Source organism: Cucurbita pepo, chromosome 6 (genome assembly GCF_057944985.1).
Source record: "Cucurbita pepo subsp. pepo isolate OVF chromosome 6, ASM5794498v1, whole genome shotgun sequence".
NCBI classification, from domain to species: Eukaryota; Viridiplantae; Streptophyta; class Magnoliopsida; order Cucurbitales; family Cucurbitaceae; genus Cucurbita; species Cucurbita pepo.
Window position 1 is genome coordinate 9663977 of NC_141803.1, and position 72089 is coordinate 9736065.

Here is a 72089-nt window from a genome sequence, read left to right on the forward strand (position 1 = left end):
GATAATCTTCAATCTGCATCTTCCAGAAACCGAAATCGGATCCATCGAACTTCTCAATTCCAATCTTTGAACTTTCCATCTTCACAGATCGTGGTGAATTTTGCCTTGCTCTGATACCAGTTGTTAGGATCGATACCAGTTGTTAGGATCGCACAACAACGCACACGCTCGATCTAGATGAACACAAAGAGAAGGATAGAGAGAAGTTGCAAGGAGAACTCTGGCTAAAAGGATTTTTTATTGATGACTTCAGGCATGTACAACAAGAGAGTACAGAGAATAGAAAAGTACATTTAAGAGCTTTACTGGACGGGATATATATATGGTTCAGTCTACTAAATATAGCTTTACAAGATTTAACCATTTACTATATATAGCTATGTACCATATATAGCTTTACCGGATATAGCCATTGACCAAGCTATAAATACAGGGAGCAGACTCCATAACTCAACAGTCTGAAGGTGGAGGTGTTGCAGATCATATAAATGAATTCAATATGATCATAAGTCAACTCGGTTCAGTGGAAATTAATTTCAAAGATGAAATTAAAGCGTTGATTTTGATGTCATCCTTACCCGAGTCATGGGATACTGTTGTTGCCGCAATCAGCAGTTCCCGAGGATCTGATAAACTGAAGTTTGATGAAATTCGAGATGTAGTTCTCACCGAAAATATTCGCAAACGAGAAACTGGAGATTCATCAGGCAATGCTCTCAGTGTTGACTGAAGGGGAAGACACAAATCAAAGAGCTCAAACAAACATGGGCATTCAAAATCAAAGAACCGGGGAAAATCTCCAAACAAACCCAACGTAACGTGTTGGAACTGTGGGGGAAAAGGACACTTTCGGACATATTGTACAAAACTAAAGAAGAAGCAGAATCATAAATCTGAAGATGATGATGATTCTATATATATAATAGAAGATGATGAGGACGTTTTAATCCTTAGTGTGGATAGCCCACCTGAATCCTGGATTTTGGATTCAGGTGCATCATTCCATTCGTCTCCAAGTAAGGAATTGTTTCGAAATTTCAAATCAGGAAATTTCGGGAAGGTGTATCTTGCCGACAACAAAACCTTGGAGATTGAAGGAAAGGGAGATGTCTCCATACAATCTCCAGCAGGAAATCAATGGACATTACAAGATGTCAGATACATTCCGGGTCTCAAGAAGAACCTGATCTCTTTTGGTCAGTTGGATAGCACAGGCTATGCAGCAGAGTTTGGAAAGAGTTCTTGGAAGATTGTGAAGGGCGCCATGGTTGTTGCACGTGGCACAAAATCCAGAACCTTATACACTATTGCAGAGTGTATAAACATCACTGCTGCTGCTGAGAGTGCTTCCAATTCCAGTGTATGGCACAATAGACTTGGACATATGAGCATCAAAGGAATGAAGATGCTTACTGCGAAAGGAGCTTTAGAAGGCTTAAAATCTGTTGATATGGGTCTTTGTGAGAGCTGCGTTATGGACAAACAGAAACGAGTTAGTTTCACAAAGGCTGCCAGAGAACCGAAGAAAGTGCGGTTGGAAATGGTCCATACAGACGTCTGGGGACCATCTCCAGTTTCATCACTTGGTGGATCAAGGTACTACGTCACCTTCATCGATGACTTCAGCAGCAAGGTATGGGTTTACTTTCTGAAACACAAGTCAGATATGTTTACCACCTTCAAGAAGTGGAAAGCTGAAGTTGAAAATCAGACCGACTTGAAGATCAAATGCCTGAGGTTTGACAATGGAGGAGAGTACAACAAATCAGAGTTTATAACATTTTGTGCAGTTTAACATTTTGTGCAGTTTAGGGAATTAGATTAATAAGAACAATTCTCGGTAAGGCAAGACAAAATGGTATTGCAGAAAGGATGAACAGAACATTGAATGAGCGAGCAAGAAGCATGAGGATTCATTCTGGACTGCCAAAGACATTCTGGGCTGATGCTCTGAACACAGCAGCATATTTGATTAATAGAGGGCCGTCAGTACCCTTGAAGTTCAAATTGCCCGATGAAGTATGGATAGGAAAAGAACTCAAGTACTCTCACTTGAGAATCTTTTGTTGTACTGCGTATGTTCATGTTGATCCAGAGAAGAGAGATAAGCTTGATGCTAAGGATGTGAAATGCTACTTCATAGGCTATGGCTTTGACATGTTCGGGTATAGGCTTTGGGATGAGAAAAATATGAAGATCCTAATACACTGTGATGTGACCTTTGATGAAAATGTCATGTACAAGGACAGAGAGAAGATAAACTCTGAGACTACGAAGCAAGTGGGAGTTGAACTTGAGTGGCAAGAAAATTCACGCAGTGATGGTACAACAGAAGCTCAAGAAACTCCTGATCCTATTGCTGAAGAACAAGACGTGGAGCAAGTTGCCCCTGAGCAGGTGTTGAGAAGATCATCTAGAACTACTAGAGCACCAGATAGATATTCAACCTCATTACATTATCTGTTGCTGACTGACGAAGGAGAACCAGAGTCCTTTGATGAGGCCCTACAAGTGGAAGATTCAACCAATTGGGAGCAAGCCATGGATGATGAGATGAGCTCACTTGAAAGGAATAATACGTGGGTGCTGACTGAGGTGCCTGCAGGAAAGAGAGCTCTGTTGAACAAATGTGTGTTCAAAATCAAGGTTGAGCCTGATGACAGAAGGAGGTTTAAGGCCCGGTTAGTAGTTAAAGAATATTCACAAAGAAAAGGCATTGATTATGCTGAGATCTTTTCTCCAGTTGTGAAATTAACTACTATTCGAATTCTGCTGAGTATTGTTGCATTGGAGAATTTGTACCTTGAGCAAATGGATGTAAAAACGGCATTTTTACATGGAGATCTAGATGAGAAGATCTATATGCAACAACCCGAAGGGTTTGCAGCTCCAGGCAAGGAGCACATGGTGTGTAAGCTCAATAAGAGCTTGTATGGACTGAAACAAGCACCGAGACAATGATACAAGAAGTTTGACTCCTTCATGAGCAAGAGTGGTTTCCACAGAAGTGAAAAGGATCAGTGTTGCTACCTCAAGAAATACACTGATTCTTATGTGTTTCTACTCCTGTATGTGGATGATATGCTAATTGCTGGATCAAGTATGAGGGAGATAAAGCACCTGAAGGCAAGCTTGTCTTCAGTATTTGAGATGAAAGATTTAGGTGCAGCGAAGTAGATCCTTGGGATGAAGATTTCTCGAGATAGATCTGTTGGCACATTAAATCTATCCCAAGAGCAGTACATTGAGAAGGTGTTGTCCGAATTCGAGATGAATAACACTAAACCCAGGACTACCCCCTTGGCAAATCATATTAAATTGTCAAAGGGGCAATCTCCCAAGACAGTTGAGGAACGTGAGCACATGGCATCAGTTCCGTACGCTTCTGCAGTTGGGAGTTTGATGTATGCTATGGTCTGCACTAGGCCTGACATAACACATGCAGTGGGAGTTGTTAGCAAGTACATGGCAAATCCAGGGAAGGAACATTGGGAAGCTGTGAAGTGGCTTCTGAGATATCTGAGAGGTACATCCAATACTACACTTTGTTATGGCAATGGCAAAGTAGTTCTGCAAGGTTTTGTGGATGCTGATCTGAGTGGAGATGTAGACTCCAGCAAGAGCACATCTGGGTATATCTACACTATAGATGGAACAGCAGTGAGTTGGATGTTCAAGCTTCAGAAATGTGTTGCTCTTTCATCTACTGAAGCTGAGTATGTGGCAATAGCTGAAGCTGGAAAGAAGATGATATGGATGACAGACTATCTAGAAGAATTAGACCGGAAGCAGTGCAAGAAGATCCTTTATACAGATAGTCAGAGTGCCATCCAGTTGGTGAAAAAACCGAGTCTATCATTCAAGGATAAAACACATTAGAAGACGGTACCATTTCACTCGCAGGTTAATGGAAGAAGGCGATATGTGTTTGGAGAAGATAGAGGGTGCAAAGAATCCAGCAGACATGTTGACAAAATGTGTTGATGTTGGAAAATTAAGTTTATGCAAAGCCCTAATTGGTATGATGTAGAATCAGTCTCCAAGTGGGAGAATTGTTGAGTTATGGAGTCTGCTCCCTGTATTTATAGCTTGGTCAACGGCTATATCCGGTAAAGCTATATTTGGTAAAGCCATATATGGTAAAGCTATATCCGGTAAAGCTATATATGGTAAATAGCTATATATAGTAGATGGTTAAATCTGGTAAAGCTATATTTAGTAGACTGAACCATATATATATCCCGTCCAGTAAAGCTTTGAAAATGTACTTTCTATTCTCTGTACTCTCTCTTGTTGTACATACCTAAAGTCATCAATAAAAAATCTTTTTAGCCAGAGTTCTCCTTGCAATTTTCTCTATTCTTTTCTTTGTGTTCATCTAGATCGAGCGTGTGCGTTGTTGTGCCATCCTAATATTCAGGTATGTACAACAAGAGAGAGTACAGAGAATAGAAAAGTACATTTTCAAAGCTCTACCGGACCAGATATATATATGGTTTAGTTTACTATATATAGCTTTACGAGATTTAGGCATCTACTATATATAACTATTTACCATATATAGCTTTACCGGATATAGGTTTACCATATATAGCTTTACTATATATAGCTTTCCCAAATATAGCTTTACCGGATATAGCCGTTGACCAAGCTATAAATAAGTATCAGGCTCCATAGCCTAACAACCATTGGCTCTGATACCAATTTGTAGAAAATAAACACTCTCTCTGATACCAATTTGTTGAAAATAAGACTCGCTCTGATACCAATTTGTTGAAAATAACACTCACGAAACTGTGAGGGAGATGTCGAGAGGGGATAGACAAGGAGACAAGGAACTCTGAAAAAACTGTTTTTCTATTACACTGTACTTAAATGAGACAACTCTGCTTTCCCTACTTGTTCTTCTTGCTCTGCATTTTCAATGGGAAAACAACATAATTTATAGGTTTTCTAAAGGCTAAAATTGGCCATCCCATATGCTATCATTTTCTAACCCACTATTTCTGAAAGAGATGGCCTTTCATTTTCGTTTTGGCCTTTTCCTTAAACGACTCAATTTCAGAACTTACTAAATTAACAAAAAAAAAAAAAAAAAAAAAATTAGAACTACCTTTTTCATTTAAGTTTATTCAAAACATATTTATATTAATATCATTTTCATGCTGTTAGGGTTGTGTCCTATGTAGATCTAACCACATGATTCAATATGACACTTATCATCATATAGCATGCTCAATATGGAAAACATCATCATGTTAAGGTAAACGTAACACAATCGTCAGACTCATCATATTGCCATAAAGTTCATCAAGCATATCAAGTACATCATTCATCGAAATATATATATACTGCGCATATCATCAAACATCATAACTCACACATCATCATATACTAACATACGGCATCGTACGACACAACTCCTACATCATCATAACTCAAACAATTTTTAGCCTATCCTATAGTAAGACCACTTACTTGGTTGGCCTTAGCCGAAGTACTCCCTAATTTAATTAATGTAAGCTCCCGTTCCTCGAGAGCTGCTCCAAAGGTTGTTGAGAGTTGACTCCTATTAGAACGTTCATCTTCTTTACGTTAATAACAAACATATCTATCATAAATCAATATAAATTTAGAAATAGGGTGATATACTTACCTTATTTGCCTTCCAAAAGGTCAAAAATGAGTTCAAAATGGTCGAAAATCTAGGAAACGATATATTACATGTCTATACCAAGCTGAAGGACGCATCTGCATGCGCAACGTGTGTCGTTGTAGGGGAGGATGCCCGTGTCGGTTGGCGTTCCGGGTCGAGGCACGGACTCCAGGTCGTGTCCTCAGGTGTGGGTCGTGAGGGAACGCATGTTGGGCTGTGTGTTTATCGGGCCGAAGGGCCGTCAATTTATTGCGCGACACGTTTCGCCTTCGAGAGGGGATGTGTCGTGGACTATGAAACGGACACGCATGTTGGCTCGTCGAATTTAATGGGCTGAAGGGGTATATCTGTATGTGTGTGGTGTCTACATGAATGACACATGGGTCATCGAATTTAATGGGCCATGTGCATGAGTGACACATGTCATGTTGGGCCGTGAGATTTAATGGACCGAAGGGATATGGGTCATCTGCATGAGTGACACATATCGTGTTGGGCCATCAAATTTAATGGTTTACGGGTATCCAGTTTTGGTCCGACAGATCCTTTCTTCTTCGACCAATTTCAGATGTGATTTTCAACGATTTTCTCTCTTCTTCCCGCGACGTTTCTCATCGTTTCTCTTTCTTTTGAAAAAAAACATTATGATATGATATATTTATGTAATTTGAATGATAGATGTGATTGACATTCAAAACGACGAACTAGCATGAAATACAACCTCGATGTATGCAGAAAGATATGATAAATGATATGATAAACGGTATGTGAAATGATTTGAAAAACAATATGATTTGTACGAAACACTAGCGGGGTTGTATTAAATGATAATGAAAATGGAAAAATATTGGGACCTCATGCATTATTGTGTGCTCATGCATTGGGGGATACCCTTTACCCTTCACGATAATACGGACGTGTACGTTACGAGGCAGGAAAACAATCATTATGGTTATCATAATGCTATGACAGCCAAGCAAAAAAAACGTTCATTATGTTTATCATAATGTTGCGATGGTCAGGCAGGAAAACGAACATTATGTTTAACCTAATGCTATCGTGACAGTTACTAATTCTTACGACTGTCCGGCCTAAATATCTCTAGAGTATGCTCACACAACAAGGAAAATGGCCCAGTGGTGTGCGAACTGACTGGTTAGTCCATACTCGCACGTATCAACTGTGTGTAGAGTATATCGTACATATCTAAGTTACTGATTAGGATAGTACCGTAGGAAAATAGACTGAAATGATAGGTCCTGTCATTACATTTGCATGTTCTTGCATTTAAACCCCCATAGTGGGGTCAATAACTGAGTATTTATTTAAATACTCAAGTCACGTGGAAATTCTGTTTAAGGTTAAGAAAAGGCATTATGGTACGGCTGAACAGGATGGTATGAGGGGGGAAGTATTCTTTAACTGTAAAAGAAGAAGAAGAATGAGACAGAAAGAACTCCAGAACCCTCACCTGATTGAACTCGGGTTTCACTTCACTATTCGAGAACGAGGTAAAGCTATTTGATTGAAGAACCATAGAAAGACGCTATTCCCCTTGACTGATTGGGAAAGTCAATTCATGAGCTACGTAACCTTTTCTTTTAATAATAACCGAGTTTAAAGAATAACTGAATTAGCTGCTTGACCTGGTTCTCATCCAGCCCCTATTTAGAGAATGAAAGAAGAAGAATTGGATATTCTATTCCTTTACAGGAGAGTGAGTTGTCAATCAAATAAAAGAGAATTGAATGAAAGCCGAAAGCAAGACAAGAGACTGCACAGTGAAAGAAGAAGAATCAGATATTATTCCTTTACATGAGAGGAAATGAATGGCGGAACCTCTATCTCTATTATTCCCTGACCCTATTTCCCTTCTATGTTTCTTTCTTCCTAAACTGATATTACTTGACCTTATGAATGAAATCCAAAACCTGTCCAACTCGTCTTCTTCCGTAACCTTTTCTGGTATATATGACCTTACCTGATCGAGGGTTGAACTATCTCTTTTCTTTCCTCTCCCTAAACTGTAAACACTATCGATGCATTCTCCTTTACAGTGATAGAATAAAGGCAATGGGTGAAACCGCCAGGTGGGTGAATAGAGAAGAAAATGAGAGAGAAATCCCCTGATTAATTCTCCTTGCCTTATTTAATGAAGGAGGTAAACAAAGACGAACAGAAGAATACATTCTCATTAGCTGCTTTATAGGAGAGGCCATTCAGGGAGAATCTTGATGAATGAGACAGAACCTATTACAGTGAAAGAAGAAGAAGAAGAAGATATTCTATTATAGAAGAGTAAATTCACATTCAATGCTGAACCGGAACACAAAGAGAGGAAATTCAATCAATTAGCTCTCTTCCCTTCCCTGGACTGTAAACAAAGACTTAACTGATATGAATCCAACAACTGATCACTTCCATGTACCCGAACGAACAATTACAATAAGCAATACAAAGAAGATTCAAGTATCAAATCAAGAAAATAATGGAGTGGCTGACATTGAAAAGTGATTAGAAGACTTGCCTTTGGTAGTTGAACTACCAATTAAGACAATTTATGAATTCCTTATTTTCTTCAATTTATATTTAATAGCATTTATTAATAGTTTATATGAATTGCCTCATTGAATTAGTTTTGATCAAGCTAATTCTGGAGTGAATTGTCTTGGTATCTAAGAGTGACCATCATAGATTCCAAGTTCGATCTAAGAGTCATTCATCTTCTAACTAGCTCTTGGTTGGAATCAATTCGTTAAGTTAGCTTTATCTGTGAGCGTTTTGCAAGGATTCTAGAAGAACCTCTAGCTTTGCAAATTCCAGCATTGTAGGCACTTATCACTTATCATAACACTTCATCTATTACGTCTTCCAAGGCTAGGTTGGTTGCTCCTTCAACCCTTTTTTCGGCTCGATAGGCTTTTGCAACGTGCCCCATTCTGCCACAATTGTAACATTTATCAGAGTTACAATCATTCGCATAAGGACCATATTTTTTACATTTGTAACACTGGATGATTGATCGGCTGCCTTACCCTCGACTGCGTCCTCTTCCACGCCAATTTGCTTGGCTCGACTGTCTCTTCTCCTTATAAATTTCTTCATTTTTGCTGTCCTGACTACCTCGACCATTCCCGCGACTTCCTCGACCTCGAACTTGAATATTTTGAGAGTAGAGTACCTTTTCATCTTTTGTTCATAGCTTATTCTGAAGTGCTTGATTGAGTGTCTCCTCCTTCTTTTTCTTCAGTTACTCGTGTGCCTCGAGAGAACCGACGAGCTCATCGACTGTGAACTTCACTAAGTCCTTTGACTCTTCTATGGCACATACAACATTCTCGAAATTTTCGGTTAATGACCTCAAGATCTTCTCCACAACCTGCTCGGGTAACATTTCTCCATTTCGATTTAGTTGATTTGCAACGATCTGTACGCGCGTAATGTAGTCAGATACATTTTCTGACACCTTCATCTTCATTCTCTCAAACTCGCCACGCAGAGTTTGGAGACGCACTTGCTTGACTCGGTCGGTTCCTTTGAAAACTTTTTCTAAAGTATATCACGCTTCTTTTGAAGTAGTTGCCCTGGCAATCTTCTCAAAGCCCGACTCGTCAACAGCCCGAAATAGCATGTATAATGCTGCCTCATCCTTTGATCATAATTCTTTTAACGTTTTTTTTTGCACTGCCGTATAACCCATGGTATTTTTTGGTTCTTCGAAACCTTCTTTGACCACCTCCCATGCGTCTTGAGAACCTAGAAGAGCTTTCATTTGGATGCTCCAATTCTCGTAGTTCGTCTTCGTTAATCGTGGTAGCGGCATTTGTCCCATCATATTCGCCATCTGCTCTGATACCAATTAGTAGAAAATAAACACTCGCTCTGATACCAATTTGTTGAAAAACAAGACTCGCTCTGATACCAAATTGTTGAAAATAACACTCACAAAACTGTGAGGGAGTTGTCGAGAGGGGAGAGACAAGGAGACAAGGAATTCTAGAAAAACTGTTTTTCTATTACACTGTATGTACTTAAATGAGACAACTTTGCTTGCTCTACTTGCTCCTCTTGCTCTGCATTTTACCATGGAAAACAACCAAATTTATAGCTTTTTTAAAGGCTAAAATTAGTCGTCCCATATGATATCATTTTCTAACTCCAAAGTTATTGGCCTCTGATTTTCCTTTTGCCCTTTTCCTTCAACGACTTAATTTCAAAACTTACTAAAATTAACAAAAAAAAAAAAAAAAAACAAAATAAATTAAAACTACCTTTTTCATTTAAGTTTATTCAAAACATATTTATATTAATATCATTTTCATGCTCTTAGGGTTGTGTCCTATGTGGATCTAACAACATGATGCAATATGGCACTCCTCATCATATAGCATGCTCAATATGAAAAACATCATCATGTTAAGGTAAACGTCACACAATCGTCATACTCATCATATTGCCATAAAGTGCATCAAGCATATCAAGTACGTCATTCATCGAAATACACATCATCAAACATCATAACAAACACATCATCTGATATGAATCCAACAACTGATCACTTCCATGTACCCGAACGAGCAATTACAAGAAGCAATACAAAGAAGATTCAAGAATTAAATTAAGAAAATAATGGAGTGATATGGAAATCAACCCAAGGGAAAGTATGGAACGGATTACCTTGATGATCAAGATCAAGAGTAAAGAAAACTCGTTTCTGAACTCGTGATTTGAATCATTTCACAAGAGGTTTGATCAATACCACTTGAATGACTCTACATGCAAGTACTAAACACAAGAATTTGCAAAGAAAGTTTAGCTCTCACCAAAGCTAAAATAGAAATTCTATTCTTAATTTCAAAATATGATGTCTAATCAAAGAAAAGAAGGCTTTATATAGCCTTTACAAACCTTAACCTATGTGATACATAACTCCAAAATTAAATGGGCTAGTAAATGAGAAATACCCATAACCTCCATATTAAAATGGCTGGTTAATGGTGGAATATAGTAACCTATGTGGGTTACAATATAATCTTAACTCCTATATTTAAAACTAGCTTAAATATGACAACAAATAGTTAAACTATAATTAAATAATACAAATAATAAAATGTGCTTATTAGTCATCCTTGGACTATTTGATAAATTCAGCGGAGTTCATTAAATGCAACTTAAAGTGCATTTAATTCATCTCTGTCTTGAAGCTCAACTTTGCATAACATATAAGGGAGGTCTCCAACGTCTTCTAGAATTTCCATTGATGAGCTCACCATAGCTTGAATATAACTGTATAAGGTTTGTTGTAGCTTCTTGGCTCTCTTCCTTGTAATTGGACCTTGAGGTATGGAAATTCCTTGGTCGTGGTTCATATCATTCTCCCCCTCTTGAGAAGGATTCGTCCTCGAATCCAAGCCATCACCTACATCAAAAGGACTCAAATCAACAACATTAAAAGTTGCACTAACACCGTACTTACCTTGTAAATCAATTTTATAAGCATTGTCGTTGATGCACTCAAGAACTTGAAAAGGTCCATCTCCTCGTGGTAAAAGTTTAGATTTTCTTTGATTTGGAAATCTTTCTTTTCGGAAATGCACCCAAACCCAATCTCCTGGCTTGAAGATGACAATCTTACGTCCTTTATTAATTCGGGTGGCAACCTTGGAATTTTGTTTCTCAATTTGTTCTTTTACTTGCTTGTGCAGTTTATGAACAAACTCAACCTTGGCATTTGCATCAAAATTCACAAATTCTTTTGACGGTATAGGTAACAAGTCAATGGGGGTTAAAGGATTAAAGCCATAAACAATTTCAAAAGGTGTGCATTTAGTAGTGCTATGAACAACCCTATTATATGCAAATTCTATAAATGGCAAACAATCCTCCCAAGTCTTAAGATTCTTATCAATAATAGCCCTAAGCATAGTAGTCATGGTTCTGTTAACAACTTCAGTTTGTCCATCCATTTGAGGATGACAAGTAGTTGAATATACGAGCTTAGTTCCTAACTTACCCCATAAAACACGCCAAAAGTGGCTTAAAAATTTGACATCACGATCACTAACGATGCTTTTAGGAATGCCATGCAATCGTACAACTTCCCTAAAGAACAGGTCTGCAATATGTTTTGCATCATCAGTTTTGTGACAAGAAATAAAATGAGCCATTTTACTAAATCGATCAACCACAACAAAGATGCTATCATAACCTTTCCTAGTCCTAGGTAAACCTAAAACAAAATCCATTGATATATCAATCCAAGGACCATTAAGAACTGGTAATGGGGAGTATAAACCATGTGGTTGAAGCCTAGACTTAGCTTGTTTACATGCTATGCAACGAGCACAAACTTTATGAACATCATGTCCCATTTTAGGCCAAAAAAAATGTTCAGAGAGCATATCATAAGTTTTAGAAACTCCATGGTGTGCCATTAAACCACATCCATGAGCTTCCCTCACAAGTAGCTCACATATGGAACAAGATGGTATGCAAAGTTTGCCTTTTCGGAACAAAAATCCATCTAACAACAAGTAATTATCCACAATGAGTCCTTTTTCACAAGATTCAACAAAATGAGAAAAGAACATGTCATGTTGATACAAATCCTTTATGTGTTCAAAACCCAACAACCTAGCATTCAAAGTATTGAGGAGGACATACCTTCGTGATAAAGCATCTGCAACAATGTTCTCCTTACCTTATTTATATCTTGTGACATAAGGGAATGTTTCAATAAATTCTAACCACTTAGCATGTCGTCTGTTGAGTTTATTTTGTACTCTCAAATGCTTTAAACTTTCATGATCCGTATGAATAATGAACTCCTTAGGCCAAAGATAATGTTGCCAGGTTTGCAATGCACGAACCAAACCATAAAGCTCTTTGTCATAAGTTGGATACCTCAAAGATGCACCAGTCAACTTCTCACTAAAGAACATTAAAGGTCTTTGATTTTGTATTAATACAGCACCTATCTCTACTCCACTAGCATCACATTCAATTTCAAAAGTAGACTCAAAATTAGGTAATGCAAGTAAAGGAGCAGAACTCAATTTTTCTTTCAAAGTATTAAAAGCAAGTTCTTGGTCTTTTTCCCATATAAAGGATACATTTTTCTTAACAAGTTCATTCAAGGATGAAGCAATTGTACTAAAATTCTTAATGAACCTACGGTAGAAACTTGCAAGACCATGAAAACTTCTTACCTCACTTACATTTTTAGGTGTAGGCCACTCTTTTATAGCCTTCACTTTCTACTCATCAACCTCAACACCATTAGATGAAACTACAAACCCATGAAAGTTAACTTTTTCCATGCAAAAGCTACATTTCTTTAAATTTACATACAAACATTCATTTCTTAAAGTAGTCAAAACATTGCGTACATGGGCAATATGATCATCTAAAGGTTTAGAGTAAACAAGGATGTCATCGAGATAAACAACCACAAACTTACCTAAGTATTCTCGTAAGACATGGTTCATTAGTCTCATGAATGTACTAGGTGCATTAGTTAATACAAAAGGAATAACCAACCATTCATAAAGACCATACTTGGTTTTAAAAGTTGTTTTCCACTCATCCCTAATATGCATGCGAATTTGATGATAACCCGATTTTAAATCAATCTTAGTAAAAAGACTACATCCATGCAATTCATCAAGCATATCATCTAATCTAGGAATTGGATGCCTATACTTTATAGTTATCTTGTTTATAGCCCTACAATCAACACACATACGCCAAGAACCATCTTTCTTAGGTACAAGAATAACTGGAACAGAACATGGACTCAAACTTTGACGTACATACCCTTTAGCAAGGAGTTCATTTACTTGCCTTTGTATCTCTTCAGCCTCCTTTGGATTAGTCCTATATGCTGGTCGGTTTGGAATGGGCGCACCAGGAATGAAGTCAATCTTGTGTTCAATCCCTCTAAGTGGTGGCAAACTACTAGGCATCTCCTCAGAAAATAAATCTTCAAACTCTTGCAAAAGCACAACAAAATCACTAGGCAAAGAAGGGTTAAGCATGTTAGTAAAGTAACAAGACCCCTTGCATATAAGTACAAGAATAGTCTGGTTAGAGAGCAAAACATTCCTAACCTCACTTGATCTAACATACAAAGCTTACTGATTTGGCTTTTCTCTCTTTTTTTTCTCTAGGCTAAGTGTTACTCTCTTTCTTTTCACTCAAGCTCATTTTTTCACTTGATTCTTTTTCAATCTCTGCTTTTGCATCAGCCTCTTGCCTTTTCTTTTCAACTTTGCAATGATCAATAAATACATCTTTTCGAGACAATGGAACAAGAATAGTTTTTCTACCATTGTGAGTAAAAGAGTATCGATTTGCATACCCATCATACATTACCCAACGATCAAATTGCCATGGCCTCCCCAGTAGTAAATCTCCAACATGCATGGATACAACATCACATAAAACATCATGAACATATTTTCCAATAGTAAATGAAACAATAGTTTGTTGAGTTACCCGTACTTCCCCACAATCATTCAACCATTGAATCTTGTAGGGTCTTGGATGTGGTTGTGTCTTTAAATTAAGTCTTTTGACCAGAATAGAACTCACAACATTGGTGCAACTACCGCTATCAATGACAACACTACAAGGTACAGATTGAACAAGACAACGAGTTTGAAACAAGTTCTCTCTTTGGTCTAGGTCGTCCTCCTTAATGTGGGTGTTTAGAGCTCGTCGAGTAACCAAAGATATATGTGTAGGGTCCTCTTCGCTAAACTCCTCACTCTCATCAGTTTCCTCATTTATGTCGTCATGTGCCTCGTCATCCGTAACAATTTCTCCCTCCTTGATGGTCATAATTCTTGCATTTGGGCAATCTCTACTATAGTGTCCTACCCCTTGACATCTCCAACGCTTTAAATCCCTATTTCGAACATTAGACTTTTCTACTTTTTCTTTCCCTGTTCTAGAACTCTCCCCTATTCTCAAATTTAGCTTGATGCTTCTCATTAATCTCTGGATTTCTATGCTTATAATCAATGTTCTTACTATCTTTTTTCCATGTAGAAGTCGAATTGGGAAAAGTTTTAGAAGAATACCATTGAGACCTTCTTTGGATTTGCCTCTCGATCTTAATTGCAATGTGCAACAACTCCTCAATATTAGAATAAGGCTGTAAATTAGTCTTGTCTGCAATCTATGTGTTTAACCCATTAAGAAACCGCGCCATGAGAGCCTCCATGTCCTCATCAAGATCAAGTCGATCCATCAATGTATCCATCTCCTTGTAATAATCTTCCACAGACTTGCGTCCTTGTTTCAATGCTTGAAGCTTTTGCGCCATGTCCCGTTGAAAATATTGTGGAATAAAACGCTTCCTCATGGACTCTTTGAACTCGTACCATGAATCAATTGGTGCTTCAAGGTTTCTTCTCCTACTTGACATCAATTTATCTCACCAAATTTGAGCATATTGTTTGAATTGAGCAATGCATAACAGTACCTTCTTTTTATCACTAAAATTATGACAGTTGAACACCGACTCCACCGTTTTCTCCCACTGAAGGTACTCCTCTGGATCGGTTTTGCCATAAAACTTTGGAAGTTTTAATTTGATGCTCCCCACGTTACGATCAATTCTATCATTATAAGGAACTCGTTGTTGTAAATTATGATACCTTCTTCCATGGTCTCTCCCTCGCATCAAGCCATGACCAACCGCATGTGGATTATCCTCGTGGTGATCAGAATTGTTGCCCTCATATGTATTGGTTGAGGGTGTAAGTTGTGGAATCCTCTATCGTGCTTGATTTTGAATCTCCAATCTTTCTATTCGATCAGTCAACTCTTCTATTCCTCAAATTAGTCTTTCCATGGTTCGTTGTTGTGCTTCTCTCAATCGTGCATCAATAATGTTAGTATTGTCGTCTGGATTTTCCATGCTACAAAAGAAAGGTAAAAGAAAAAAAAAAGGACCTCACAAGCGCTCCCTCACGTGTATTCACTCGTAAATGTAGTTCACTCGTGTTTAGCACTCAACACTCGAAACAATGTGTCACTCCCTTACAAACTCACCCTCACAATTGAGCACACACAAATCACACTAAAAAAAACAAATTGGGATGTGAGACAAGCTATGTTATAGAGCTAAGTGTAATTCAAAGTGAATAGACAGCACACTCAACACATAAACAAGGGTATTGAAAGAGCAATCCGAATAACGACAAAGAAACAAATTAAAGAAAGAAAATGATTAAGAACTAATTTAGACATAGTAACATATGAGAGTTACATATAATAATCAAGAGGAAAAAAGAAAGACAGTTAACATCAATATGCTTTCTTTCTTTCAATGGTTTTTTTTTTTTTTTCTTATTGTCAAAATCTAATCAATTTACCAACAAGAAAATTGATTTAGAAGATCTTAAAGAAGAATAAAGTGTTGATAAGATCGAGATCTAACACTTTAAAGAACATAAAAAATTGTATATATATATATATATTTTTTTTTTTTTTTTGTTATATATTTTTGTGATAGAATATGAACATTCTACACAAACTGAGAAAAAAAAAATAATAAGAGAATTAAAAGAGATAAGCGCAATGAAACATATATCCGATCTTGAGCCTAAAGCTCTTATACCAAAATGATATGGAAATCAACCCAAGGGAAAGTATGAAACGGATTACCTTGATGATCAAGATCAAGAGTAAAGAAAACTCGTTTCTAAACTCGTGATTCGAATCACTTCACAAGAGGTTTGATCAATAACACTTGAATGACTCTATATGCAAGTTCTAAACACAAGAATTTGCAAAGAAAGTTTAGCTCTCAACAAAGCTAAAATAGAAATTCTATTCTTAATTCCAAAATCTGATGTCTAATCAAAGAAAAGAAGACTTTATATAGCCATCCTTTACAAACCTTAACCTATGTGATACATAACTCCAAAATTAAATGGGCTACTAAATGAGAAATACCCATAACCTCCATATTAAAATGGCTGGTTAATGGTGGAATATAGTAACCTATGTGGGTTACAATATAATCTTAACTCCTATATTTAAAACTAGCTTAAATATGACAACAAATAGTTAAACTATAATTAAATAATACAAATAATAAAATGTGCTTATTAGTCATCCTTGGACTATTTGATAAATTCAACGGAGTTCATTAAATGCAACTTAAAGTGCATTTAATTCATCTCTGTCTTGAAGCTCAACTTTGCATAACATATAAGGGAGGTCTCCAACGTCTTCTAGAATTTCCATTGATGAGCTCACCATAGCTTGAATATAACTGTATAAGGTTTGTTGTAGCTTCCTGGCTCTCGTCCTTGTAATTGGACCTTGAGGTATGGAAATTCCTTGGTCGTGGTTCATATCAGTTTGTGAAGCTGGTGAAAAAGGAAAATCATTGTCACAAAATTTAATATCACGACTGATAAATTTTTTTTTAGATTGCATGTCACACAACTTGTAACCTTCGTGACCACAAGGATATCCTACGAAAACACAAGGAATTGCCCGAGGTTCAAATTTTTGCTTAGGGTGTATAACAGTTGCATAACACTTACAACCAAAAACTTTAAGATGGTGAAATTTAGGTGGTCGTTTGTAGAGTGCTTCAAAGGGTGTCTTGTTAGATAACAATGGTGATGGTGTTCTATTTATAAGATAAACAGTAGTTAAAATGGTGTACTATGTGGAGTTCTTAAAATGCGCTCTACCTAACTTTAACTCGGCCTTATATTTCTTATGTAGTTGGGGTTATGAGTCGATACATGCAAAGTCCAAAGAAGCCTCATTTAGATGCAACTCGATGGATCTTGAGATATGTCAAAGGTACAATCGACTATAGTCTTTTTGATCGAATATCTCAAGGCAAGAACACTTGTTTGAGATTCGAATCACTCCACAAGCAAGATCGATCATGTCTAGCTTGAATGATTCTTGTTGATCAAATATCTCAAACACTTGTTTGAGATTCGAATCACTCCACAAGCAAGATTGATCGTGTCGAGATTGAATGATTCTACATGCAACCTAAACTACATAGAATTGCAAAGAAACTTAGTCATTGGCTAAAGAAAAGTACAAATGCTTCTTTTACTATATTTTCCAAGTCTACTTACAAATACAACAAACATGGCTTTATATAGCCTCAAAATGAAACTGGAACTATTAAAGGCATTCCAAGAGTTGTAACATTCATACTTAATGGCCATAATTAACCATTATGTAATTGTAACCTAATGAAAATAATAACCTCTTAAATACATTAATGAAATACAATAACTCTAAATTGTAATCCACCCAAAATTTATAACATGAAACTTCATTCTTTTTCAATGTAGCATGAATTGAAATATCTTTTGATAATTTCAACAATATTTTCTTCACATCTTCATTGAAGCATATTGTATGATTGATGTCTCTTGGTTCATATCAGGTTGTCTCTTTGATCATCAACATCATTCTCCGTAACTTGAGTTTTAAGAAGTCTTCTTGTAATAAGTGCCAAATGAATACCATTGATATGATAAGGAATCAACTACAAGGGAAATAAGATTCGGATTACCTTGTTGATCGAATATCTCAAGGCAAGAACATTGTTTGAGATTCGAATCACTCCACAAACAAGATCGATCATGTCTAGCTTGAATGATTCTTGTTGATCAAATATCTCAACGCAAGAACACTTGTTTGAGATTCGAATCACTCCACAAGCAAGATTGATCATGTCGAGCTTGAATGATTCTACATGCAACCTAAACTACATAGAATTGCAAAGAAACTTAGCCATTGGCTAAAGAAAAGCACAAATGCTTCTTTTACTATATTTTCCAAGTCTTCTTACCAATACAACATACATGGCTTTATATAGCCTCAAAATGAAACTATTAAAGACATTCCAAGAGTGGTAACATTCATACTTTATGGCTATAATTAGCCATTATGTAAATGTAACCTAAAATTGTCTTAAAATACAATAACTCTAAATTACTCCAAATTGTAACCCACCCAAAATTTACAACAATCAAACTTCATTCTTCTTCAATGTAGCATGAATTGAAACAACTTTTGATAACTTTGACAACCTTTTCTTCACATCTTCATTGAAGCATATTGTATGATTGATGTCTCTTGGTTCATATCAGCCTACCTTTGTGTGTATAAACACGAGTGTCCCTGAGTGTAAAATCAGTGAGTTGAGCGTGTGACGTCCTAAACATATTCCACTACTGTTTGTACAATCATGAACTTTGATGGAGGAAATGGAGGGGAGATCAATGAAGCTAGGTTGAAAGAAGCACAGGTCGGAACAGTTACTCGTTGGAAACAAGTTATTAGTACATTGACAGACCGCATGGAGCGAATTGAAATAGCCTTAGGTAATCTTCAAGGGAGTACTCTTGAATGAAAGAGTTGAAAATGAAGAAGATGACAATGTCACCCTTTTAGCGGGACATAGTCCTAGGGGAGGGAGAGATGTCGGTCGAGGGAGAGGAAGAGTCAAAAGAAGGGGTAGAGAAATTTTAGCACAAAAAAGAATTGAGAGGGGTACCAGTATGAGAGAGAAAAAGAAAAAGGAGTCGGGGGAGTAAAGCTAAAAATTCCAACTTTCTTTGGGAGATTTGATCCAGAGGAGTATTTGCAATATGAGAGCAAAATTGAGCATGTCTTCGATTGCAACAATTTCAGTGAAGAAAGAAATTTGAAGCTTGATGTGGCTGAATTTTGTGATTACGCCATTATATGGTGGACATCTTTGAAATCAGAGTGGCGGAGAAATTATGAAGAACCAATTGAAACGTGGGAGGAATTGAATACATTAATGAGAAAAAGGTACATTCCTAAGCATTATTCTCGAGTACTCAAGCAAAAACTCTATACTTTACAACAGGGATCCAAAAGTGTTGAAGAATATTACAAAGAAATGGAGAGCCTTATGAATAGAGCATGTATTGATGAAGATGAGGAAGATACAATGGCTAGATTTCTTAGTGGGTTAAACCGACAACTTGCTCATCAAGTGGATAGGCAAGCGTACTTTGATATGCAAGAATTGTTACACCTTGCTGTCAAAATCGAAGGGCAACTAGCTTGGGAGAAGGAGAACTCCAAGAGGTATGGTATTTCAAAGTCTACTACTTTCAAAACTTGGAAAAAGAATGCAAATATTGAAAAGATTGATTTCAAAGTTGGAGGCAAGTATGATCTTGACAAAAAGAACAAAGCTGAGACCTCCAAAGGGTAAAGAGAAAGCGGAGGAATATGAAGAGATTCGAGAAAGAAATAGAGACATCAAATGTTGGAAATGTCAAGGAATTGGTCATCTTAGTCGTGATTGTCCTAACAAGAGAGTCATGATCATCAAGAATGGACAAGTTGTCACAGATAATGAGGAAAGTTACCATGATGAGCTAGTTGAAGAGGAAATCCAGGAGAATGAGGAGGAACTAGAAGATGGGAGTCATTTGGTACTTGTAACCAGAAGACTTCTTAAAACTCAAGTTACAGAGAATGATGTTGATGATAAAAGAGACAACCTATTTCACACAAGGTGTTTGGTCAAGGGGACTCCATGTAGTCTTGTAATTGATAGTGGAAGCTGCACCAATGTCGTAAGTACAATGTTGATCAAAAGGTTGCTAATTCCAACCCAATACCATCCTAAACCTTACAAGCTTCGATGGCTCAATGGCAGTGGAACAATGAAGGTAACTTCTCAAGCTTTAATATCTTTTACTTTAGGAAAATATAAACATGAAGTTCTTTGTGATGTTTTACCAATGCATGCTGGAGACATATTGCTTGGCCGACCATGGCAATTTGACAGGAGGGTTATGTATGATGGCTATTTGAAACGGTATTCTTTAGTAAAGGATGGTAGAAAAAACACTCTTGTACCTTTGAGTTCTGCAAATGTATTTGCTGATCAATTAAAGTTGGAAGAAAAAATGAAAGAGTTTGAGGAAAAAGAGTTGAGTGAAAAAATAGAGAAAAGTGAACGAGAAAACCATAGTGAAAAAAAGAATGAAATTGGAAAAAAAGGAAAGAATGTGAGTTGTTTGGCTACAGTTGGAGAGGTTAGAAGGGCAATGATCTCACAAAAAACCATTTTGTACTTGTGTACAAGGAAGGATGTTTGGTCTCTAACGATAATAATTTGTCTTTGCCTAGTATGTTTCAATCTCTTTTACAGGAATTTGATGACGTATTCCAAGATGAAGTCCCTAAAGAACTACCTCCCATTAGAGGTATTGAACATAAAATAGACTTCATTCCAGGGGTAGTAATTCCTAATAGGCTAGCTTATAGAGCCAACCCAATTGAGACTAAAGAAATTCGAAGGCAAGTAGTGGAGATTATGGAGAAGGGCTATATAGGAGAGAGTTGGAGTCCATGTTCTGTACCAGTCTTATTGATGCCGAAGAAAGATGGAACGTGGCGCATGTGCGTGGATTGTAGAGCCATCAACAAAATCACGGTAAAGTATCGACATCCTATTCCTAGGCTAGACGATATGCTTGATGAATTGCATGGTTCATGCTTATTTACAAAGATTGACTTGAAAACTGGATATCATCAAATTAGAATGCATGTAGGAGACGAATGGAAAACCGCGTTCAAAACTAAGTTTGGATTGTATGAATGGCTTCTTATGCCTTTTGGGTTAACTAATGCTCCTAGTACATTTATGCGCTTAATGAATCAGGTTTTGAGAGAATATTTAGGAAAGCATGTTGTTGTGTATTTTGATGATATTTTAATTTATTCAAAGACCTTTCATGAGCATGTGGAGCATGTTAAGTTAGTTTTGATTACACTTAGAAAAGAGAAACTTTATGCTAATTTTAATAAGTGTAGTTTTTGCATGGAAAAAGTTAACTTTCTTGGCTTCATAGTTGGTAAAAATGGAGTAGAAGTAGATGAAGAGAAAGTTAAAGCAATCAGGGATTGGCCAACACCACAAAATGCAAGTGGCGTTCGTAGTTTTCATGGGTTAGCTAGCTTCTACAGGAGATTTATAAAAGATTTTAGCACCATAGCTGCACCATTGAATGACTTAGTGAAAAAGAATGTTGTTTTTAAATGGGGAGATAGGCAAGAGAATGCATTTAATGAGCTTAAGAATAAATTAACCAATGCACCATTACTTGTCTTGCCTAACTTCGATAAAACTTTTGAAATTGAGTGTGATGCAAGTGGGTTGGGCATAGGTGCTGTTTTGATGCAAGATGGCAAACCCGTAATGTATTTTAGTGAAAAACTAAATGGGGCAGCATTGAACTATCCTACCTATGATAAAGAATTGTTTGCTTTAGTTCGCACATTGCAGGTGTGACAACACTACTTATGCCCTAGAGAATTTGTGATCCACTCTGATCATGAAAGATTGAAGTATCTTAAGGGTCAACGCAAACTGAACCGTAGGCATGCAAATTGGGTGGAGTTTATTGAGACATTTCCGTATGTCATCAAATATAAGCAAGGTAAGGATAATGTGGTAGCTGATGCATTATCTAGAAGGTACAATCTTTTTACTTCTCTCAATGAAAAAATTCTTGGATTTGAGCATATTAAAGAATTATATCGAGATGACCACGACTTTGGAATTATTTATGCATCTTCTCTTACAAAAATAGCTGTAGATGATTATTATGTGTTTCATGAATTCTTATTTAAGAAAAGTAAGCTTTGTATTCCTAAATGCTCTATCAGATATTTGTTTGTAAAAGAAGCACATGGTGGTGGCTTAATGGGACATTTTGGGATTAATAAAACTTATAACATGTTGCATGAACACTTCTTTTGGCCGAAAATGAAGCATGATGTTCATAAATTTTGTAGTCAATGCTTTAAATGCAAAGAAGCTAAATCTAGATCACAACCAAATGGATTGTACACTCCTTTGAATGTACCTAATGAACTTTGGACTAATATATCTATGAATTTTGTTCTTGGTTTACGACACACTAAAAAGGGTAAAGATAGTATTTTTGTTGTGGTAGACAGATTTAGTAAGATGGCTCATTTTATTGCATGTAACAAGACGGACGATGCAAAACATGTTGCTGACTTATTTTGTAGGGAAGTAGTTTACGGATTTAATACACTTAATGTGCTTCCTATTCCTACTAATTTCCTTCTAATATTTTTGTGAGTGAAGCATGCAGATTTGATCAAAACATTTTAAAAAGAGGTGACGGAAAGAAGGTGATGATTTTTTCTGATTCGAGGACGAATCCTTCTGAAGAGGGGGAAGATGATAAGAATCACGGTATTCCAAATGGACCTATTGCCAAGAAGATTAAAAAATGTCATGAAGATTCAAAAACATTTCAGAAGGAGGTGACGGAAAGAAGGTGATGATGATAAGAATCACGGTGTTCCAAATGGACTGGGAAGATGATAAGAATCACGATGTTCCAAATGGACCTATTGCCAAGAAGATTCAAAAAATGTCATGAAGATTCAAAAAAATATGTCAACAACAAAATTCAAACCTACGCAAGGAAAGCTAAATTGATTTTAAACCTATTGCATTAGCCACTCAAACACATCAACATTTGTTAGAAAAAATTATGTTTCATTTCATAAATAATGTAAAATTCAAATGGTCAATTTGACTTATTCTTTGTGGAGATTAAAGAGGATCAGGAATAAATCCCGTCCACAAACATCTCGAATAAATCCTGTCCACAAATGTCTTTTGTCAGGAGACTATAAATACCCACAATATGTTATGTAAAATTCAGATTGGTGGATGAATGTAATTCAGATCTCAAATTGATACGTTTTTCTTAGAAATCCGAGCATCATATTTGTCATTTCTAAGTTTCAAGCAATTCTTGTGGTCGAATTGCACCCGAGCCATTCAATCAAGCCTTGATCAAGTTAGATTGAGGAGTGAATCAATTTAGAACAAGGTTTCCAAATCTTGCTTCTAGATCTTCGATCGTAAGAGGTAATCTAATTCTAGCCTTATCTCTTGGTTGATCCAAATTTCGTATAAGGAGGTGTTAATTACTTTGATTCAAGGATTCTTGAGTCAACATAAGCTTGGATCATTGGGCTGAGGATTAGGGTTGCCTTATCAATTTGATGCGAAGATTGTTCAATCTGCAGATGTCTGAAGATGGACCTGTTGCTGATCATATAAATGAATTCAATATGATCATAAGTCAACTGAGTTCGGTGAAAATTAATTTCGAAGATGAAATTAAAGCATTAATTTTGATGTCATTCTTACCTGAGTCATGGGATACTGTTGCTGTCGCAATCAGTAGTTCCTGAGAATCTGATAAACTGAAGTTTGGTGAAATTCGAGATGTAGTTCTCAGGAAAAGTATTCGCAAACGGGAAACTGGAGATTCATCAGGCAATGTTCTCAGTGTTGATCGAAGCGGAAGAAGAAAATCAAAGAGCTCAAACAAACATGGGCGATCAAAATCAAAGAACCGAGAAAAATCTCCAAATAGACCAAACGTAACGTGTTGGAATTGTGGAGAAAAAGGTCACTTTCGGACAGGTTGTACAAGACCAAAGAGGAAGCAGAATCACAAATCTGGAGATGATGATGATTCTATAAATTCCGCAGAAGACATTGGAGATGCTCTAATCCCCAACGTGAACAGTTCGATTGAATCCTGGATTTTGGATTCAGGTGCGTCTTTTCATACGTCTCCAAATAAAGAGTTGTTCCGAAATTTCAAGTCTGAAAATTTCGAGAAGGTGTATCTTGCCGACAACAAAGATTTGTAGATTAAAGGAAAAGGAGATGTCTGCATAAAAACTCCGGCAGGAAATCAGTGGACATTAAGGGATGTCAGATATATTCCTGGTCTTAAAAAGAACCTGATCTCTATTAGTCAGTTGGACAGCACAGGTTATGCAAAAAAGTTAGGGAAGAGTTAGTGGAAGATTATGAAGGGTGCTACGGTGGTAGCACGTGGCTCAAAATCTGAAACCTTATACACCACTGCAGGGTGTATGAACATAGTTGTTGTTGCTGAGTGTGCTTCCAATTCAAGTCTACGGCACAACAGACTTGAACATGTGAGCGCGAAAGGAATGAAGAGGCTGGCTGCGAAAGAAGTTTTAGAAGGTCTAAAATCTGTTGATGTGGGTCGTTGTGAAAACTACGTTATGAGCAAACAAAAACAAGTTAGCTTCACAAGAACCGCCAGAGAATTGAAGAAAGTATGGTTGGAAATGGGAACCATATGTGGAGCAAGGTTCGACGAAGCAAGTGGGAGTTGAGCTTGAGTTGCAGGAAAACCCACTTAGTGATCTGTAACAAATACTCATGAAACTCCTGAGACTACTGCTGAGGAACCAGATGTGAAGCAAGGTTCCAAGACAACAAAGCAAGTGGGAGTTGAGGTTGAGTTGCGGAGAAAATCACCTAGTTATCTTGTAGCAGATACTTAACAAACTCCTGAGGTTGTTGCAGAGGAACCAGTAGTAAAGCAAGTGACACCTGAATCGGTGTTGAAAAGATCATCCTGTACTATCAGAGTACCAGATATGTATGTATCTTCATTACACTATCTGTTTTTGATGAAAGGGAACCAGAGCCCTTTGATGAGGCCCTACAGTTGGAGGATACAACCAAGTAGAAGCAAGCCATGGATGATGGGACGTCTAGGCTTCAAAAATGCGTTGTACTGAGGCTGAGTACGTGGCAATAGCTGAAGATGGAAAGAAGACGATATGGATGACTGACTATCTGGAAGAATGGGCAAGAAGTAGCACGAAGATATTCTTTATAGAGATAGTCAGAGTGTCATACAGTTGGCGAAAGAACCCAGTCTATCATTTAAAGAGAAAACACAGAAGACGATACCATTTCACTTGCAGGTTAGTGAAAGATGGTGATGTGTTTGGAGAAGATAGAGGGTGCAAAGAATCTAGCAAACATGTTGACAAAATGTGTTGATGTTGGAATATTGAGGTTGTGCAAAGCCTCAATTGATATGGTGCCATGAAGATGCTCATGGTCGTTTGAGAATGAAATTCCTGGTTGGCTAGATTAATCTCCAAGTGGGAGAATTGTTAGGTTATGGAGCCTGCTTCTTATTTATAGCTTGGTCAACGGTTATATCCGGTAAAGCTATATCCGGTAAAGCTATATATGGTAAATAGCTATATATAGTAGATGGTTAAATCTGAGAATGGTCGTGAAGATCAAACACAACAATTCCAGATTTATATGTTTTAGGGAAAAATGAGAATTGAAATTTATTTGATCTTCAAATAAATGTGAGAATGGTCTAATGATAAGGATTTATTAAGAACAATATGATAAGGATTTTTTTTTTTCCTTTCAATATCTATATATGATCTTTCACAGAACACTAGGAACAAAGTAGAAAGATAATGAAGAACGTTGGAAATGACAGTAAGAAAATAAATGACAGATTTAAAGAAACGGTAAACAATAGCAGAAATTAAAGATAAAATCAATTCTAGAGTCGGCCACAAAGATGCAACCTACGCTCTGATACTAGACTGATAAGGCAACCCTAATCCTCAGCCCAACGATCGAAGCTTTTGTTGAAGCAAGAACCTTTGAATCAAAGTAATTAACACCTCCTTATAGGAAATTTGGATCAACCAAGAGATAAGGCTAGAATTAGATTACCTCTTAGGATCGAAGATCTATAAGCAAGATTTGGAAACCTTGTTCTAAATTGAGTCACTCCACAATCTAACTTGATCAAGACTTGATTGAATGGCTCGGGTGCAATTCTACCACAATAATTGCTTGAAACTCAGAAATGGCAAATATGATGCTCGGATTTCTAAGGGAAACGTCTCAATTTGAGATCTGAATTACATTCAACCACCAATCTAAATTTTACATAACATATTGTGGGTATTTATAGTCTCCTGACAAAAGACGTTTATTGACGGGATTTATTCGAGATGTTTGTGGACGGGATTTATTCCCGATCCCCTTTAATCTCCCCGAAGAATAAGTCAAATTAATCATTTGACTTATACATAATTTATGAAATTAAACATAGATTTTTTTTAACAAATGTTGATGTGTTTGAGTGGCTAATGCGACAGGTTTGAAATCAATTGAGCTTTTTGCGTGGAGGTTCGATTTTTTGAATCTTCTTGGCAATAGTAGGTCCATTTGGAACACCGTGATTCTTATCAACATGGGTCATCAAATTTAATTTAATGGGCCATGTGCATGAGTGACACATGTCATGTTGGGTCGTTAGATTTAATGGACCAAAGGGTCGACGGATCCTTTCTTCTTCGACCGATTTCATATGCGATTTTCAACAATTTTCTCTCTTCTTCCCACGACATTTCTGACATTTGGTTCCATTGATGTTGATACCGGGTTGCAATTTTCCATCTTGTACTTCTTCAAAATCTCCTTTGCATATTTCTCCTGTGATATAAAACTACATGTTTCTCCTTGTTTAACCTCCAAACCGAGGAAAAACTTCAACAAGCCCAAGTCTGTCATCTCAAATTCTCGTGTCAGCTTTTGAACTCTTCTATCATTTCATCATTGTTGCCTGAGAAGATGAGGTCATCGACATAAAGATCGACAAGTATCACATTACCTCCACTCTTCTTTGTATAAAGTGAATGTTCGTGGGGGCATTGCTTGTACCCATTCTCCTTGAAGTATGTATCGATACCAATATTCCATGCTCACGGTGCTTGTTTCAACCCATAAAGCGCCTTCTTCAGTTTTAGTACCTTCTTCTCTTCTCCAATTTTCATGTTTCGGGGAGGTTGTTCGAGGTATACTTCTTCTTCAAGCACACCATTCAAGAATGGTGACTTGACATCCATTTGAACAATCAGCCATTTGAATTGAGCTGCTTGGAAAATTAGCAATCGGATTGTCTCCATTCTAGCGACGGGAGCAAACACTTCGGCATAGTCGATTCCCGCCTTTTGCTTGTATCTCTTCGCAACAAGTCGCGCCTTGTACCGCTCAATCTCCCCCTAAGCATTCATTTTTTTCTCGAATACCCACTTCACACCTATGGGCTAACTTCCTTCCGGTAATTCTGTCATTTCTCATGTGTTGTTGCGATGAGTCGCTTTAATCTCCTCATCCATAGTAGTTTGCCACTTCGTGTCTCGTACCGCCTCTTTGAAGCTGATATTTTTAGCACTTGCCAGAAGACATACAAGGTGTACCTCATTTGTTGAGTCATACAAATCTCGCAAACATCGCATTTTGGGTTGTCGTGGTTCATCTTCATCATTGGAAATTCTAAGTCTGTTGGTGCACTTGTTGGTGCAGCGACTGATGATTCTCCAACTTCGATATTGACTTCCGTCGAATTGTTCCAGTCCCATTCGCTTGCTTCATTTACTCGCACATCTCGAATCACTATCACCATCCTGCTAATCGAGTCAAGTAGTTTGTATCCTTTTGTCTTCTCATCATATCCAATAAAGATATACCTTTTGCTTTTGTCTTCAAGCTTCATTCTTTGTTGATCCGTATGTTAGCATAAGCCACACTACCGAATACTTTGAGATGAGAGATTGTAGGCTTTTGTCCGCTCCAAGCCTCTTGTGGTGTTTGATCATCTAACTTTGCACGTGGACATCGATTCTGTACGTACATGGTGCATTGACTGAGAGAATCGACGAGCTCATCGACTGAGAACTTCGCTAAGTCCTTTGACTCTTCTATGGCACATACAACATTCTCAAAGTTGTTGGTTAACGACCTCAAGATCTTCTCCACAACTCGCATCTTGGGTAACATTTCTCCATTTCGATTTAGTTGATTTGCCACGGTCTTTACGCGCGTAATGTAGTCAGATACATTTTCTAACTCCTTCATCTTCATTCTCTCCAACATGCCATGCAGAGTTTGGAGACGCACTTGCTTAACTCAGTCGGTTCCTTTGAACACTTTTTCTAAAGTGTCCCACGCTTCTTTTGAAGTAGTTGCCCTGACAATCTTCTCAAAGCCTGACTCGTCAACAGCCCGGAACAGTATGTATAATGCTGCCTTATCCTTTGATCGTAATTCTTTTAACGCCTTGTTTTGCTTTGCCGTATAACCCGTGGTATCCTTTGGTTCTTCGAAACCTTCGTCGATCACCTCCCATGCGTCTTGAGAACCGAGAATAGGTTTCATTTGGATGCTCCAATTCTCTTAGTTCATCTTCGTTAATCGTGGTAGCGACATTTGTCCCATCATATTCACCATTGGCTCTGATACCAATATAAAGAAAATAAACACTCTCTCTGATACCAATTTTTTTAAAGTAAGACTCGCTCTGATACCAATTTGTTGAAAATAACACTCACGAAACTGTGAGGGAGATGTCAAGAGGGGAGAGACAAGGAGACAAGGAATTCTGAAAAAACTGTTTTTCTATTACACTGTACTTAAATGAGACAACTCTGCTTTCTCTACTTGCTCTTCTTACTCTGCATTTTACAATGGGAAAACAACCTAATTTATAGGTTTTCTAAAGGCTAAAATTGGTCATCCCATATGCTATCATTTCTAACCCACTATCTATGAAAGTGATTGGCCTTTCATTTTCCTTTTGGCCTTTTCCTTAAGCGACTCAATTGCAGAACTTACTAAATTAACAAAAAAAAAAAAAAAAAAAAAAAAAAAAAATTAGAACTACCTTTTTCATTTAAGTTTATTCAAAACATATTTATATTAATATCATTTTCGTGTTGTTAGGGTTGTGTCTTATGTAGATCTAACCACATGATGCAATATGACACTTATCATCATATAGCATGCTCAATATGGAAAACATCATCATGTTAAGGTAAACGTAACACAATCGTCAGACTCATCATATTGCCATAAAGTTCATCAAGCATATCAAGTATGTCATTCATCGAAATATATATATACTGCGCATATCATCAAACATCATAACTCATACATCCTCATAACTCTTACATTATCATAACTCATACATCATCATACACTCATACATCATTATGTACTAGTATTCGACATCATATGATACAACTCATACATCATCTTAACTCATACATCATCATATACTAACATACGGCATCGTACGACACAACTCCTACATCATCATAACTCAAACAAGTTTTAGCCTATCTTATAGTAAGACCACTTACTTGGTTGGCCTTAGCCGAAGTACTCCCTAATTTAATTAACGTAAGCTCCCGTTCCTCGAGAGCTGCTCCAAAGGTTGTTGAGAGTTGACTCCTATTAGAACGTTCATCTTCTTTACGTTAATAACAAACATATCTATCATAAATTAATATAAATTTAGAGATAGGGTGATATACTTACCTTATTTACCTTCCAAAAGGTCAAAAATTTGTTCAAAATGGTCGAAAACCTAGGAAACGATATATTACATGTCTATACCAAGCTAAAGGACGCATTTGCATGCGCAACGCGTGTCGTTGTAGGGGAGGATGCCCGTGTCAGTTGGCGTTCCGGGTCGAGGCACGGACTCCAGGTCGTGTCCTCAGGTGCGGGTCGTGAGGCTGGGCCGCGAGGGAACGCGTGTTGGGCTGTCTGTTTACTAGGCCGAAGGGCCGTTAATTTATTGCGCGACACGTTTCGCCTTTGAGAGGCGATGCGTCGTGGACTACGAAACGGACACGCGTGTTGGGTCGTCGAATTTAATGGGCCGAAGGGGTATATCTATATGTGTGTGGTGTATGCATGAATGACACATGGGTCATCGAATTTAATTTAATGGGCCATGTGCATGAGTGACACATGTCATGTTGGGCCGTCAGATTTAATGGACCGAAGGGATATGGGTCGTTTGCATGAGTGACACATATCGTGTTGGGCCGTCGAATTTAATGTTTTGCGGGTATCCAGTTTTGGTCCGACAGATCCTTTCTTCTTCAACCGATTTCAGATGCGATTTTCAACGATTTTCTCTCTTCTTCCCGCGATGTTTCCGACATCGTTTCTCTTTCTTTTGAAAAAAAACATTATGATATGATATATTTATGTAATTTGAATGATAGATGTGATTGACATGCAAAACGACGAACTAGCATGAAATACAACCTCGACGTATGTAGAAAGATATGATAAATGATATGATAAACGGTATGTGAAATGATATGAAAAACGATATGATTTGTACAGAACACTAGCGGGGTTGTATTAAATGATAATGAAAATTGAAAAATATTGGGACCTCATGCATTATTGTGTGCTCATGCATTGGGGGATACCCTTTACCCTTCACGATAATACGGACGTGTACGTTACGAGGCAGGAAAACAATCATTATGGTTATCATAATGCTATGATGACCAAGCAGAAAAACGTTCATTATGTTTATCATAATGTTGCGACGGTCAGGCAGGAAAACGAACATTGTGTTTAACCTAATGCTGTCGTGACAGTTACTAATTCTTACGAGTGTCCGGCCTAAATAGCTCTAGAATATGCTCACACAACAAGGAAAGTGGCCCAGTGGTGTGCGAACTGACTGGTTAGTCCATACTCGCACGTATCAACTGTGTGTAGAGTATATGATACATATCTAAGTTACCGATTAGGATAGTACCGTACGAAAATAGACTGAATGGATAGGTCCTGTCATTACATTTGCATGTTCTTGCATTTAAACCCCCATAGTGGGGTCAATAACTGAATATTTATTTAAATACTAAGTCACGTGGAACTTCTGTTTCAGGTTAAGGAAAGACATTATGGTAGGGCTGACAACGGCGTCGCAACTCGAGACCATGACACATGCATTGGGTAGTCGTATTTATTTTCTTAGACTTTGGCTAGCTAGAACATGATGTTTTTAATTTAAACGTTTATTTAGTCTTTTGTTGTGTCGTCTTTTAAAGGTGATTTCAAAACACGTAAGTCCATGGCTGCATTCAATGTTAATGATATGTATATAGTGGCGACCTTAAATTAACTAGAAAAATTTTGGTCGGTATAGTTTTAATAGACAACATCTATTTATCATGCATTTTCTAAGCATTCTGTAACGACCCGAAATTTTCTACTTAATTTAAGGTTGCTACTGTATACATATCATAAACATTGAATGTGGAAATACTTCATTTAAACTTTCATAAAACATAACCTTCAGCTTAAAACACAGCCATGGATGTACGTGTTTTGAAAACACTTTTAAAAACGACACAACAAAAGACAAAATAAAATAAATAAACGTTTAAATTAAAAGCATCCTAATCTAGCTAAGTCTAAGAAAATAATACGACCACCCTATGCATGTGTCATGGTCTCGAGTTGCGATGTTGTCGTCAGCCGTACAGGAATGTCTTGCCTTAACCTGAAATAGAGGTAGCACGTTACTTGAGTATTTTTAGAAATACTCAGTAAGTGACTCCACTATCGGGGTTAAATGCATGACAATGGTGAGACTTATCATATCAGTCTCTTTTCCTACGACACTATCCTAATAGGCAACTTGGATGTGTACCATATACTCTACCTACAACCCATACTTGTGAGTATGGGCACACCGACATTTCACACACCGCTGGACCCCTTTTCTTGTCAGCCTGCTTGCTCTGGTAGCTCCCCATGCCGGACATCCATTAGAATTAGTAACCGTCACGGCAGCATTATGTAAAACATAATGTTACTTCACCTGCATAGTGGTGTACGCGTTCGTACCCTGGTGGTGGAATAGGTGTATCCCCCAAGGCACGAGCACACATAATGCATGAGGTACCAATATTTTTCCATTGTCATTATTATTTAATATAACGTCGCTAGCGTTTCGTAAATATCATATCACTTTTCAATTCTCGTATCATACATAACTCTAACAGGGTTATATTTCATGCAATTTATCGTGATTTCATGTCATTCATATCATGTTGTATACATAAAATTTAAAAGACATAACGTAACGTTCCAAACTTTTAACATAACATCTCCTCATATACATCTCATACCATAACATATCGCATCACAGTATATCATATCATAAACATGTTAATTTATCACACATCTCCTACCATAACATATTTCATATCACTTTCATATCCAATCACAACAACAGAACTGAGGAAGGGGAGGACTACGCAGTATGGCCACTGCAACTTGTAGCTCCACCAAGTGGGGAGGAAGGGTTTAGTGGGAATTCCTCATATAAAGCCCTCTCTCAAGTTTAGGCATGAGTGTCCCAACTAGACCAAATCCAGTAACATCTCTCGAAACGCCTCCATTGGGTCTAGGAATTCATAGGCGTGTACCAACTGGCCCTAATCCAGCAACATCTCCTAAAAGTCCATTAAATTTATTATGAGGCCTCGTGATAGTAGCAAGCTTAATTAGGGTCTCTAAAGATGTATTATAATGAGGTCATTAATTTTCTGTCTTCTATCGAATGAGATTATCCACCTTTATGACAACGGACTCTAATAATCGGCGTGAAAGAGAATAATTTAGTCTTAGAATCTTTTTAATCTAAAACTTTGATAATAAGATTTTTTTACCTTTTACTCAAAAGCTCTTGTTACCCATGAACACAATTTTTATTTCTACATCACTCGTTAACATTTTATAATTTAACAATCATGGACATAAATACGAAAGTTTCTATAAAATTTATGCGACTTTGAATATTTTCAAAAGATGTAATACATGTTAATTAGTGAGACTTTAGTCATTCAGCTAAAATTTAATGGTCAACTAATTTGAATAATTTTAAATATGACAGCCTATAAATTACAATTTCTGAGATATTGGGACCTAATTTTTATTTTACATTCATATATAACTAATATATAATTTTTATATTGTATCATTATAGACATTTTAAATTAAATACGAAAAGAATTATCGATACAAACAAAATTAAATACGATAGATTTACTATTTTAAGTCTATTGATAAGATAAAAAGATGATAAACATATCAATTACTTTTAAATTAGATAAATAATTGTGTACAAATTCGAACTTGAAACTGATGTCATGGGCTCACATAGATTGACTTGGATTTCAATGGAAAGAATCGAATTTTCATTAAGGATAAATTCGTTACATCAGCCTAAGCTAATCAGTTAAGTGGCTTTACTATCAGCATGATTATATTTGATGTTGATACGTGTCATGTGGTTTTGCACGCGTCATATATTTTGATATGTGCAAATTGTTTATGGATCGATATGCTTATGATTTGATATGTATATGTTATAATACGTGAATTGTATGATAATACTTATGGTACGATGTATTCAATGATATGTTTGAGATAGGATATGAGAAGGATGTTTGTAATGATAGAAGTAAGGTATGTTCATGAAACGTTAAGGTTAGGTTACGTATCGAAGTGTTATGAATATAAGAGATTGATAAAATCGATATTTGATACATAGCCTTTCTCCATGAGCTCCTCCACTTGCCTTTGAATTTCTTTTGTCTCGGTTGGATTGACTCGATAAGCTGGCTTATAAGGAATGACAATCCTTGGAATAAAGTATATTTTATGTTCGGTACCTTTAATGGGAGGTATTTCTTTATCTTGAAACATGTCTTCAAATTCCTGTAAAAGAGATTGAAAAACATTAGGCAAAGCCTAGTTGTTATAGTTAAAGACCAAAAATCCTCCATTGTACATAAGTACAAAGATTGATTTTTGTGAAAACCTTCTCACCTCTCGAACGGTAACCAAATAACTATCTCTCTTTCTTTTTTCTTCAATTTCATCTCTTTTATCATTCTTCTTTTTTTCTCTTTGATTTTTCTCTACTTTTCCACTCAATTCTTGTTTTTCTTTTAACTCTTTTTCCTCAAACTCTTTCTTTCTTTCCTCCAACTTTAATTTATCAGCAAATACATTTGCAGAACTCAAAGGTACAAGAGTGGTTTTTCTACCATCTTTTACAAAAGAATACCTATTCAAATAGCCATCATACATAACCTTCCTGTCAAATTGCCATGGTCGGCCAAGCAATATGTCTCCAGCATGCATTGGCAACACATCACAAAGAACTTCATATTTATATTTTCTCAAAGTAAAAGATATTAAAGCTTGGGAAATTACCTTCATTGCTCCACTATCATTGAGCCATTGGAGCTTGTAAGGTTTCGGATGATCTTGAGTTGAAATTTGCAACCTTTTGATCAACATAGTACTTACTACATTGGTGCAACTTCCACTATCAATGATAAGACTACAAGCAGTCCCCTTGACTAAACACTGCGTGTGAAATAGGTTGTGTCTTTGATCATCAACATCATTCTCCATAACTTGAGTTTTAAGAAGTCTTCTTGTAATAAGTGCCAAATGAATACCATCTTCCAGTTTCTCCTCATTCTTCTGGACTTCTTCATCTAGATCATTGATCTCCCCTTCATTTTCCTCGTCTTGGTTCATGATTGTACAAACAGTAGTGAAATATGTTTAGGACCTCAGACACTCAACTCACTGATTTTACACTCAGGGACACTCGTGTTTATACACACAAAGTTAGGTTGTTTGGGAAAGTGACTAAATTATGATCAAGGTATTAATATATGGGTAAAGCAATTCTGATGGTAGCAAGCTATTCAAGGCAATCAAGATAAGTTAATTATGAAATAACAACAAAATAAAACAAGGAATGAACAAATAAATAAGGGACAAAGAATGGTTGTAAAAATCGAACACAACAATTCTAGATTTATATGCTTTAGGAAAAAATGAGAATTGAAATTTATTTGATCTTCAAAGAAACGTGCAAATGATCTAATGATAAGAATTTATTAAGAACAATATGATAAGGATTTTTTTTTCTTTCAAGATCTAAATATGATCTTTAACAACGTATCAAAAACATTTATTTATTTCAATATTAAAATCAAACTTTGAAATTTATGGATAGATGAATTTTTTACCTGGTCAGTTGTAGCAAATATCATAATTATCGGTTTTATAGTTGAACATACAGACATTTTTCTCACTCATATGCCACGAACATAGACTACTTTCACAATTATCTCTATCTCTCTTATCTATGTAGACAATGAAGTAATGAAACGAGCCAGGCCATTGGAAGGAACAGTAAAACAATGTCGTGCCCCATAAGTTTGGACGAAAACTGAAGTCGTAGCTAGCCCAAGGGGTCAGCTTGTGGACTCCCAAGTCATCATTGCCAGATTTGCAGCCAACATTGAGCTGATTTTTAGATTTTAGACCATTTGTTATCTTGACCAAAATTTTTGGGTTTTGGATGAATGATCCTTACATGGTAGTCAATTGGTTAGCAAAGAACAAAGAAATTAAGAGAGAAAGTGCAAGTGTTGAAAATAAACTCATATTCTTGAAATGGGAGAGAAAAAGAGATGGGTATGAACAAGTCTGTGCTTGATTTGTTTCACTTTTTATAGTTGAAAAAGAGTGTAATGGAAGAAAAGAGTTGATTGGTAATAACCCAAACATATATAAATAAACGAACCTATTTGTTTCTATTTCTAATTCTTTCTTTTCTTTTTGTATATGGTTTTGTGATAAGTAGTTTGTTGAGTATTCTAGGGCTGGAGTTGTGTGAGAGTTGGTAAGGGAAGGAATTAGTTATTATTAATTAATTCTTTTTAATTTTTTTTATTAGTGTTACATTGTTTATAATAAAAATAGAAGGGTGGTATTTTTTAAATTAAAAAATATATGATTGGAACTCATTAATTTTGAATTAAAAATGTAAAAGTATAATATAGAAATTAATTTTTATAGGAAATAGACATAATTCCTAATTAAAGTAAAAAAAAAAAAAAACCAACAAAAAAACATATTTAATTCCAAATTCATGACTCTAAGATATGCATACCACCATACTGAGCACAAGTGTCAAAAGTAAACAAGAGAGGGGTCTGTCTTCCATTCCTTCCCATGGCCTTAGGCCCTTGCTTTGCCCGGGCAGGGTGGATGCATGGTACTTTCCCACGCATGGCCAACATGCGTGACTGTGGGCCCACCAGGCGAGCTCGCATGCGAACTCCCTGGGCCTAGCTTGGTCGGATACGTATGACATACAATATCGGACACCACAGAAACAAGGAGGGCTTGCATGATATCATAGCGAACATAATATCGAATGTACGCGTCCGTACCATCATTAGTGTAACGGGAAGAGTCTGAAGATGAACGACTATAATAGTATGAAGATGAACGACAAGAAGAGTCTGAAGATGAACGACAAGATGCTTTGGTTGATGATGCACCTATCAGAGGAGGAGCTTTCGATGATCGAGAAAAACAGAACCAGGGAGTTGGTTGATCGACCTCTAAAAAGAAAGATCATCGGAGTAAGATAGGTGGTGTTCAGGAAAAAGCTTGGAGTTCACAACATCTAAACAAGGAAGGTTAAAGATCACGTGGTTTGTTTAGATTGCTGTCAATTAGTGTTTTATTAAATCTCCTTATAGCTAGGAGTTGATTTAGTTTTTGATTTGTTTACATGTTTGTTACCCGATTTTCAGCCGATTTTAAGTAGATTTTCTAAATATCTTTTTGTATTCTCTCTGTATATTAAGCATTCTTGTTCTTCATAATAAAATCTTCTTATCAACTCTTCAATTACTCACTTTTTTCACTAACACAAATTGTTTGATTCTTATTGGGTAGATATTTGTGCATTTGAAACAATTACAACAAGATGAGAACCTCCCAACCAATGCAATATCATATAATTTTCCAAGCTCCCTCATTGATGGTCACTATCCTTTCTTGTCGTGATTGCTTATGGGCAGACTGCATCTGGAACTCCCATCCTAGGCAAAGGCACCGTTATCTGTCAGTATCCAGAGGACCCAACTATGGCCTTCGGATATCTTTCCCTTGCGTTTTTTCTTGCTTCTTCAATTGCAGGATACTTCTCTTTGTTCTATCCTTACGAACGAAAATCCATTCCTCGAGGTGCCTTTTTTAAGAGCACAATTTTCTCTACTTTCTTCAACATTGCCCTGTAACTTCTCTTTCCAAATCACATCCTTTACTCTTAACTGTTACCTAAAAAGTGATTTGGAAACGTCGTCAATCAAGCTACCTCTGTGTTTGCAGGTTCACTATTGGATTGGCTATAACTTTGCTCGTATGGCCTACGGTCACCGAGCAAATTCACTTGACTCGCAACGTCCATCCCAATCTTGAGACAGCATGCCCGACCGCTATGACTGGTCTTCGGGGTGGGGATGCATTTCTATCCCTTGATTCATCCCTCTTCTGGTTGGTTGCCCTAATGTTGGCTGGAAATGCTCGAGAGGACTACTTTGATGAAATAGAGGAAAACGGAGACAGTGCTGAGGCTCTTAAGAACAGCGCATGAATTTCTTTCTTCGGGGAGAATAATAATAATTGACTATTAAGTAAGGACTCAATTGTGAATATGGTATTCCAAGGAATGTTCATAAGTAAAATTATAGCATAATTGTACGAGTTTTTATTTTCACTTTTGATTAACAAATGACAACATTTTTCATTTTCAACCTCGACATAACTCAAACTCAACTCTTTTAGAGTAGTGGTAACCTACAATAGTTGTAAAAAAAGAGATTATTTGGTAGTTTTGAACCGAGTAATATGGCATAAATTAATATGTAGCACTTTCCTTAAGGTCTGGATCTAAAATTCACATAGTCAATTGTACTCGAGTGTAAGGAGAACACCCACTAATGCAAACCCAGTAAGTGACCTTACTAACGGTTTGGTTAAAAGTTGATGTCCGTACCATGACATGTGCCTCGTGGTTCTATATGTGATATATGCTTGATACGTGTGAAATGTTTACGGAACAATGTGACTATGGTGTCTGTATGAAACGATATGACTAAGATATCTTTATGAAATGATATGACTGGGATATGTTTATGAAACGATATGACTAGGATACGTTTAGGAAACGACACGACAAGGATATGTTTATGAAACAATATGGCTAGAATATGTTTATGAAACGATAAGACTAGGATACATTTAGAAAATGACATGACTATGATACGTTTATGAAACGATATGATTAGGATATGTGTATGAAATGGTATGACTAAGATGTGTTTATGAAATGAGATGACGATGATATATTTATGAAATGATATGATAAGACTATGTCTATGAAATGACATGACTATGATACGTTTATGAAATGATATGACCATGATATGTTTATGAAAGAATATGACTAGGTTATGTTTATGTAACGATATGACTGTGCTGTGTTTACAAAACAATATGACTATGATATGCTTACGAGATGATAAGTCCATGATATGTTCGTGATACAACGTGACTATGAGATGATACGTGAATGTTATGACACGTGATATGATGACGTACTAATGATATGATAAATGTTATTGTATAACATGTTTGGCGATATAGTACATGATATGCTGACGATGTGATGTATGTATGATATGACATGATATGACATGATGCATGATATGAATGATATACGACAAAAATGTGTGGACATAATGCACAACCGCAATTTATGTAAGGAAACTATGATAAAGATTATGATATGAAGGAAAAATGGAAGGGGTTGTTTTACATGATAATGAATAAAAATGTTGGTTTCTCATGCATCATTGTGCATTCATGCATCCAGGAATACCCCTATTTTACGATGATACAGACACGTACACTACGAGGCAGAAAAATGATCATCATGTTTATCATAATGCTACGACGGTCGCTATGCCTAGCTGGTGTTCGACATCAACCGCTCTAGAGAATGCTCGCCTGACCATGAAAGGGGCCCGGAGGTGTGCGAACCGACTGGTGGGTTCATACTCGCACGTGTGGACCGTTTGTACAACAGTAAATACACATCCCAGTAACTCGTTTAGTATGAACACCTAAGAAATATAGAATTATACGATAAGTCCTACACATGATTGTATGTGTTTGCATCTAACCGCAATAGTGGGGGCCACATACCGAGTATTTCTTTTAGCTTAACATGAGAGTTTTCTCTGTCAGCTTAAAATGGTGCGGCGATTTAGGACTAGTGCTGAGGGGGAGTGTTAAAATATTATCACTGGCCCGATAGAGTCAAGCCCAATAATTGTACTAGCCCATTGCCTATTTATTTTAGTAGAGATTTTAGGAAATATACTAGATGTTTTAGGAGAGAGATCTCGATATTTTAGAAAAAAGATTTACATTTGTTAGGTCTAGATTGCCTAGGGTATAATACCCCTCGACCCTACCTAGTTTTTCATCCCAAGAAATTCCAAGCATTATAAAGTAGTAGCATTCTACAAAGTGTCTTGTATTCTCTTCTCGATTGGTCTTAATAAAGAGTGCAAGTGTTTCCCACAGAGAGTTATGTTCAACATGCGGTACACTTCTAATTCATCCCAGAGTGCTTTGAGCTTGGTGAAATATGCTGACAGTGCCATGGTTCCCTATGACATCATTGTTATCGACATTTGTATCTGAAAAATTGCTGGAGCATTCTTTTGTGAGAATTGATCATGAAGATCAACCCACACTTGATGAGCTGTCTTGGCGTGAATAATTCCATCAGCGATATCTGCTTCAACTGAATGAGTTAACAAAGACATTATCATACTGTTGAACTGATTCCAGAGTTCAAATTCGGTTGAATTTGCATCTTGAGACAGTTCTTCAATCGTGCCATCAACGAAACCAATTTTCTTTTTGGCAATAAGATCATGCAGAACTAATTGACACCAGGATTGATAATTTGTTCCATTTAATTTGATTGGAACAAGAGAATATAATGGATGATCAGAGTGATCATTATAATAATGATGTGTTAAGTCAACATCCGAAATTTTGAAGCTCGATTTGGCTGATTCCACCATAAATAAAGTTTTGATATTTAAGAACACCAAGATCGGTTCTTTGATACAATGTTAAGAATGAGAAATAGAATTGGAATCGAAAGAGCAATCTTCATTAATATTCACAACGTTTAAATAGGATACAAGCTACCAACTAATACCTAAAAAGAAGAAAAAATATAAACTAACTAAATCTTGATAATAAAATAAAATATACTACTAAGCAAATCATAATGGAAAAAATATTAACGAATTACGAATATCTAAGATATATTCCATAACTAATTGTTATAATATATTCTCCAAATATTATATCTTAATAAGTTCTTATCATGATATTTCCTAACGATCTTGGTCCTTGGATTCTAAAACCGTTGTTATCTTTTAAGGGCTTTAGTACTATGGTTCTTGGTTCTTGGTTCTTGATCCACGTTCTAGTCCATGATCTTTCTCTCGTCCTTGGTACTTTCTAAGTTCTTGTTCGGTTCTTGGTTCTTTCTCCTACACTCTGCCTTGATGATTTACGGTATTAGACATGAACCTGATATCCTGTGTCCAAGGCTTCATGTGTTCCAAGCGACACAGTCTTAACCCACGCCTCAGGGCTTGCCCTTCGACAAGCTCTGAAAACCTATCTCCAAAGCTTCATGCACTTCAAGTAACATAGTCTGAAAACCTACATCCATGGAAGGCTTCTTACGTAACAAACGATGTATTCTAATTCTGCATCAAGGGCTTGCCCTATGATACAGTTTGAATACCTATGCCCAAGGCTTCATGCGTTCCAAGCAGCATAGTCTGAATACCTACGCTCAAGGCTACATGCGTTCCAAGAAGCGTAGTCTGAAATCCTGCACCCAGCGTATTCTAAGCGGCTTCAGGCGTTCCAAGAAGCATAGTCTGAATACCTACGCTCAAGGCTTCATGCGTTCCAAGAAGCGTAGTCTGAAATCCTGCATTCAGTGCTTGCCCTATGTTACAACATCAATACCTATGCCCAAGACTTCATGCATTCCAAGCAGCATAATCTGAATACTTACAGCGTATTTTGAGTCAAGAACATGTTGTACCGTGGGAGGACTTAGGATTTTTTCTTGAGTTTTTGAGTTTTAGGACCTTGGTCCCTTATCCTTTAGTGGTACCTACCATTCTTCTTGCTTTGGTAGTTGTAGAGCTTGTAGTGTATTGTTCTTGGTTCTCAATCTTCTAAGTTTCTAATGTTCATAATTCCTCGAGGCATAAGTTGTAGCATGCATTCGTAAACATATGAATCTATTGTAATAACAAGCATGAGTTGTTCTAGAAGGTCATAGATTCATAATGAATTTCTTAGAGGGTTGTAGAAGGGTCTTTAGTCTTGAGGTGTTTCCCTTAGGTGTTCCTTTCGTCCTAACTTGCTTTAGGTTCCAAGCTTTACCCTACGTCAAAATCCTTCTAATGCAATATCGCATTATCATATAGTTGTTTTGATTATCAATCATGACCAAAATAAGTTAACAAATTTTCATATTATAATTTATGCCGATAGGTAATTAACATCGTCTATATGTCACTCGTACTAATCATATCAAGCTTTTTTATAAAAAAAATCCCACGGAAACAACATATCAAAAACATTTATTTATTTCAATATTAAAATCAAACTTTGAAATTTATGGATAGATGGATGTTTTACCTGGCAAATTGTAGCAAATATCATAATTATCGGTTTTATAGTTGAACATACAGACATTTTTCTCACTCATATGCCACGTACATAGACTACTTTCACAATTATATCTATCTCTCTTATCTATGTAGACATTGAAGTAATGAAACGAGCCAGGCCATTGGAAGGAACAGTAAAATAATGTCGTGCCCCATAAGTTTGGACGGAAACTGAAGACGTAGCTAGCCCAAGGTGTCAGCTTGTGGACTCCCAAGTCATCATTGCCAGATTTGCAGTGAACAATGAGCTGATTTTTAGATTTTAGAGCATTCGTTATCTTGACCATAATTTTTGGGGTTTGGATGAATGATCCTTCGATGGTAGTGAATTGGTTAGCAAAGAACAAAGAAATTAAGAGAGAAAGTGCAAGTGTTGAAAATAAACTCATATTCTTGAAATGGGAGAGGAAAAGAGAATGGTATGAACACGTCTGTGTTTGATTTGTTTCAGTTTTTATAGTTGAAAAAGAGTGTAACGGATGAAAAGAGTTGATTGGTAATAACCCAAAAATATATAAGTAAACGAACCTATTTGTTTCTATTTCTAATTCTTTCTTTTCTTTTTCTATATGGTTTTGTGATAAGTAGTTTGTCGAGTATTCTAGGGCCGGAGTTGTGTGAGAGTTGGTAAGGGAAGGAATTAGTTATTATTAATTAATTCTTTTTTATTATTTTTTTTACTAGTGTTACATTGTTTATAATAAAAATAGAAGGGTGTTATTTTTTAAATTAAAAAATATATGATTGAAACTCATTCATTTTGAATTAAAAATGTAAAAGTATAATATGGAAATCAATTTTAGAGGAAATAGACATAATTCCTAATTAAAGTAAAGAAAAAAAAAAAAAAAAACAACCCAACAAAAGAAAAACTATTTAATTCCATATTTTAATTCCTAATTCATGATTCTAAGATATGCATAGGACCATAGTGAGCATTATACATGTCAAGCATTCACTAATCTCATTCCATAGTCTTTTCGTTCTCTTGCCCATTTTTCTGAAAACTCTTTTGTAACATTTATCTTGGGATCAATGGTCGTGTCTGTCAAGATCCTATCTCTTACTGTCACAACTTTAGATGTGATATCCTTTATATTAGGAGTCGTAGCTGAGAACAAGAAGGTAAGCTTATGTTCATAAATTGTTAAAGATCATGTGTTTGTTTATATTAATGTCAGTTAGTGTAACGCCCCTAATTTTCTCTAACCGAATTAGCAACGTTACCTTGTACTTGTATAACGAAAGAACGAGAGTTTATGTAAGATAGTCTCAATAATGACAATACGTTCATTATTATAAGTAGTTCATACTTGGCGGAAAACAACAACGACAGCCTAACCTAGAAATAATCAACAAATAACTAGAAGAAATAATTGCAATAACTATCATCCGAGAGAGTCCAAACAAGATGCCTACGACACTACAAACCCTCCTTAAGACTTCCATGGCCTTCGCAACGTTCACCGTTAGCCGTACATGGGGGCCTTGCCTTTACCTGAAAATATGGGTAGCACGTGGCTTGAGTATTATATAAAATGCCCAATATGTCGCCCCACTGTTGGGGTTAAGCATATAATCAAACATTATGATACATGGGATCGCATACAATACACATACGTAAGCACAAGTGTCAAAAGAAAGAAAACGAGAGAGGGGACTGTCTTCCATTCCTTCCCATGGCCTTAGGCCCTTGCTTTTCCCGGGCAGGGTGGATGCATGGTACTTTCCCACGCATGGCCATCGTGCATGACTGTGGGCCCACCAGGCGAGCTCGCATGCGAACTCCCTGGGCCTAGCTTGGTCAGATACGTATGACATACAATATCGGACACCACGGAAACTAGGAGGGCTTGCATGATATCATAGCGAACATAATAACGAATGTACGCGTCCGTACCATCATTAGTGTAACGAGAAGAGTTTGAAGATGAACGACTATAATAGTATGAAGATGAACGACAAGAAGAGTCTGAAGATGAACGACAAGATGCTTTGGTTGATGATGCACCTATCAGAGGAGAAGCTTTCAATGATCGAGAAAAACAGAACCAGGGAGTTGGTTGATCGACCTCCAAACAGAAAGATCATCGGAGTAAGATAGGTGGTGTTCAGGAAAAAGCTTGGAGTTCACAACATCTAAACAAGGAGGGTTAAAGATCACGTGGTTTGTTTAGATTGCTATCAATTAGTGTTTTATTAAATCTCCTTATAGCTAGAAGTTGATTTAGTTTTTGATTTGTTTACATGTTTGTTACCCGATTTTCAGCCGATTTTTAAGTAGATTTTCTAAATATCTTTTTGTATTCTCTCTGTATATTGAGCATTCTTGCTCTTCATAATAAAATCTTCTTAACTCTCCCTCATTGATGGTCACTATCCTTTCTTGTTGTGATTGCTTATGGGCAGACTGCATCTCGAACTCCCATCCTAGGCAAAGGCACTATTATCTGTCAGTATCCAGAGGACCCAACTATGGCCTTCGCATATCTTTCCCTTGCGTTTTTTCTTGCTTCTTCAATTGCAGGATACTTCTCTTTGTTCTATCCTTACGAACAAAAATCCATTCCTCGAGGTGCCTTTTTTAAGAGCACAATTTTCTCTAGTTTCTTCAACATTGCCCTATAACTTCTCTTTCCAAATCACATCCTTTACTCTTAACTGTTACCTAAAAAGTGATTTGGAAACGTCATCAATCAAGCTACCTCTGTGTTTGCAGGTTCACTATTGGATTGGCTATAACTTTGCTCGTATGGCCTACGGTCACCGAGCAAATTCACTTGACTCGCAACGTCCATCCCAATCTTGAGACAGCATGCCCGACCGCTATGACTGGTCTTCGGGGTGGGGGTGCATTTCTATCCCTTGATTCATCCCTCTTCTGGTTGGTTGCCCTAATGTTGGCTGAAAATGCTCGAGAGGACTACTTTGATGAAATAGAGGAAAACAGAGACAGTGCTGAGGCTCTTAAGAACAGCGCATGAATTTCTTTCTTCGGGGAGAATAATAATAATTGACTATTAAGTAAGGACTCAATTGTGAATATGGTATTCCAAGGAATGTTCATAAGTAAAATTATAGCATAATTGTACGAGTTTTTATTTTCACTTTTGATTAACAAATGACAACATTTTTCATTTTCAACCTCGACATAACTCAAACTCAACTCTTTTAGAGTAGTGGTAACCTACAATAGTTGTAAAAAAAGAGATTATTTGGTAGTTTTGAACCGAGTAATATGGCATAAATTAATATGTAGCACTTTCCTTAAGGTCTGGATCTAAAATTCACATAGTCAATTGTACTCGAGTGTAAGGAGAACACCTGCTAATGCAAACCAAGTAAGTGACCTTACTAACGGTTTGGTTAAAAGTTGATGTCCGTGCCATGACATGTGCCTCGTGGTTCTATACGTGATATATGCTTGATACGTGTGAAATGTTTACGGAACAATGTGACTATGGTGTCTGTATGAAACGATATGACTAAGATATCTTTATGAAATTATATGACTGGGATATGTTTATGATACGATATGACTAGGATATGTTTAGGAAACGACACGACTAGGATATGTTTATGAAACAATATGGCTAGAATATGTTTATGAAACGATAAGACTAGGATACATTTAGAAAATGACATGACTATGATACGTTTATGAAACGATATGACTAGGATATGTGTATGAAATAGTATGACTAAGATGTGTTTATGAAATGAGATGACGATGATATATTTATGAAATGATATGATAAGACTGTGTCTATGAAATGACATGACTATGATACGTTTATGAAATGATATGACCATGATATGTTTATGAAAGAATATGACTAGGTTATGTTTATGTAACGATATGACTGTGCTGTGTTTACAAAACAATATGACTGTGATATGCTTACGAGATGATAAGTCCATGATATGTTCGTGATACACCGTGACTATGAGATGATACGTGAATGTTATGACACGTGATATGATGACGTACTGATGATATGATAAATGTTATTGTATAACACGTTTGGCGATATAGTACATGATATGCTGACGATATGATGTATGTATGATATGACATGATATGACACGATGCATGATATGAATGAGGAGCAAGGACGATAATAGCAGCAGACCTTAACCCCGAAGCGAAAGTTTGAGCTGCCTTCATAAAAACCAACTTACTACCCACTACACATGATACTACATTGTTAGCTAACAGAGTTTTACTTGTGTATGCAATCGTAATGAATTTGAGCATCGATGTGGGAAAGATTGTAGCGGATGAGATTGTCAAATGTGCAAGTAAGAAAGTGGGGACGCTGTTTTTTCCACAGCTGATAACCATGCTGTGCCTGGAGGCTGCAGTCCCTTTTCGTGAGGAAGAAGAAAGACTTGAGGCAAGGAATTTGATGGACTACATAGAAACCCATAGGGATGGCGCCAACAGTGGCAAAAGAAGGGACAACAGAGCAACAGACGATATGGATCAACTGCTGAAACAGCAAGAGGCTTTACTTAGCTGGTGTGAAAACAGTGAAGGGAGTTGTAAGGCGTTTTGGTCTTATGTCAAAAAGAGGGATGAGGAAATACATAAAGCCTTAAGAACTAAGTCCAAAAATGTAGCATTCCCAAGTTTTCCGGACGAAATTTTTAAAGAGTGGAGCCGCAAAGAATCATCGCATGCAGTAGAGGAAGAGAACACTTCTTCTAATGATGCCTAAAATCAAGGGAATTCTCTTACCACACCTTTTATAACCTTGTTGTCTGATTTACCTTGCTGCCTGATTTCGAAGCATGCATCCTTATGTTGTGTTTGCTTTGTTGTGTTGACTGCATATAATTTTGAATCATGCTCATGCATGCAACCTAGAAGCATGAAGCTTTAGAAAGGGTAATAGATCATGCATATTTTGTTTCATATGTAGTCATGATGTTTGGTGCAAGAACTAGGGATATATTGTCAAATGCCTTATGGATAAATAAAACAGTAAAGGTGAGTGGTGTTAAGAAAATTGAAGCTCACATTGAAGAGTATTCATCAAAGTTAAGGTCAGGATCCAATCTATCATAATCCACCTTAATTAGGAAGAATTCCCATAATTCACCCCACCTTTAAACCATTTTCCCAACACCAACAATAACTAAGAGCTTCTACACCTCAAATTGCTTTCAAGAATGATTCCACACCCACAGTAATGCTCATTGAGGACAATGGCTAGTTTAAGTTTTGGGGGTATTAAAGTAAATTCCATCGCCCCCATATATATATTTACATTTAAAAAAAAAAAAAAAAAAAAAAAAACCAAGACCACTCCTCTTCAACCTAAAGCTTGAACTCTCAATAAGTCTTAATTGCTCGTTGTCAGGCAATCTGCATCGCCAATGGAGGTGTCTGAATCGAAGGTAATTGGGATGTAAATAATAATAATAAAAAAAAGATATCCTTATTGTTCGGGTGAGTTGCATCACAAATGTGGCCACACTGAAAACTACAGGATGCTAGCAAAAGAGTCAAGCTAAGGGAGAACGAGTGGTAGCCTATATAGTCATCCCTTGAAGACTTAGGTGATTTGCACCACAAGTGGAGGCACCCAGAGAATAGGAGGATGACTTGAAGGATTCTTGAAGAAAAAAAAAAAAGAATTTTGTCATGATAAGAAAAAGTTAATGAAATAAATTATGAAGCCAAGTCACAAAAGCAAAGGTAGAAGGAATGGTAATCATTTTAGTAGTGTTTTGGGGAATACGGTGGAAGCGAGGAATGTGTTATTTTTCTGGTTAGTTTTGGTGATAAGTGTAGGGTGAAAGGTAGGAAATAACTCATTTGAGGAAGGAATATAAAAAATGTGATCTAAATCATGTCTTTGATGAATACTCTATGAACATTTTGTTAATGAGAAAAAAAGAGGAGAGTGGAGAGAATGATTGCTCAAGGATGAGCAATCTTTTAAGTTTGGGGGTGTGATAACTGTCTAAATGTAGAGTCATATCAAGTCTTTTTGTAGTTAATATTGCACTCTTATTCACCATTTTCTCATTTATTCCCCATTTATTCTACTTAGTGAGCATGAAATCGTTTATTGCGGTCCAACATGAAAAAAATATGATTTTGCATAAATCAATCTTAATTGTATATTTAATTGAGTTATGTGGTAAAATTTCAGACATTTATGCTAAACCATGTGGGAGTAGCAAATTTGGAAACAAATGGGGGAGGACATGGAAATTTTAAATCCACGTCAGCAGTCCAAGTGGGCCATTGACTACCAATGAAGAACATCTTATGTGGACAACTTATTTCTTTTCAGCCCTAAAGAGGAACTCATGCTCAATATAAAAAGGAAAAGGAAGACCAAGAGGAGGAGCCACATTTTTAGGGGAGAAAATCGAATTAAACAGCAGCAGTTTCTGCTGCAGTGAACTGCTGTGAAACCAGAGAAAAAGAAGAAAACCCTAATCCAGCAGCTGTTGACAGCAGAAGGAAAAGGAGACCGACAAGGATTTATTAGGGCAAAGAGGTGGACGTGAGAGCTCAAGAGAATGGAACTTCCATTGACGAACGGCAACAAACCGGGATAACTCTCTATTTTCTTATTCTCTTTCCTTATTCCATCAATTTTATATGATGAAGATGCATATTCCTCTGTTTAATTCAGTTTGTATGGAGAGCTAAACTTAATAGGGGAGGCAAGAGAGTTTTATATAGTTTAAGTAGGTTGACGGTATGATTTTAGTTTATTAAAGAGTTGTTGTTAATGATTTACATGTATGTTTAATTAGCTACTTTACATACATAGTTGTTCTCTTATTCGGGAGAAGAGAGCCCGAAAGAGAGGGAGCAATGAAATACTCTTTAATACTCTAGTTCCATAGCAAGGAGACTGGAAGGGTAATAGAAGGGTTAGGAATAATTCTTCTCCTAGAGCCTTGTTAATAGAAATTACAACGATTATGGAAATAATCACCATTCATGACCCTCGGAAGTGGGCTTGAGAATCTATTAAAAGGAACTAAAATCTACCACATACTCAACAACTTATCTATTTAATCTCTCCTAGCCAAACCTTCCTCATTATAGTTGATTTTCTCATCATTTTCTGTTTTCGACAGCAGTTGTTTTAGTTTTGTTTAAATAGTTAAAATCTCCAATGCCCATTTGAATGTTACCCAAAAACTCACTTAAATTTCGAGCGATAAAATTAACCAAAAAGATAGGTTCCCTGTGGAATCGATAATGTACTTATTACTTGCTACTTGTGATAGTGTATACTTGCACTTATTCTTGTGAATTTTAAGTCATTTTATTATATACATCCACAAGGGATCAACATGTAATTCAAATCATTCTATACATGCAATTCACAAGACATAACGTAACATTTTCATGCTTTCAACATAACGTTTCATAACGAACAATCTAGCTAAATCTAATTATGCATAAAAATTTACTCCTAATGATTTAAACTAAGTCTAATTATGCATAAAAGCATACTCCCACTAATTTAAACTAAGCCCAATACTAGAAACTTAGTCCGAGTAATTTAAACTAAGCCAAATACAGCACAGAAACTGACTCCTAATAATTCAAACTAGGCCTCATCATGCATAAATAATTTAAACTCGATTCAAAAAATTTAACTAGCAAGAAGGTAGTCATACATACTATCTTTAAACGCTTTCTAAAAATTGAAACCAGGAGGAAAGAGTCGGAGCAAATCAACCAAAATTTTGGCCTTGAGCCGTCAGAAAGTGTACTCTCTGACTTGCTCGAACCGTTCATTTTAGGATGATAAAATGAAGTGGGGGACCTCCCTTTTTTATAGTGGAGGCCAACGCGCCACTTCTTAGCTTTAGCAATGTGGCACAAAGTTTCGCTTCTTTTTTTAATTTTTTTTATTTTTCATTCATACATCATACACGTCAAGATGAAACTTTCGTCCTCGAAAGTGTCTTAATATTGAAATTACTCGGGTACTTCTCCTTGATCTCTTCCCTCTGTTTCCACATAGTTTCTTTCGTTTCATAGTCTTGTAAAGATCATTTTCGTTTTACATGTGTTTTTTTTTTTCTTTATGAGCAACACAAATAATCTTTAATGATATTTTTTTTTACTAAAACATGTTCGTGCCAGCTGGTTGGTTTCATATTAGAAAGTTGCAATTGACATCCTTCTTTCTTTTTTTTTTTAGGATAATTGACATGAGTTCTTTCCATATATCCGTTTTATTGTATGATATTAACCTTGGCATTTCCAATTATTATACATATTTTCTTTTCCTCCTAATTTGTTACCCTTAAAATGTTAAAACCTACAATATTACTTAATTCTGAAAGGGTTTTGAGTAGAGTGATACCCGAGTAAAAGAGAGTACATGAATGGACCAAGATTATAACCGATAAAGTGACCCAGAGTATAGATGACTAAGAAATGCTTAAAAAGAACTGAAACTTACTACCTATATCAACGAGATGCACTTTCCTTTTTGTTGGCTTAATCATAAGAACTTCGAGATTAAATGTGCTTTGCTGGAGCAATTTATGTTGGAAGACCTCTTGAGAATTTTCGTTGCAAACAAGTGAGTGAGGAAAAGACATGCGGGAAGGACTCATGTTTGTCTGTGGAGATAGTTTTCACTCTTAGAATCGAGAAGTAAATAACCTTACAATATTGTTAGGGGAATATTAGGGCCATTGACGGCCAAATCCTGAGTTTGAAAGCTTGCACATGGGTAGATACAAGTAGAAACTTGAAACCCAATCAAATTATCAACATCCAAAGAACTATAAATTCCCAAAAGATTCCTCCCATTTTATTAGACTTAAATATGCAACATATTTAAGCCTATAAAGAAACCCCACGACTCTCTCTAGAATTATTACATGTGAGAGCAAGCAAACATAAAAGGAAAAAAAAAGTAGGTTTTGTTGGACCAAAACGAGTGAGGGAGATTTTACTTCATTTTTCCCAAGGGTGTATCAATTCAAACTTCCCCAAATGAAGATTTTTTAAGTAAAATCCATCATCAAATGCTGCCCAAATGCAGTTTTTAACGTTGCATCGTTCAGAAAGCCAATGCGAGTTCTCTGGCCAAAACACCTGAAATGAAGCATGTCCATTCGAACTGTTAAAATTGCACCAATACAAAGTCGTATGCCAAAAGTTCATTTCAAATCTCCAGTGGAATTGGGCTCGCTTGTCCAAAACCTGTTCGTTCAAATCGTCGTCTTTTGACTTGCAATGAGCATTTAAAACTGAGTTTGTTTGATAATTGTAAATAGTCACTTGCCATTTGCCTTCTGGTAAATGCCAATCTTCCACTACAGCTTGTCCGTTGGAACCTGCAAAACATGTGTTGATAATAATGCTTGATTCCAAAGCAAACAATAAGGTAATATCGAAGCTTGTTAGAGTCTTCATTTTATTAAAATGCTCAAATTTGTTTTGTTGATGTTTAATCATTTGGATTTCGGTTCATTATATAGCAAAATAAAAATAAAAATAAAAATAAAAATAAATACCTGTTTTGAACATCTTGTTAAAGCTGTTTGAGAAGCTGATTTAAGGTTGATATCCACTCTAAAAATTAATTCCTATGAATGTTTTGAGGTTGGATATCCATATTTGTTGCATAGTTATAAATATGGATTCTTTTTCATTTGCTATTTTTGGTGGACATCAAAAAACAAAGTTGCTTAAACACAAACTAGACGTTGTATTTTCTATATTTTCTCCTTAATTACCCTTGTAAAGGAGAGATTTAATACAGAGTTATGAATGGGTTTTTTAAGGATGTTTATCAATTTTTTATTCCCTTTGGACCATAAGAAAAATAGATATGATTAAAAAGAAGGAGAGAATCACAACAAAATCAAAATTTAAAAGATGTGGTCGAATGTTCAAACATCCAAATTCATAGCTAGTCAATATTGTCCGTTTGGTCCACTTTGGCACGTTATGTAATATCGTTTGCTTCACGGGTTTAAAACACATCTTTAAGGAGAGATTTCCAGCCTAAATTTTCCTATTTAACCCAAGACCGTTACTTCAGATTTAACCCGATAGTTAATGCGGAATTACTTTAATGAACCCTTATTATAAATTCAACATTAACTTAGTGCCTCATTTATTACCTCGGGAATAAACAAATACAAAGAAAAAATGAAAAACATTATTGAATTAAACGCCCTATACTAACCAATGACCTAATAATTATAAATACAACTGAACCTATACTAACCTATGCTTTATTAAATGCAAATACAACTCAACCTAAACTTTATTAAATACAAATACAAATCAACCTACAGTTTATTAGCTGCAAATACAACTCAGACAAGACTGATCTATACTATTGTCAAATGCAAATACAATTGAACCTATACTAATCTATACTATTGTCAAATGAAAATACTACTCAACATATACTAACCTATACTATTAAATTATTATGCGAAACTATCCTATGCACGTGTCACGAACTCGTGGTTGTGAAGCCTCCGTCAGTCTTACAGGGGCGCCTTGCCTTTATGTGAAAAATATAGTAGCACGAGGCTTGAGTGTTTTAAGAATACTCAGTAAACGACCTCCTATCTTGGTTATGCATAAATTGACTAAGCATACTCAGTAAATAGTCACTTGCCATTTTCCTTTAGCCTCCAAATGTGATTTTCTTGGTTCATGCATAAATTGACTAAGCATACGAACTTTATACACTATGTTAGGCCTAGTAACGGATAAATATATTAATCTGCCAATCAACCGTGTGTATTTACTTGGATCATTCAATTTCTCTCCTTATCTTAGAGAACGTTTCAGATTTTTCTCCATAGGAAATCTTTTTGGACGTGCTCTTGTAAGACATGTATCTTGAAAAATGTCTACAGCATACTTCCTTTGAGAGATAAAAATTTCTTTTCTAGACCTAGAAAATTCAATGCCTTGAAAATATTTCAAATTCCCTAAATCTTTGATAAGGAATTTCTCAAGTAAACTAGTCTTGAGATGTGAATTTCTTTGAGATCATTGCCTGTCAACAGAATATCATCAACATAGATAAGAGTTGCAGTGAAAGAAGTACCTTTACTCTTAATAAATAAAGAGTAATCTGCTTTGGACTGAGTGTAGCCTACATTTTGTGTATTGGTTAGAGAATATGGAGCACCAATTGCGAGAAGCCATTTTTAAACCATAAAGAGATTTATGGAGTCGACATACTGTATTCTCCCCCTGTCGGCGAATACCTGATGGTAAAGACATATAGACTTCCTCGTCTAGATTATAATGGAGAAAGGCATTTTGAACATCCAACTAATGAGTGAACCATTTTCGAGCAACGGCAATAGTGAGTAAGCAACGAGGTGTAGTAAGTTTTGTTGTAGGAGAAAACGTCACTTTGTAATCAACACCTTCAACCTGAGTGTATCCCTTTGCTACCAGTCGAGCTTTATAACATTCAGTAGAACTATCAAAGTTGTGTTTAATCTTGTACACCCAATGACAGCCAATAGCTTCATGGCCAAGTGGTAGAGAAACGAGAGACCAAGTACGATTATGTTCCAAAGCTGCAATTTCATCATTCATAGCCTGCTGCCGTAATGGGTCGCCAACTGCCTCATCATAGGTTTTAGGTTCTATCTGGGCTGTAATAAGAGCTAGAAAAGCACGTTGAGTAGGTGAAAAACGAGAGAATGAAAGGTAATCATGAAGGAGGTACCTGGTGCCAGTGTAGGGACTTGAGCTAGAGGTTAAATGATTGGCTCCAGAAGACATCTCATTATCATTATAACAAGCTGGAGGCTGTTTGGTACGAGTAGAACGTCGGAGTGGAATTGATGTATCAGGTGGGATAAGATTAGAATTAGTGGGCGAATCTAGAGAAGGAATAGAAGGCGAAGTAGTAGGTGAAGGAATAGAAAGTAGGGGAGGGCTAGAATGGATGTTTGAGTAGTATGAATCTTGAAGTGGTAAAATGGGAGTTGAAGGAGCTAATGTCAAAGTTTATGAAGCTGATGAAAAAGGAAAATCATCGTCACAAAATTTAACATCATGACTGATAATTTTTTTTTTTTTAGATTGCATGTCACACAATTTGTAACCTTTGTGACCACAAGGATATCCTACGAAAACACAAGAAATCGCCCGAGGTTCAAATTTTTGCTTAGGGTGTATAACAGTTGCATAACACTTACAACCAAAAACTTTAAGATGGTGAAATGTAGGTGGTCGTTTGTAGAGAGCTTCAATTGGTGTCTATTTCGATAATAATGGTGATGGTGTTCTATTAATAAGATAAAAAGCAGTTAAAATGGTGTACTATGTAGAGTGCATAGCACTGTACCTAACTTTAACTCGGCCTGAAATTTCTTATGCAGTTGGGGTTATGAGTCGGTACATGCAAAGTCCAAAGAAGCCTCATTTAGATGCAACTCGATGGATCTTGAGATATGTCAAAGGTACAATCGACTATGGTCTTTTGTACAAAAGAAGCAAAGACTGCAAGCTAGTTGGATACGGTGATACTGACTATGAGGGAGACCACGATACTCGGAGGTCAACCACTAGGTATGTGTTCAAGTTTGGTTTGGGAACAATTTCTTGGTGTAGCAAGAGACAACCAACAGTATCATTTATCAACTATAGAGGCAAAGTATAGAGCATCGGCTGGATCAGCTCAAGAAAGTACATGGTTGAAACTCTTAATGGAAGATTTGCACCAGAAAATTGAGTATCCATTATCACTTCATTGCGACAACCAATCTTCGATTCGCCCAGCAGAAAATTGCTAGAACAAAGCATGTGGAGGTGCAGTACCATTTCATTCGAGAGAAGGTTCTAAAGGAAGAAATCGAGATGTAGCAGATCAAGACAGATGACCAAGTGGCAGACTTGATTACAAAAGAGTCGAATATGGTCAAACACGAGAGTTTTCTCTGTCAGCTTGACATGGTGCGGCGATTGAGAACTAGTGCTGAGGGGGAGTGTTAAAATATTATCACTGGCCCGATAGAGTCAAGCCCAATAATTGTACTAGCCCATGGCCTATTTATTTTTGTAGAGATTTTAGGAAATATACTAGATGTTTTAGGAGAGAGATCTCGATATTTTAGGAAAAAGATTTACATTTGTTAGGTCTAGATTGCCTAGGGTATAGTATAAATACCCCTCGACCCTACCTAGTTTTTCATCCCAAGAAATTCCAAGCATTATAAAGTAGTAGCATTCTACAAAGTGTCTTGTATTCTCTTCTCGATTGGTCTTAATAAAGAGTGCAAGTGTTTCCCACAGCGAGTTATGTTCAACATGCGCTACGCTTCCAATTCATCCCAGAGTGCTTTGAGCTTGGTGAAATATGCTGACAGTGCCATGGTTCCCTATGACATCATTGTTATCGACATTTGTATCTGAAAAATTGCTGGAGCTGTCTTGGTATGAATAATTCCATCAGCGATATCTGCTTCAACTGAATGAGTTAACAAAGATATTATCATACTGTTGAACTGATTCTAGAGTTCAAATTCGGTTGAATTTGCATCTTGAGATGGTTCTTCAATAGTCCCATCAATGAAGCCAATTTTCTTTTTGGCAATAAGATCATGCAGAACTAATTCACACCAGGATTGATAATTTGTTCCATTTAATTTGATTGGAACAAGAGAATATAATGGATGATCTGAGTGATCATTATAATAATGATGTGTTATGTCAACATCCGAAATTTTGAAGCTCGATTTGGGTGATTCCACCATAAAGAAAGTTATGATATTTAAGAATACCAAGATCGGTTCTTTGATACAATGTTAAGAATGAGAAATAGAATTGGGATCGAAAGAGCAATCTTCATTAATATTCACAACGTTTAAATAGGATACAAGCTACCAACTAATACCTAAAAGAAGGAAAAATATAAACTAACTAAATCTTGAGAATAAAATAAAATATACTACTAAGCAAATCATAAAGGAAGAAAAATTAACGAATTATGAATATCTAAGATATATTCCATAACTAATTGTTATAATATATTCTCTAAATATTATATCTTAATAAGTTCTTATCATGATATTTCCTAACGATCTTGGTCCTTGGATTCTAAAACCGTTGTTATCTTGTAAGGGCTTTAGTACTATGATTCTTGGTTCTTGATCCATGTTCTAGTCCATGATCTTTCTCTCGTCCTTGGTACTTTCTAAGTTCTTGTTCGGTTCTTGGTTCTTTCTCCTACACTCTGCCCTGAAGATTTACGGCATTAGACATGAACCTGATATCCTGTGTCTAAGGCTTCATGCGTTCCAAGCGACACAGTCTTAACCCACGCCTCAGGGCTTGCCCTTCGACAAGCTCTAAAAACCTATCTCCAAAGCGTCATGCATTTCAAGTAACATAGTCTGAAAACTTACATCCAAGGAAGGCTTCTTACGTAACAAACGATATATTCTAATTCTGCATCAAGGGCTTGCCCTATGATACAGTTTGAATACCTATGCCCAAGGCTTCATGCGTTCCAAGCAGCATAGTCTGAATACCTACGCTCAAGGCTACATGCGTTCCAAGAAGTGTAGTCTGAAATCCTGCACCTTGCGTATTTTAAGCGGCTTCAGGCGTTCCAAGAAGCATAGTCTGAATACCTACGCTCAAGGCTTCATGCGTTCCAAGAAGCGTAGTCTGAAATCTTGCACCCAGTGCTTTCCCTATGTTACAACTTCAATACCTAGGAGTTGATTTACTTTTTGATTTGTTTACATGTTTGTTACCCGATTTTCAGTAGATTTTTAAGTAGATTTTCTAAATATCTTTTTGTATTCTCTCTGTATATTGAGCATCCTTGCTCTTCATAATACAATCTTCTTATCAACCTTTCAATTACTCACTTTTTTTCACTAACACAAATTGTTTGATTCTTATTGTGTAGATATTTGTGCATTTGAAACAATTACAACAAGATGAGAACCTCCCAACCAATTCAATATCATATAATTTTCCAAGCTCCCTCATTGATGGTCACTATCCTTTCTTGTTGTGATTGCTTATGGCAGACTGCATCTGGAACTCCCATCCTAGGCAAAGACACTGTTATCTGTCAGTATCCAGAGGACCCAACTGTGGCCTTCCGATATCTTTCCATTGCGTTTTTTCTTGCTTCTTCAATTGCAGGATACTTCTCTTTGTTCTATCCTTACCAACGAAAAAAATCCGTTCCTCGAGATGCCTTTTTTAAGAGCACAATTTTCTCTAGTTTCTTCAACATTGCCCTGTAACTTCTCTTTCCAAATCACATCCTTTACTCTTAACTGTTACATAAAAAGTGATTTGGAAACGTTATCAATCAAGCTACCTCTGTGTTTGCAGGTTCACTATTGGATTGGCTATAACTTTACTCGTATGGCCTACGGTCACCGAGCAAATTCACTTGACTCGCAACGTCCATCCCAATCTTGAGACAGCCTGCCCGACCGCTATGACTGGTCTTCGGGGTGGGGATGCATTTCTATCCCTTGATTCATCCCACTTCTTGTTGGTTGCCCTAATGTTGGCTGAAAATGCTCGAGAGGACTACTTTGATGAAATAGAGGAAAATGGAGACAGTGTTGAGGCTCTTAAGAACAGCGCATGAATTTCTTTATTCGGGGAGAATAATAATAATTGACTATTAAGGACTCAATTGTGAATATGGTATTCCAAGGAATGTTCATAAGTAAAATTATAGCATAATTGTACGAGTTTTTATTTTCACTTTTGATTAACAAATGACAGCAATTTTCATTTTCAACCTCGATATAACTCAATCTCAACTCTTTTAGAGTAGTGGTAACCTACAATAGTTGTAAAAAAAGAGATTATTTGGTAGTTTTGAACCGAGTAATATGGCATAAATTAATATGTAGCACTTTCCTTAAGGCCGGGATCTAAAATTCACATAGTCAATTGTACTCGAGTGTAAGGAGAACACCTGCTAATGCAAACCAAGTAAGTGACCTTAATAACGGTTTGGTTAAAAGTTGGTGTTCGTACCATGACATGTGCCTCATGGTTCTATACGTGATATATGCTTGATACGTGTGAAATGTTTACGGAACAATGTGACTATGGTGTCTGTATGAAACGATATGACTAAGATATCTTTATGAAATTATATGACTGGGATATGTTTATGAAACGATATGACTAGGATACGTTTAGGAAACGATAGGACTAGGATATGTTTATGAAACAATATGGCTAGAATATGTTTATGAAACGATAAGACTAGGATACATTTAGAAAATGACATGACTATGATATGTTTATGAAACGATATGACTAGGATATGTGTATGAAATAGTATGACTAAGATGTGTTTATGAAATGAGATGACGATGATATATTTATGAAATGATATGATAAGACTGTGTCTATGAAATGACATGACTATGATACGTTTATGAAATTATATGACCATGATATGTTTATGAAAGAATATGACTAGGTTATGTTTATGTAACGATATGACTGTGCTGTGTTTACAAAACAATATGACTGTGATATGCTTACGAGATGATAAGTCCATGATATGTTCGTGATACACCGTGACTATGAGATGATACGTGAATGTTATGACACGTGATATGATGACGTACTGATGATATGATAAATGTTATTGTACAACATGTTTGGCGATATAGTACATGATATGCTGACGATATGATGTATGTATGATATGACATGATATGACACGATGCATTATATGAATGATATACGACAAAAATGTGTGGACATAATGCACAACCGCAATTTATGTAAGGAAACTATGATAAAGATTATGATATGAAGGAAAAATGGAAGGGGTTGTCTTACATGATAATGAATAAAAATGTTGGGATCTCATGTATCATTGTGCATTCACGCATCCAGGAATACCCCTATTTTACGATGATACAGACACGTACACTACGAGTCAGAAAAATGATCATCATGTTTATCATAATGCTACAACGGTCGCTATGCCTAGCTGGTGTTCGACATCAACCGCTCTAGAGAATGCTCGCCTGACCATGAAAGGGGCCCGGAGGTGTGCGAACCGACTGGTGGGTTCATATTCGCACGTGTGGACCATTTGTACAACAGTAAATACACATCCCAGTAACTCGTTTAGTATGAAAACCTAAGGAATATAGAATTATACGATAGGTCTTACACATGATTGTATGTGTTTGCATCTAATCGCAATAGTGGGGGCCACATACCGAATATTTCTTTTAGTACTCAAGTCATGTGCTACTGCTATTTCAGGTAAAGGCAACGCACCTCTGTACGACTAACGACTACATAGCCATTCGAGACCATGAAACATGCAAGGGGTAGTTGTATTTATTTTCTGAGAGTTAGGTTATAATAGAGTGTTTTTAATTATAGTGTTAAGTTATTTCATTTAATATTTTGTTGTGTCGTTTTAAAGATGTTTTCGAACACGTAACTCTATTGCAGTGTTTTAAGATGAAATCTATATTTTATGATAGTGACTCTAGGTAAGATGAAAACCATTAAGCATTAAATAATTATGGGCTTTTGAACGTATTAAACTTCTAATTTAACATTCAAACTATAATTATGCATAAAAGCATACTCCAACTAATTTAAACTAAGCCCAATACTGCATAGAAACTTAGTCACAGTAAATTAAACTAAGCCAAATACGGCACAAAAATTGACTCCTAATAATTTAAACTAGGCCTCATCATGCATAAATAATTTAAACTGGATTAAAAAAATTTAACTAGCCAGAAAAGGTAGTCATATATACTAACTTTGAACGCTTTCTAAAAATTGAAACTAGGAGGAAAGAGTCCGAGCAAATCAACCAAAATTTTGGCCTTGAGCCGTCAGAAAGTGTACTCTCTGGCTCGAACCGTTCATTTTAGGATGATAAAATGAAGTGGGGGACCTCCCTTTTTTATAGTGGAGGCCAACCCGCCACTTCTCAGCTTTAGCAACGTGGCACAAAGTTTCGCTTCTTTTTTTATTTTTTTTTATTTTTCGTTCATACATCATACACGTCAAGATGAAACTTTCATCCTCGAAAGTGTCTTAATATTGAAATTACTCGGGTACTTCTCCTTGATCTCTTCCCTCTGTTTCCACATAGTTTCTTTTCTTTCATAGTCTTGTAAAAATCATTTTTGTTTTACATGTGTTTTTTTTTTTTTTCTTTATGAGCATCACAAATAATCATTAATGATATTTTTTTACTAAAACATGTTGTGCCAGCTGGTTGGTTTCATATTAGAAAGTTGCAATTGACATCCTTCTTCTTCTTTTTTTTTTTTTTAGGATAATTGACATGAGTTCTTTCCATATATCCGTTTTATTTTATGATATTAACCTTGGCATTTCCAATTATTATACATATTTTCTTTTCGTCCTAATTTGTTACCCTTAAAATATTAAAACCTAAAATATTACTTAATTCTGAAAGGGTTTTGAGTAGAGTGATACCCGAGTAAAAGAGAGTACATGAATGGACCAAGATTATAACCGATAAAGTGACCCAAAGTACAGATGACTAATAAATGCTTAAAAAGAATTGAAACTTACTACCTATATCAACGAGATGCACTTTCCTTTTTGTTGGCTTAATCATAAGAACTTCGAGATTAAATGTGCTTTGCTGGAGCAATTTTATGTTGGAAGACCTCGTGAGAATTTTCGTAGCAAACATGTGAGTGAGGAAAAGACATGCAGGAAGGACTCATGTTTGTCTGTGGAGATAGTTTTCACTCTTAGAAGCGAGAAGTAAATAACCTTACAATATTGTTAGGGGAATATTAAGGCCATTGACGGCCAAATCCTGAGTTTGAAAGCTTGCACATGGGTAGATACAAGTAGAAACTTGAAACCCAACCAAATTATCAACATCCAAAGAACTATAAATTCCCAAAAGATTCCTCCCATTTTATTAGACTTAAATATGCAACATATTTAAGCCTATAAAGAAACCCCACGACTCTCTCTAGAATTATTACATGTGAGAGCAAGCAAACATAAAAGGAAAAAAAAAGTAGGTTTTGTTGGACCAAAACAAGTGAGGGAGATTTACTTCATTTTTCCCAAGGGTGTATCAATTCAAACTTACGCGAAAGAAGATTTTTTAAATAAAATCCATCATCAAATGCTGCCCAAATGCAGTTTTTAACGTTGCATCGTTCAGAAAGCCAATGCGAGTTCTCTGGCCAAAACACCTGAAATGAAGCATGTCCATTCGAACTGTTAAAATTGCACCAATACAAAGTTATATGCCAAAAGTTCATTTCAAATCTCCAATGGAATTGGGCTCGCTTGTCCAAAACCTGTTCGTTCAAATCGTCGTCTTTTGACTTGCAATGAGCATTTAAAACTGAGTTTGTTTGATAATTGTAAATAGTCACTTGCCATTTGCCTTCTGGTAAATGCCAATCTTCCACTACAGCTTGTCCGTTGGAACCTGCAAAACATGTGTTGATAATAATGCTTGATTCCAAAGCAAACAATAAGGTAATACCGAAGCTTGTTAGAGTCTTCATTTTATTAAAATGCTCAAATTTGTTTTGTTGATGTTTAATCATTTGGATTTTGGTTCATTATATAGCAAAATAAAAATAAAATTAAAAATAAAAATAAATACATGTTTTGAACATCCTGTTAAAGTTGTTTGAGAAGTTGATTTAAGGTTGATATCCACTCTAAAAATTAATTCCTATGAATGTTTCAGGTTGGATATCCTACCTCAAAACATTATATTTTAAAAGCTATCAATTATATAAATAAATAAATATATATATATATATATATAAATAAAGGTGGTGGGGTTGAAAATTATGCATCATGCAACAACCTAATTACCTAAATCATTGGCCTTGGACTTGCAATAGATTGTTAGAAGTTATCCTTCCCTTTAATTAAGAATGGTCCCACGAGTCGGTTTGCACACCCCTGGCCCCTTTCCTTGTCGGGCGAGCATGCTCTGGTAGCTCTCTATGCCGGATATCCGTTAGAAACGATAGCCGTCACGGCAGCATTACGTAAAACATAGTGAAAGTTATCTAGCGATGGGAGCAAACACTTCGTCATAGTCTATTCCCGCCTTTTGCTTGTATCTCTTCTGAACAAGTCGCGCCTTGTACCGCTCAATCTCCCCCTGAGCATTCATCTTTTTCTTGAATACCCACTTCACACCTATGGGTTGACTTCCTTCCGGTAATTTTGTCATTTCTCATGTGTTGTTGTGATGAGTCGCTTTAATCTCCTCATCCATGGCAGTTTGCCACTTCGTGTCTCGCACCGCCTCTGCGAAGCTAATATTTTTAGCACTTGCTAGAAGACATACAAGGTGTACCTCATTTGTTGTGTCATACAAATCTCGCAAACTTCGCATTTTGGGTTGTCGTGGTTCATCTTCATCATTGGAAATTCTGAGTCTGTTGGTGCACTTGTTGGTGCAGCGACTGATGATTCTCCAACTTCGATATTGACTTCGGTCGAATTGTTCCAGTCCCATTCGCTTGCTTCATTTACTCGCACATCTCGACTCACTATCACCATCCTGCTAATCAGGTCAAGTAGTTTGTATCCTTTTGTCTTCTCATCATATACAATAAAGATATACCTTTTGCTTTTGTCTTCGAGCTTCGTTCTTCGTTGATCCGGTACGTGAGCATAAGCCACACTACCGAATACTTTGAGATGAGAGATTGTAGGCTTTTGTCCGCTCCAAGCCTCTTGTGGTGTTTGGTCATCTAACTTTGCACGTGGACATCGATTCTGTACGTAGATGGTGCATTGACTGAGAGAACCGACGAGCTCATCGACTGAGAACTTCGCTAAGTCCTTTGACTGTTCTATGGCACATACAACATTCTCGAAGTTGTTGGTTAACGATCTCAAGATCTTCTCGACAACTCGCATCTCGAGTAACATTTCTCCATTTCGATTTAATTGATTTGCCACGGTCTTTATACATTTTCTAACTCCTTCATCTTCATTCTCTCCAACTAGCCATGCAGAGTTTGGAGACGATCTTACTTAACTCAGTCGGTTCCTTTGAACATTTTTTCTAAAGTGTCCCACGCTTCTTTTGAAGTAGTTGCCCTGACAATCTTCTCAAAGCCTAACTCGTCAACAACCCGGAACAGTATGTATAATGCTGCATTATCCTTTGATCGTAATTCTTTTAACGCCTTGTTTTGCTCTACCGTATAACCCATGGTATCTTTTGGTTCTTCGAAATCCTCGTCGATCACCTCCCATGCGTCTTGAGAACCGAGAATAGCTTTCATTTGGATTCTCCAATTCTCATAGTTCGTCTTCGTTAATCGTGGTAGTGACATTTGTCCCATCATATTCACCATTGGCTCTAATACCAATTTGTAGAAAATAAACGCTCTCTCTGGTACCAATTTGTTGAAAATAAGACTCGCTCTGATACCAATTTGTTGAAAATAACACTCACGAAACTGTGAGTGAGCGAGAGGGGAGAGACAAGTAGACAAGGAATTCTGAAAAAACTATTTTTCTATTACACTGTACTTAAATGAGACAACTCTGCTTTCTCTACTTCTCTTCTTGCTATCCATTTTACAATGTAAAACCACCTAATTTATAGGTTTTCTAAAGGCTAAAATTGGCCATCCCATATGCTATCATTTTCTAACCCACTATTTCTCAAAGTGATTGGCCTTTCATTTTCCTTTTGGCCTTTTCCTTAAATGACTCAATTTCAGAACACACTAAATTAACAAAAAATAATAATAAAAAAAAAAAAAATTAGAACTACCTTTTTCATTTAAGTTTATTCAAAACATATTTATATTAATATCATTTTCATGCTCTTAGGGTTGTGTCCTATGTAGATCTAACCACATGATGCAATATGACACTCATCATCATATAGCATGCAAAATATGGAAAACATCATCATGTTAAGGTAAACGTAACACAATCGTCAGACTAATAATATTGCCATAAAGTTCATCAAGCATATCAAGTACGTCATTCATCGAAATATATATATACTGCGCATATCATCAAACATCATAACTCACACATCATCATAACTCATACATCATCATACACTCATACATCATCATGTACTAGTATACGACATCATACGATACGACTCATACATTATCTTAACTCATACATCATCATATACTAACATACAACATCGTACGACAAAACTCCTACATCATTATAACTCAAACAATTTTTAGCCTATCCTATAGTAAGACCACTTACTTGGTTGGCCTTAGCCGAAGTACACCCTAATTTAATTAACGTAAGCTCCCGTTCCTCGAGAGTTGCTCCAAAGGTTGTTGAGAGTTGACTCCTATTAGAACGTTCATCTTCTTTACGTTAATAACAAACATATCTATCATAAATTAATATAAATTTAGAGATAGGGTGATATACTTACCTTATTTGCCTTCCAAAAGGTCAAAAATGGGTTCAAAATGGTTGAAAACCTAGGAAACGATATATTACATGTCTATACCAAGGTGAAGGACGCATGCGCATGCGCAACGCGTGTCGTTGTAGGGGAGGATGCCCGTGTCGGTTGGCGTTTCGGGTCGAGGCACGGACTCCAGGTCGTGTCCTCGGGTGCTGGTCATGAGGCTGGGCCACGAGGGAACGCGTGTTGGGCTGTCTATTTACTGGGCCGAAGGGCCGTCAATTTATTGCGCGACACGTTTCGCCTTCGAGAGGCGATGCGTCGTGGACTACGAAACGGACACGTGTGTTGGGTCGTCGAATTTAATGGACCGAAGGAGTATATCTATATGTGTGTGGTGTCTGCATGAATGACACATGGGTCATCGAATTTAATGGGCCATGTGCATGAGTGACACATGTCATGTTGGGTCGTCAGATTTAATGGACCAAAGGGATATGGGTCGTCTGAATGAGTGACACATATCGTGTTGGGCCATCGAATTTAATGGTTTGCGGGTATCCAGTTTTGTCCGACAATCCTTTCTTTTTCGACCGATTTCATATGCGATTTTCAACGATTTTCTCTCTTCTTCCCTAGACGTTTTCGACATCGTTTCTCTTTCTTTTGAAAAAAAACATTATGATATGATATATTTATGTAATTTGAATGATAGATGTGATTGACATGCAAAATGACGAACTAGCATGAAATACAACCTCAACGTATGCAGAAAGATATGATAAACGGTATGTGAAATGATATGAAAAATGGTATGATTTGTCCAGAACACTAGCGGGGTTGTATTAAATGATAATGAAAATGGAAAAATATTGGGACCTCATGCATTATTGGGTGCTCATGCATTGGGGGATACCCTTTACCCTTCATGATAATACGGACGTGTACGTTACGAGGCAGGAAAACAATCATTATGGTTATCATAATGCTATGATGACCAAGCAGAAAAACGTTCATTATGTTTATCATAATGTTGCGACGGTCAGGCAGGAAAACGAACATTATGTTTAACCTAATGCTGTCGTGACAGTTACTAATTCTTACGAGTGTCCGGCCTAAATAGCTCTAGAGTATGCTCACACAACAAGGAAAGTGGCCCAGTGGTGTGCGAACTGACTGGTTAGTCCATACTCGCACGTATCAACTGTGTGTAGAGTATATGGTACATATCTAAGTTACCGATTAGGATAGTACCGTAGGAAAATAGACTGAAAGGGTAGGTCCTGTCATTACATTTGCATGTTCTTGCATTTAAACCCCCATAGTGGGGTCAATAACTGAGTATTTATTTAAATACTCAAGTCACGTGGAACTTCTGTTTCAGGATAAGGAAAGGCATTATGGTACGGCGGACAACGGCATCGCAACTCGAGACCATGACACATGCATTGGGTAGTCGTATTTATTTTTTTAGACTTTGGCTAGCTAGAACATGATGTTTTTAATTTAAACGTTTATTTAGTCTTTTGTTGTGTCGTATTTTAAAGGTGATTCCAAAACATGTAAGTCCATGGCTGCATTCAATGATCATGATATGTATATAGTGGCGACCTTAAATTAACTAGAAAAATTTCAGTCGGTACAGTTTTAATAGACAACATCTATTTATCATACATTTTCTAAGCATTCTGTAACCACCCGAAATTTTCTACTTAATTTAAGGTTGCTACTGTATACATATCATAGACATTGAATGTGGAAATACTTCATTTAAACTTTCATAAAACATAACCTTCAGCTTAAAACACAGCCATGGACGTACGTGTTTTGAAAACACTTTTAAAAACGACACAACAAAAGACAAAATAAAATAAATAAATGTTTAAATTAAAAGCATCCTAATCTAGCTAAGTCTAAGAAAATAATACGACCACCCTATGCATGTGTCATGGTCTCGAGTTGCGATGTCGTCGTCAGCCGTACAGGAATGTTTTGCCTTAACCTGAAATAGAGGTAGCACGTTACTTGAGTATTTTTTAGAAATACTCAGTAAGTGACCCCACTATCGGGGTTACATGCATGACTATCCGAATGCAATGGTGAGACTTATCATATCAGTTTCTTTTCCTACGACACTATCCTAATGAGCAGCTTGGATGTGTACCATATACTCTACCTACAACCCATACTTGTGAGTATGGGCACACCCGACATTTCACACACCGCTGGACCCCTTTTCTTGTCGGCCTGCTTGCTCTGGTAACTCCCCATGCCGGACATCCATTAGAATTAGTAACCGTCACGGCAGCATTATGTAAAACATAATGTTACTTCACCTGCATAGTGGTATCCGCGTTCGTACCCTGGTGATGGAATAGGTGTATCCCCCAAGGCACGAGCACACATAATGCATGAGGTACCAATATTTTTCCATTATCATTATTATTTAATATAACCCCGCTAGCGTTCCGTAAATATCATATCACTTTTCAATTCTCGTATCATACATAACTCTAACAGGGTTATATTTCATGCCATTTATTGTGATTTCATGTCATTCATATCATGTTGTATACATAAAATTTAAAAGACATAACGTAACGTTCCAAACTTTTAACATAACATCTCCTCATATACATCTCATACCATAACATATCGCATCACAGTATATCATATCATAAACATGTTAATTTATCACACATCTCCTACCATAACATATTTCATATCACTTTCATATCCAATCACAACATATATATATATATATATATATGTATATATCCCTCGTTCACATGTCATATCATAATCATATCATATCGCAAACACTTCATGGTCATATCGTTCCCTAACTTATCATAGCCTTAGCGTTCCTTTACATCTTATAGTCATATCGTTTCATGAACGTACCTTAGTCATATTGTCATATGAACGTATTCTAACGCTATTGTTTTAACAATCTATCATAATCCTATCCCTTTCTACCCATAACCTAACCGTATTCTTTTATCAATAGATCGTGACCAAATCGTTTTTATCAATCTCTCATATACATAGCACTTCAATACGTAACCTAACCTTAACGTTTCATGAACTTGTCTTACTCCTATCATTACTTTACATTCAGTGCATCTTTCTCGTATCCTATCTCAACAATATCATTGAAAACATCGTACCGTAAGTATTATCATACAATTCACATATTATAACATATACATAACATATCATAAGCATATTGATCCACAAACAATTTACACGTATCAATATATATGATATGTGCAGAACCAAAGTAATGTGTCAACATCAAATATAACCATGTCAATAGTAAGGCCAGTTACGTGATTAGCTTAAGTAGTGTCACCAATTTATCCTTAGCGAGAGTTCAATTTTTGTTCTTTGTATCCAAGTCAACCTATGTGGACCCGTGACATCAATTTCAAGTTCAAGTCTCTATATAAGAGACTTTGTTTTTATAATCTTTTTTTTTCTTGGTTTATTTGTTTATTTTTTTGGACTATTACACCTTCAATGTGATATACATGAATTTTAACCACCATATTCAAACTTCAAAGCTTATTAAATATTAGTCACCTTTAAATCAATTTGAAAAGTATGGAAAGTGTGTTAATTAACCGGCTCCTACATAATTGCGTATCTAAATGGGAGGATTTTTATCTAAATTTGTCCTGATATGAGAGGATTCTTAAAGCACAATAGGTGACCCAAACAACAAGTTAAAAATTTTGGCAAAGTAAAACAACATATTTAAAGTATAGGTACATACATACATTTATTTATATGTATATATGTATGTATATTTAAATTATATCAAAATCGAGTTTATACACAAATTTTAGATAAAAACCGAGGATAAATCCCAATTTTTATTTAAAATTTTAAAGGATTATATTTTTGAAATGTTGTCTTACAAATCAAAGAGTACTATTAAATTTTTAAAACTATACTCATGGGATACCAAGAATATGTTTTATGCTATAATTATTTTTTAATATATTTTAGATCTATTTTATACTTTTTCAATATATTTTTAGGGGAAGAAACTATCAACTTTTTATAATATTAGAAATAAGAAAATAACTATATCGAAAATATTTTTAGCATATGCTTTTGGGGAGATTTAATTTTTAGATATGTTTCTAAGAACTATATTACAAAAAAGAAAAATATGGTTAATGGAGTGAGAAATGTAATACTTACCGATAAAACCAAAAACAAAAAGGTAACATGCACGTTTAGAATTAAAATTAGATGGAAATATTTTTAATTAAATTCTAAATTAGAATATTTTCCTTCCAGAATTAAAATTAAAGTTGGATGAAGTTTTTCTAAAATAAATTAGATTGAAATGGTTAGATATATTTCTGATAGGGCATAATTAGTTTCCAATAAATTAGGAAAACTCAACCAAAAAAATATCATTTATTAATACATTTCATAGTTAGAATATTTGTGTGAAGAAAAAATGAGCTTGCTTAAAAATGTCAATGGTTTATGTCTTCTTGTTGATCTCTTTTGTTGCTATTTTGTCCAATCTCAATGCTCTCGAGGCAAAATGGGATGAGAGTGGCAATGTGGTTTCTTTGGGTCTCAAAAGGCTTGTCCCAACTGGACCAAATCCAGCAACATCTCCCGAAACGCCTCCATTGAGTTTAGGGACCAAGAGGCGTGTCCCAATTGGCCCAAATCCACCAACATCTCCTGAAAGCCCTCCCGTAAATTTTGGCACCAAGAGGCGTGTCCCAATAGAACCAAATCCAGCAACATCTCCCGAAACACCTCCGTTGGGTTTAGGGGCTAAGAGGCGTGTCCCAACTGGCCCAAATCCAGCAACATCTCCAGAAAGCCCTACCTTAAATTTAGGCGCGAAGAGGCGTGTCCCAACTGGACCAAATCCAGCAACATCTCCCGAAACGCCTCCATTGGGTCTGGGAACTAAGAGGCGTGTCCCAACTGGCCCAAATCCAGCAACATCTCCCGAAACACCTCCATTGGGTCTGGGAACTAAGAGGCGTGTCCCAACTGGCCCAAATCCAGCAACATCTCCTCAAAGCCCTCCGTCAAGTTTAGGGACCAAGAGGAGTGTCCCAACAGGACCAAATCCAGCGACATCTCCCAAAACGCCTCCATTGGGTCTAAGGGCTAAGAGACGTGTCCCAACTGGCCCAAATCTAGCAACATCTCCTAGAAGCCCTCCCTTAAATTTAGTCACCAAGAGTCGTGTCCCAACTGGACCAAATCCAGCAACACCTCCCGAAACACCTCCATTGGGTTTAGGGACCAAGAGGTGTGTCCTAACTGGCCCAAATCCAGAAACATCTCCTGAAAGCCCTCTCTCAAGTTTAGGCACCAAGAGGAGTGTCCCAACTGGACCAAATCCAGCAACACCTCCCAAAACACCGCCATTTGGTTTAGGGACCAAGAGGCGTGTCCCAACTGGCCCAAATCCAGCAACATCTCCCGAAACGCCTCCATTGGGTTTAGGCATTAATAGGCGTGTACAAACTGGCCCTAATCCAATAACATCTCCTGAAAGTCCTCTATTAAATTTATTATGAGGCCTTGTGATAGTAGCAAGCTTAAATAGGATCTCTAAAGATGTATTATAATGAGGTCATTAATTTTCTGTCTTCTATCGAATGAGATTATCCACCTTTATGACAACGGACTCTAATAATCGGCGTGAAAGAGAATAATTTAGTCTTAGAATCTTTTTAATCTAAAACTTTAATAATAAGATTTCTTTCCCTTTTACTCAAAAGCTGTATTACCCATGAACACATAATTTTTATTTCTACATCATTGGTTAACATTATATAATTTAACAATCATGGACATAAATATGAAAGTTTCTATAAAATTTATGCGACTTTGAATATTTTCAAATGATGTAATACATGTTAATTAGTGAGACTTGAGTCATTCGGCAAAAATTTAATGGGTCAACTAATTTGCACAGCCTATAAATTACAATTTCTTAGGTATTGGGACCTAATTTTTATTTTACATTCATATATAACTAATATATAATTTTTATATTGTATCATTATAGACATTTTAAATTAAATACAAAAATAATTATGGATATAAACAAAATTAAATATGATAGATTTACTATTTTAAGTCTATTGATAAGATAAAAAGATGATAAACATATCAGTTACTTTTAAATTAGAGAAATAATTGTGTAGAAATTCGAACTTGAAACTGATGTCATGGGCTCACATACGATGTATTCAATGATATGTTTGAGATAGGATACGAGAAGGATGCACTAAACATAATGTAATAATAGAAGTAAGGTATGTTCATGAAACGTTAAGGTTAGGTTACGTATCGAAGTGTTATGGATATAAGAGATTGATAAAATCGATATTTGATACATAGCCTTTCTCCATGAGCTCCTCCACTTGCCTTTGAATTCCTTTTGTCTCAGTTGGATTGACTCGATAAGCTGGCTTATAAGGAATGACAGTCCTTCGAATAAAGTATATTTTATGTTCAGTACCATTGGAGGCATTTCTTTATCTTGAAACATGTCTTCAAATTCGTGTAAAAGAGATTGAAAAACACGCAAAGCCAAGTTGTTATAGTTAAAGACCAAAAATCCTCCATTGTACATAAGTACAAAGATTGATTTTTGTGAAAATCTTCTCACCTCTACAACTGTAACCAAATAACTATCTCTCTTTCTTTTTTCTTCAATTTCATCTCTTTTTTCATTCTTCTTTTTTTCTCTTTGATTTTTCTCTACTTTTTCATTCAATTCTAGTTTTTCTTTCGTCTCTTTTTCCTCAAACTCTTTCTTTCTTTCCTCCAACATTAATTTATGAGCAAATACATTTGCAGAACTCAAAGGTACAAGAGTGGTTTTTCTACCATCTTTTACAAAAGAATACCTATTCAAATAGCCATCATACATAACTCTCCTGTTAAATTGCCATGGTCGGCCAAGCAATATGTCTCTAGCATGCATTGGCAACACATCACAAAGAACTTCATCTTTATATTTTCCCAAAGTAAAAGATATTAAAGCTTGGGAAATTACCTTCATTGTTCCACTATCATTGAGCCATTGGAGCTTGTAAGGTTTCGGATGATCTTGAGTTGAAATTTGCAATCTTTTGATCAACATAGTACTTACTACATTGATGCAACTTCCACTATCAATGATAAGACTACAAGCAGTCCCATTGACTAAACACTGCGTGTGAAATAGGTTGTGTCTTTGATCATCAACATCATTCTCCATAACTTAAGTTTTAAGAAGTATTCTTGTAATAAGTGCCAAATGAATACCATCTTCCAGTTTCTCCTCATTCTTCTGGACTTCTTCAACTAGATCATTGATCTCCCCTTCATTTTCCTTGTCTTGGTTCATGATTGTACAAACAGTAGTGAAATATGTTTAGGACCTCGACACTCAACTCACTGATTTACACTCAGGGACACTCGTGTTTATACACACAAAGGTAGGTTGTTTGGGAAAGTGACTAAATTATGATCAAGGTATTAATATATGGGTAAAGCAATTCTGATGGTAGCAAGTTATTCAA

The 72089-nt window shown here is 36.4% G+C and overlaps 3 protein-coding genes across 3 annotated transcripts; all 3 read left to right on the forward strand.

Annotated features, from left to right (window-relative positions):
• The first annotated feature begins 18902 nt into the window (after positions 1-18902).
• Positions 18903-21995, forward strand: LOC147792285 (uncharacterized). The gene is made up of 5 exons (XM_087124835.1): positions 18903-19038; positions 19291-19774; positions 19818-20367; positions 20853-20907; positions 21556-21995. The coding sequence occupies exons 1-5, from the start codon at positions 18903-18905 to the stop codon at positions 21993-21995; spliced, it is 1665 nt and encodes a 554-aa protein (XP_086980961.1).
• Positions 21996-36748: 14753 nt separating this feature from the next.
• Positions 36749-37932, forward strand: LOC147792286 (uncharacterized). Its single transcript, XM_087124836.1, has 3 exons — positions 36749-36913; positions 37358-37572; positions 37668-37932. Exons 1-3 carry the CDS (start codon positions 36749-36751, stop codon positions 37930-37932), a joined length of 645 nt encoding a protein of 214 aa, XP_086980962.1.
• Positions 37933-43159: 5227 nt separating this feature from the next.
• LOC147792287 (uncharacterized) lies at positions 43160-45108 on the forward strand. The gene is made up of 3 exons (XM_087125027.1): positions 43160-43249; positions 44534-44748; positions 44844-45108. Exons 1-3 carry the CDS (start codon positions 43160-43162, stop codon positions 45106-45108), a joined length of 570 nt encoding a protein of 189 aa, XP_086981153.1.
• The last annotated feature ends 26981 nt before the right edge of the window (positions 45109-72089 follow it).

What these genes read in the sequence shown, in the direction of transcription:
- LOC147792285 (XM_087124835.1), top strand. Translation starts at nt 18,903, where the DNA reads ATGAACTTTGATGGAGGAAATGGAGGGGAGATCAATGAAGCTAGGTTG. An exon ending in GCGAATTGAAATAGCCTTAG is followed by an intron (nt 19,039 to 19,290) that starts GTAATCTTCAAG and finishes GATTTGATCCAG; the next exon opens with AGGAGTATTTGCAATATGAG. An exon ending in ATGGCAGTGGAACAATGAAG is followed by an intron (nt 20,368 to 20,852) that starts GTAACTTCTCAA and finishes TCTCTTTTACAG; the next exon opens with GAATTTGATGACGTATTCCA.
- LOC147792286 (XM_087124836.1), top strand. Translation starts at nt 36,749, where the DNA reads ATGAACGACTATAATAGTATGAAGATGAACGACAAGAAGAGTCTGAAG. An exon ending in TAAAAAGAAAGATCATCGGA is followed by an intron (nt 36,914 to 37,357) that starts GTAAGATAGGTG and finishes GCTTATGGGCAG; the next exon opens with ACTGCATCTGGAACTCCCAT. An exon ending in ACTTTCTTCAACATTGCCCT is followed by an intron (nt 37,573 to 37,667) that starts GTAACTTCTCTT and finishes CTGTGTTTGCAG; the next exon opens with GTTCACTATTGGATTGGCTA.
- LOC147792287 (XM_087125027.1), top strand. Translation starts at nt 43,160, where the DNA reads ATGGTCGTGTCTGTCAAGATCCTATCTCTTACTGTCACAACTTTAGAT. An exon ending in TCGTAGCTGAGAACAAGAAG is followed by an intron (nt 43,250 to 44,533) that starts GTAAGCTTATGT and finishes GCTTATGGGCAG; the next exon opens with ACTGCATCTCGAACTCCCAT. An exon ending in AGTTTCTTCAACATTGCCCT is followed by an intron (nt 44,749 to 44,843) that starts ATAACTTCTCTT and finishes CTGTGTTTGCAG; the next exon opens with GTTCACTATTGGATTGGCTA.